The sequence below is a fragment of the Cottoperca gobio genome, chromosome 2, assembly GCF_900634415.1.
Source record: "Cottoperca gobio chromosome 2, fCotGob3.1, whole genome shotgun sequence".
NCBI lineage: Eukaryota > Metazoa > Chordata > Actinopteri > Perciformes > Bovichtidae > Cottoperca > Cottoperca gobio.
In genome coordinates, this window is record NC_041356.1 from 768,477 (window position 1) to 829,999 (window position 61,523).

Sequence of the window (61,523 nt, forward strand, 5' to 3'; positions counted from 1 at the left end):
CTAGCTCTGAATAGCTCTGCCTATCAATAGTGCGTATCCAATCAAAAGATGTGGACATGCTGACGTTATCGTACGCCTGCTAGCTGGCCCCAGTGTCCCCAACTCGAAATCTGATTGGTTAACGCCACAGTTTTGTCTCTGTTCACTTTAAGCTAAAGGCGCCCGCACCGTTGATTCTGAAGGCCTAAGGGCAGATTTCATGGACCCTGGAAACACATTATGGCTGAAATATGATTGGATAAAAGCTCTAACATAAAGGCCAGCCCTCCAAATCTCGATCTGAGGCTGGAAGCAGCGCAACCAAGAGGAAAGCTATGAAATGAAGAGAATAGACTATGGGGAATCATTTAATACATATTTGTGGAAAAAATATATAAAAATTAAATGTATATTCTGATGATGTTTAGGCCAGCAGAGAAGACCTTGCTGGCCCTGATGGCCCACCACTGAGTAATAGTAATGGTCCAAAAATGATGTGAGATTGCATAGTTTTAAGTCAAAAACGTCAACATTTTCTTGGGACTGACCTGTATATGACTCCAAGTTTGGACGTGAGCCACCCGCGAGTTTCACCACGGTCATAAAAAGTCATGTTAAACACCCTACGCCCCAGCATTCCCCAGACTCCAGATGGATTGACGCGGTTCTAAGCGTGGGCAATCTAATCAAGTAGGCTATCTTTACGCCAATTTTTTTAAATACTTCTCATCGTCGATTTAACCAATCTTAAAATGGCCACGTTCATTCTTAAAGCCTACCGGCTCACTTCCCTTAAATATATCAATAAAGAAGAAAAGAGAGTGAAAAAATACAAAGTTCCAATGATTCTTAAATACAGAAGTTGTGATGAGTCAGGAATAAGCACGGTTTGTAACATATATAATATATAACATATATCTATTTGCTTCACCTTTACAGTAATTCACTACAAACGCATTACAATATGGGCGTTTACGGATACATTCTTTGGGGGTGTATGTTCCTTTTATAACTAAAGTCTTAAGATAGTTGAGAATTCTGCAGCTGGAACTTTAACTAAAACATTTGATAATATTGCTCTGGAAAAAAGTCTTTAAAGATAAGGCTTTTGTTATTTTTTTATTATAGTCACAAATCTGATGAAATAGAGGAATCCTCCAATCTGGCTTTAATGAGTGTGATGGTCAACAATTTATATTATCTTTGAACTATACACCAGTAAATAACTGGTATAACTTTCATGTTGATTTCTTGGAAAATTGCTGTTAAGCACATTTGATAAAAAATGTATTTATAATTATTACAATAAGTAGCTGTGGTCGTCTTTATTCATATGAAAAGTTCTCTCAGGTAAAAAGAATTACAATCAAAGAAAATAATATGAAAGGGGCTCCAGATGTATCCAGTGACAGTCATGAATATCATAAATCATAAATCCGCGTTGAGCGGCTGACGTGTGAGAATCTGCACAAAACAAAGACCATCATGTACAACAGTCATACGTGTGTGTTCATTGGAAGTTAAGCAACATGTGACCCATGGGGGATTTTAATTCTCAATAATTGTTAGTCGCTTCGGTTTCTTGGGTCTTTTTTTTCTCATACGATTTATTTTACAATAAGAAAAGTAATGAGTTGTATCACTTATTTTAAAGGACTAGTGAGTAGGCATAGTGTCATCTAGTGCTGAGGTTGCAAATAGCCCTCAACACGATACAGTACAACGCCCTCTGTAGAGCCAGAGTTTGGTTTGTCCATTCTGGGCTACCGTAGGAACATGGCGGTGCAACATGGCGGCCTCCGTGGAAGATGACTCGGTCCCTTTGCTCGTTCTAAGGTTTCAGGCGATTACACACTAAAGAAAATATAGTTATAAATACTATAACCCCCTTAAAGCCTTTGCACTGGACCTTTAAAGAGGATAGAAATGTTACCTTGCTCAAGATATACAAGTTTATGAAGAGGTTGAGTATAAAACACGTTTACATTTAGAGTCAGTAGTCATGTTTGGGTCACAATTCTCCACAGAATGACTGGAACTTGCAGTTGTGTTTCCTTCCTCACTGTCAAGTTGTACGTTATAAGATGACGCATGTTTGGGAATTGATCCGGGAAAATTATGTCTTTACACAACCAGTGCTTAGCAGCAGTTGCTTCCCCGGTGCCGTCTCACACACTGGCAGTGTTTTCTGATGGGAAGATGGTGAGCGATGATGTCATTGCACTTGTGGACTCCTGCTGGTTGGTTCGGGTACTTGGTTTTTCATGGAACATTTCCACAGAATGAGTCTCTTCACTGGGTAAAAGCAGCAGCCACAACCTGGAGGTCACAGTCTTAGAAAACCAACACAGGCAGTGGCTTCCTCCACTGCGTAACATAAATCTAATCTTTATTCTGTTTGCACATTTCTAGTTCCATAAAACGTTACGGCCAGGCCACACGTGTAATATCAGGACCGAGAGGGAAGTTAACCAACAAGACAAGTCATTTACAGAAACACATCCGTTGCAGAGGACTAGACTTAAGTAGTGGTCAGCTAATATATATCCGGCTGATATGCTACTATATCATACATACATACTTACATACATACAAGCCCATCCACATGTGAAATGATGGAGACTCTTTCCCAATCCTAAAAAAACCCACCCTGTCGTGAACATGGTGACTTTTAAAAAGGAAACCAGACGGCTCTTCCTGGTTCTCACTGTATAAATAAGTCACGAGAGTGGAGACGACAGACAGGTTTTTAGTTGGACTCCAAAGAAAACTCTTTGTGTCGGCGTCCCACAGCTGAAGAGAGAACATAGTTCCGAGCAGTTGAACTCTTGTGTGTGGAGGACTACGTAGAAAACAGCGGGCCGGTGGAAGCAGCAGTGAAGACGGGGCCGGTGTAGAGGCCCGGTCCATCAACGGGAACCTGGAGACAAACATGAAGCACGGTTACGTGTATAAAGGGCATAGACCTGATCTGCAACCAAAATATGTTTTTAGGACAGATTAAGATTGTTCTGTATTAATGGAATGAAAATGGAGGATTTAATCCTCTTTTTATCGACAAGAATCTGATTCCCATGATAATACAATTAGACCTATTATAGGACAGAAGACATTTAATAATAATACATTTAACTTGTATAGCACTTTTCTAATAACTCAAAGACGCTTAACAGAGTGATTTCTCATGTTTCATTATATTATAATAAATAAAGATAATAATAAATAGGAAACATTCACACAACATATCAAAACAGAAGAGATGAGCAATATAAAAGTCACTGCACTAACAATCCTGCTAAATATGCAGTTATGACACCTGCTGGCTGCTGGTTGTCATAGTAACGCATGTGAGTTCTCCAGGTGTGCAACTGTTATTTATCCTTTAATAGAGTAAAACGTTGACACATCTGTGTGTGTGTGTGTGTGTGTGTGAGTGTGTGTGTGTGTGTGTGTGTGCTGAACATGCAGATGTGTAGCAGGTATAATGTTTACTAAAGTTCACAGCTGAGGCTGATGGGAACGTCTTTGCTCAATAACCAAAAGTATGGAACAAGCTGATATTCTGAACGAGTCAGAGGATCACCAAAGTTATTACAATTCATCTTCAGGGGTACAGGAACGTCAGCTTTTGTCCATCTTGCAGCTTCTCTTTCCATCAGTATTAAAGCCTCACAACATTAAGATGTATTAATGACATTTGAGCAGTATTTAATATACTTTCATGTTTTTCTTTATGTATATTATAATGCTTGCTCCCTGACTGGACCACATGGTGAAAACACCGGTGAAATAAAGGCAAATAAAATGATATTACGTCTATAAAACATGGCCACATGCTTCAATTATTATTTTCATTATTACCTCCCCCAGAGCCTGCAGAGCAACGGTGGCTGCCATGGCCTTGGCATGTTTCTTGTTGGGACTCGCCGTCTGGGGTTGGTAGTCCACGCCGTTCACTGTGACCTGGAGACACAACACATGATAGAATTTAACAGAGGATACAATGAATAAGAACAGAATGTGTACGAGAACAGAGATGATGAACAGGAGAGGAAAGCAAACCTCCGTCATTCGTTTAAAACAAAATGATCACATAGATAAAGATACTAACTAATGACCTACGATACATGTTTTTTGCACAATTTGGAAAATGCAATGCACATACAGAAATCGTATTACAACTGCAAAAATCAAACATAGCCATCGCCTTTTGTGCAAAACAGACTGTTAGAACACATGCTTTAATCATCAGTGGTGAAAGTAAGAGTACATTTACTAGGTACAATTGTGAGGTACTTTACTCAAGTATTTCCATTGATATGGTACTTTATACCGCTACTCAAATACATTTCCAAGACAAATATTGTACTTGTTACTGCACTACATTTATAACTTTAAATGACTTTGATTCAGATTGGTAATAACAAATATAATCATGTATTATTACAGGTTAAAGAAAACTTTATTGATCCCTTGGTGAAATTCACAAAACATCTCCTACATGAACTGCCCAGTGTTCCCAACTGCAACTTTCTTAATTAATCTGGCAACTTTCCATATCCTCTTGCCGATTAATTTTGTCAAAAGCGACTTGCGACAAATCTAGTGACTTTATATTTTGTGAAGTGACGGCCTATTTCAATCACAAAATAATATATAATATATATATTATAATAATATTATAATTATTCCTCTCCTACAGCCATTACAATTACATGCAAATTGATTATTATGCAAATTAGGCGATGACGTCATTTAGCGACTTTTAGGACATCCAATAGCTACTTTTCTTACTCAGGAGTTAGCAACACTGGCACTGGGTCAAAATATGGAACAGAAATGATTGGTTTCACGATGAAGCCTACAGACTTGATGCTCTGACTTTTCCTTTAGCGCCACAATGAGGTTGATATTTGGGGTTTTGAAACATCTTTACATTTCGTACAGAGCCACCAAGAGGTGAACAATCCAATGTGTGCAATACTTGAAGAAATGGTAAGAAGCCATGAAAAGAGTGAAGTGACACACAGGATGACCCACCTTGAAGAGGAAGTTCTTGCGGTGGTCGGGACCGCTGTGATGAACCATTACAAAGTCCGGCTGCATCACTCGTCTCTTGTTACACAACTCGATGAGAGCAGACACCGGGTGCTTCCCTGTGCACGGAGAACAAGGCAGAAGATGTTGAAGGGTCACACAAACATCGTCTGAAGAAGCTGAATTGATTTGAATTGAATAGCGCGGATCAAAGCTAACAATGAAAATGGCCATTATAAACTAGTGAGGTCATTTTGGACTACAATTTTCAAATGGCAAGGGCCATAGTTTTACATAGTTAACAGGGTCTGCCTTTAAACATTACACTTGCAGACTATGTGGACAGTTTTAAACAATAACTCAAAACACGTCTTTTTAATATTACCTATAACTAGAATCGCTCTGCTTTTAATCTTTTATGATTTCCTGTCATTTTCTCCCTTCCTCCTTGTGCATGGTTTTTAAACTTGTTTTCTTTGCTGCTGAATTGTAAAGCACTTTGGGCTGCAATAAGTGCATAAAAGGCGCTGTATAAATAAAGTGAATTCTTGCTTGAATTTGGATTTTAAAGGCTATGGCAGCTGTATTTGCTCAGCATGCTCTCTGCGGGCTGGTTTCTGAGCTCTTCATGCAAAAACAACACAACGATCTACCTTGTATAACTCAGATGGTTAAATAAATACGGAGAAGCGGTTTTTCTTGGTGTCTATAAAAAGAGTGGCAAGTCTTTCTGCATGTACAGTATATATACTATATATACACAGTAGTACTCCCACAGAAGCAACACAACTCTGTGTTTGAGGGGGTCTTGTTGTTGGCCGTTTTAAATGCGTGTCTGTCAATAATATACCAGACGTGTGCAGAGTGTTTTAATGTATCAAGGCTGATGGGTTGCTTTCTTTTGTATGCCTGCACATGCACACTGTTCGTTCTCACATACGAGTTTCTCTGATCCAGGTGTGAAAAGGCCGGTGTTGCCAGGGAAATGCATAATCTGTGCATTCCAATACATACTACCGTACTTTTTAGTATGCCAGAACAGGATTTAGTATGTCATATAGTGTGCAGTATGCAAACCAGCATGCTTTTCTGGTTATTCTGACCCACAATCCTTTGCACAGTGAATATATATGCATCAGCATGAGCATGAGGCAGGAATTTATGAATTTGATTAACTTTTTAGGCATAACTTTTCCCTCTTTCACTCCTAACCTTACGAAACTAGACATGTAGTGTTCGACCCCCTTAACCCTCTCTCTCGTCAGTAGGATTAATTCAGTCTGAATAAACATACTTCAAATCCTTATTGAACCAAATTGAAATTACAATTTTCTGAATTCATTTGGAACAGAAAGGTGGCTCATGGATTCAGCCTCCTGTGCAGCAGCATCTCTTGCATTACTGCTCTGTTCTCTCTCTTACGCATCCAACTCGGAATAGTCCGAGAATGGTACTTTTTTTTCTAATCCCACTTTTAACAGCACTACAAGGAAATCTTCTCTTCTCTACGTGACAATTTATTTGAGTCTGGCATAGCATGACAGAGTAACATTAACGTAACATCCACAGCACTTGATGACGTTACGTTAGCTGACCTTGTTGTTGCCGTGCGGACTGTATGTTTCTCAGTTTGTCTCAGCTGTTATGTTGCTGCTTCTTGTCTTATTCTCTTTAGATTGTAGATTAATTTAGTGCTTAAATCTGTTTCTTCCAAAAACCTGGTAATGTCAGATAAGGGTAGAGCTGTTTTACTAATCAGGAGCTACAGTGTGTAAGTCATTAGTTCACAAAAGGCCTTTTCTCATCCAATGTGATGCTAGTGTCAGCAATTCATCTCTACAAATCAAGTGTGAGGCTAAAGGTTGTAGCTAAATAAGAGACTTGCAGGACGATATTCCACTTTTCCCCAGTGTACACGCTGTGTGTGTTTGCTGAGCATCCTTTACCCATTAGATCCTTGGTAACCACCAGTCCTCCCGTCTGCTTCTGTGGCTTCTCTCCTTCAGCAACTAGTCCTGAAACACGTAAAAATGCACACCTTATTATTCAGAATAGGCAAATGGTAATTGTGCAATGACAGGAGTGTTTCTTAGGGTACTACTGTGAACCAGAATTTGCAGTATTTACCACCTCAAGCATCAGTGAGAGGAAATTATTTGAGATGTTAAAATGCTTCCTGCTTCAACGATAGATGCTACTATAGCATTTCAAGTTCAAAGAATGAGAGGCTCTTCAAAAGGTTATTTCCATTGTCACCACTTGACACCCACAATGCTTAGTTCTGCTCCGCCTTTTCTTTTCAGTGGGGCAAGTATTGATGAGGCACTGGGACAGGTCTGGATGAGCTATGACTGCCAGTATTCCTAGTCTCCACGAGGAGCTACGTGTCTGTTCCCTCACCTGAGATCAGTTTGCCTTCACTATCCCGCTTTGTAAAGCATACAAGGCTCATTATCTAAATCTGTATCACTCGGCTGTTGGTCCAGTGTTCTGTGGCCTCACACCTTTACGGTCGACCTTGAAGTCAATGATGATTGGCTCTACGGTACCCTCGCGGTTCCTCCCGAGGCCCTCTCCTGTCTTCCAGCCCATCTTTCTCATCAGGAACTCCCCAACACCCCCTGATACTGGAGCTGCCCTGAGGAACTGGTCCTAAACGAGACACGAATGGACAAAGTCAGATGGAGGGAAAGAAAGAAGAAAGATATTAAGCTTTGATAAAGCTTATAGTTAAGCCTGGCTCAGGCTTCCCTTGGACCAGCCCATGGCCCACGTTTTTGACATCATCCTGGATCATCCTGGATTTTACTATGTCGTTTGTTCTCAACACACAACACCTATTGCACATCAGTCCGTCCTGGGAGAGGGATCCTCCTAAGTTGTTGCGGTGCGAGGGTCTAAGGACAGAGGGTGTCGTATGCTGTAAACCCCACTGAGACAAATATGTCATTTGTGATATTGGGCTATATGAATACATTTGATTTGATTTATCAGTCGGAGGTGATAAGGACGACTTCTGCATTGGTGGAGAAGTGGAAGAAAAAGCCTTCCCTTTTAACTGTTATGTGGCAAGTAACTCACAAAATACAGTTGGTGTTGGTACCTACCCAAATCCTCCTCTCCACCCCCTCCTCACCCTGACAACGGAGAAAGAGTGCACAACGGATGTTTTGTATGAAGAACCAGGGTTTCCATTATCTCGTAATTAAAGTTTTTTTAAACAAGGAAAATCTGTTGAAGGCCGACATATTTAAATCTCTCAAGTCATAATGTCCGGTTGGGCTACATTGAAGCTGTAATGCAGACCGCTTGCGGAGCGGATGATCTGTGGAATGTATCCTTTTACAGGCTATACCTGCAACGTTGTGTGAAGTCACAGGCAAAACAAGACGGCAAACTTTTGTTTGTTTCTTCAGGTTTTGGAGCCAGCACAGAGCTGTGAAACGTCAACTTTTTCACTGAGTTTATGTATTATTACATTACAGGTCATTTAGCAGACGTTCTTATCCAGAGAGACTTACAGTGAACAGGGACAGTCTCCCTGGAGCAGCTCAGGGTTAAGTACCTTGCTCAGGGGTACAATGGTGGCAGCCCTGGTATTGAACTCACAACCATCTGGTGTTCTGTTTGGAAGCCGTACTACTAGACCACCAGACTACAGTATGCTAAAAAAGGGATAAAGTTACTGTTGAAGGCGGTTAAATGGATGAGAATGTGAACTTTCAACTCTATTCACCATCTCCCCTAAATCCCTTAAATTGCTGGTTCAATCTGGAGTTAAATTGACTTGATAAAGGCTGTAATTCCTTTGCTTTTCTCTACTTATCATTCTTATGTAGTCAAGTTAAGAAGTTACTCAAGTTTTACTTTGGTTTCCATATACATATTGTGTGTTTGACCAATATTCGTGGTGTGTCGTACAATATTATTATCATATATTTCTATGTACAATTCTTGATGTACTCAAGTACTTCAAGTTGCAGTTACACCAGTACGGCTCTACTCCACTCGACGTAACCCTTTAACACTGAATATGTCACGACGACACATTTTGCAAGCAAAATTTTGGATTACCGTAATTATGTCAAAGTTTGCGCAATCGAAGACATTTCAACGGTTTCTGAAAGATGAGACTCTGCGCTTTACAGCATATATCGACTCATTACGGCAACTTCACTTACGGCCCTCCCGGAAGCCCGCGAAACAGCGCCTTTGTTCTGAGCGAATACACACCCAGCACTGGAGAGACACAAACAACACAGCGGAGATATAGAGCCGAGACAATACTAAAGGTGATGTTGAAACACTGCAGACCATGCCATGGCAAACAGCTTATGACCCAGCCTTGGTTCTAACACATCGCACTCTGGAGGCAGCTCAGGTGCTCATATTGGTTCAGAAGTCTGCTGTTTACCATCCTCGAAACAATCCACACAACTTCTACTGCAAGTTTTCTATACTTGTTTGTGTATATTCTCTTCATGCACATCTTACTTTCTTCAGCCATGCTTGTGGTCCGCTGGTGGAAAGCTCCTCCGAGCTGAGGACCTGGGCTCCAGTGGAACCAGTGAAAAGGCCAGGAACAGTGTTGGACTGGGCCCACGCATCCACCTACCAAAACAGGACATTTCCATTGGATCATATATCTCAATAGTCAAAGTAGAAAAACATTCAACAATGAAGTGCTCTACATACAATTAGTAGTATGAACGTCCTTCAATCATGTTAGCTTGCTGATATTTTAGCATTTAGCTCTAAGCACTGCAGTGCCTAAGCAAAGCTAGAAAGAGTCACAGGCGTGTTTGTGGACTCTAAGTCGTGTACATTTTTTCATTATCTTGAAAATGGCAAGTTTACCATACCATACATATTAATCTTATTTAATTTGTGTGAGTTTGTGCACTAAAAATATTTCGTAAAATATGTGTTTTATACCTGCTCTTGTGCCCGGCTGAGCATGCAGATGGCAGTGACATCATAGGGGTTCTCAGCCAATCGTCTTTGAGCTTTGATTCTCTCAGTTACCGCCTGAGAAATATCTACTGGCTACAGAGAGAGAGAGAGAGAGAGAGAGAGAGAGAGAGAGAGAGAGAGAGAGAGAGAGAGAGCGAGAGAGAGAGAGAGAGGGGGGGGGGGGGGAGAAAGAGGGAGAGGGGGAAGAGAGGTTCATTTTAAAATGTAAAAGGCAAAAAGTCAGTCAGTCTGGCATGTGTCGGCACACTCAGGTCTACAAACGTATCAACAGGGACAAAGTTAGATTCAGAAAAGCTTATTACAACAGATATTAAACTTATATTTTTTCAACATTTTGTTACTTTACAGCCTTATTATAAAATGGATTCAATTCTTTTTTTGATCACCAATCTACACACAATACCCCATAATGACAAAGCAAAAACAGGTGATTAGAATTTTCGGCAAAGTAATACAAAAATAAAAAACGAAATATCACATTTACATAAGTTCTCAGACCCTTTGCTATGACACTCATATTTGAGCTTGCATCCTGTTTCCACTGATCATCTTTGAGATGTTTCTACAACTTGATTGGAGTCCACCTGTGGTAAATTAAATTAATTGGACATTGGAAAGGCACACACCTGTCTATATAAGGTCACACAGTTGACGCTGCATGTCAGAGAATAACCCAAACTATGAAGACGAAGGAATTGTCCGTAGACCTCTGAGACACAGATCTGGGGAAGTGTATAAAACTATTTCTGCAGCATTGCAGGTCCCGAAGAGCACAGTGGTCTCCGTCATTCTTAAATGGAAGAAATATGGAACCACCAGGACTCTTCGTAGAGCTGGCCAAACTGAGCAATCGGGGGAGAAGGGAACTTCCGGCCTCCGGGCCGTATACGGCCCGCGAGACCATTTGATCCAGCCCTCGAGGTAATTTGTAAAACGCACGCAAATAAAATCCACTAGCAAAAATAACTAGATGGCAATATTTTAAACAGGCGACTGACTGTTTTTCCTGGCCAAGGTCAGGGTCCTTGAACACAACACGAGTGGAACGTGTCATCACGTGGTCACGTCATGTCAAAAAACTGACGAGATCGTCATTGACATCAGCGAATGCAGCATGGCGAGTGTAAAACAGAGAAAGCTGGATGTGGAATGTCGCACTTTCCAGGAGAAATGGACGAACGATTATTTCTTTGTGGAAGTAAAAGGCCAGTGTGTCTAGTTTGTGCGGACGTACTTGCGGTGATGGAAAAATAATCTCGAGCGTCATTACTGTACGAAACATGCCGAACTGCACGAGCTGAAAGGACAAGTGCGTTTGGATAAAGTTAACGCTCTTTGGCGGAGTTTGGCCCAACAAGCAGCTCTCTCCAGAGCGTAACATGAAAACATGGAAAGATAGAGAGGTAGACCACCACACCAAGAACAGACTGTTCCACCACTGCTGTGCAATTATCACTGCCATTTACAATACTCACTTTTTATAATTTGTGCAATTATCACTGCCATGTGCAATATTCACTTTATTTTCTATCAACCATTTGGTACTTATATTATTTTTTATTCTATTTAATTATTGTGTACTGCCTTTTTACTTCATATGTTGTTTTGCTGTGACGAGATACATTTCCCCGTTGTGGGACTAATAAAGGATTTCTGATTTCTGATAAAACAGAAAGATACATGGAAAAAAAGTTGCTTTTTTGCACAGCATAAAAGAAAGGTGAAATGAATGGGCTGTGTCTTAAAAAAAATGTGCAGAGGTTATGAGTTCAATAATTAGTATGGCCCTCGAAGGATGTTGTAAAAAAAAAATGGCCCTTGATAGGAAAAAGGTTCCCCACCCCTGGAGTAAAGGGTCTGAATACTTTTTTCTTTTTTAAATTACTTTACCAAAAATTCTAAACACCTGTTTTCTTTGTCATTATGGGGTTTTGTGTGTAGATTGGTGATTTAAAAAAAAGTGAAGGGTTCTGAATACTTTCTGAATGCACTGTATATAATACGTTTATGACTAGGAGTAAAAGCGTCAACTTTCTTAACCTAGAAAATATCTATCTCAGCGGATATTTAGGGCAGAGAAGGTGCAGTAGTTCTGTGGAACGAGAGCCGTTTCGAAAACTGAATCCTTTGTATGACTGCCCTTGAGCAGGAAGCACATAAAAAACACATGCAGTCCCTTCAGAAATCAATGTCCTTGCACTTGATCTTGATGTGAGAAAACTCACATCAAGATAATTTTGAAATAGCTCCTTAATCCATTCATTTAGATTCTCTGATGGCTACAACTTTTTCGAGATATGCTCATATTGTATAAATCTTTTTCCCAAGACTAGGTGACATTAAAGGAATAATTTTTTCCCACCTGTAAGGGCATATAAGTCAGACCTTAAAGACCTGGAAAGAAGAGAAGCTTCTATGTTCTCTGCATCATCAAATGTGCAACTTTGCACAATACATCTAAGATGTCCTTATAACTGCTGAAAAGCCAGTGTAGTGTTAAAAGAATGACTACTACTTATCCAGTGAACAGTAGCAAGTTACATGCAAAAAACAACAAAAGTTACGGATGTAACTACGGTTCTACATTATCTGTGTGCAGACAGATGCACCAGTAAATACTTACAGACAGTATGTTTTCTACAAAGTGTGCTTCCCCTTCTCACCTGCAGCAGTGGGTCAGGAAAAACGCTGTCATTATCTGTAGGCGGTTCCACGACCTCTGGTAACTCTGTCGCTGTTTCACCTAATGATGAAGTGGCCGTCACTATGGGAACAGTGGTCAGGGCCTTTCTGGACGCAGCTGCAGCTTTGTCTGCGCTTTTGTCAACAGGAACCCATTCTCCATAGGCACCCAGTGCTTCGCCCTCCTAGACAGAACAACACATTACATTACTCAGAAAGCATTATTAAACTGTTGTGTGACATGGTAAACACAACTGCTTAATATAAGTGGGCTTAATGTTCAACATTAAAGCAATCAGTCCTACAACAGACAATGTGAACTCACTTCCTCACTCATCTGTGAAAAAAAGGACAGCTGTTCTGCCCTCGATTCAGTTCATTCAGTGAGCGATGCTAGTTTGAGGTTATTTTGCCTCAGATTGCCTCTAGTGGCCACATATAGTACTGCAATACGAGCTTTGCATTGTGCAGGGTTCCCACAGTTTACGCCAAATTACATTTAAGACTTGAAGGACTTTTTTAAATCTCATTTGGAATTCAATTTAACACCAACTTTACAATAACCAAAATGTAAGAAAAAAACGATACATGTTTACTTAGGGTTAGGGGCCATTTCGCCCGAATGTGTCTTGTACAGACTTGGTACATGGGGCGTCCCAAATTCAATACCCCCATCCCCCCTCTTCCCCTTTTAAGGTTCTGCAGGAACCCTATTGTAAATACCTGTCTGTGATCTATAGCGGGAAACAAGATAATAAATAAATAGGCGAGTTAACTGTGGACGGCATTGGCCGGAGGTTTTTCTGTAGCTCCACAGTATCTCGTACATTCTAGACTTTTAAACACTTTTTATAAGATCTAAAAATCTATTTGAAAATCCATCCAGACCTTCTTGCGATGTTGGGATCCTGACGACACGGGAAACTCCTTGGCCATGCCCGCGTCACTACGCACTGCTGGACGAACTGTGGTGTTCTGAAGGAAAATGAGAAGAGACTTTTTTGGGGGGAATTTTTAACCAATGGGTTGCATAAGTACTAAACTTACATTTAATTAGTAAGGTACTCATTCAGGGTGCTAAACACTGAGTGGCTGGCAGGTGTGCATTAGAATAATACGTCAAACATCATGGTGTAATTACCGAGGCTATATTTTTTTTAAAGCTTCCCTCGTTTCTTTTGGTAGGTGTCCAACGTGGCCGTCACAATCATGAAATGTATTTGACTATTATGGTAATTGTAATACAAATAGTTACATATTTGACATGTTTATTTTAAATAGCTCGTTCTAATACTGTTGTGTCGGCCGAATCTAATGGTCCAATACATTTAATTAATTAAGAAAGGAAACTTGATTTTATTTTCCAAAAGTTAATATGCGACGGGTACCACACAGCCATGTTTCCATCCTAGCATTTCTATACAAATTATGGAATTATAGCTGCATAGAAGCGGCAAAAGAATGTAACAAAACTTGCACAACAATTCTAATCGGGGTAAAAAATATTATAATACTGAAATTAAGCGGAAGTCTCCTGTAAATGATCTCCAGCAGAACTTTTCCCCACAGCTGTCAAAATAATTGCTGCACCCTTCAGGGGAGTCTCAGAGTTGTTATTGGCACATCTCGGTCATCATCTCGCTTCGGGAAGCAGGTAATATAATCTCATATAAACACAAACAGAATAACTCGCCCAACAGCTGTAAAGTTGACGCCTCCAATTCCATGTTTTTCTTTTCCTGACATTGGAAACGTTTGCTCAGGTATAAACTTTATCCGATGGAAACCCACTTAATTTGCATTTCATTTTTTGCCATGGTCTCCATATTTTCACCGAACTTTACAGAAAATCGGCAAAAAGGAAATGTGCGCTTCCATCCACTACCATTGTCTAAAATCACTGCGGTGAAGCAAAAATAATCCCAAGGCCATATTGCAATAATGCAAGGGTAGTAATGGGGATAATGTTAAGATGGGGTAATAAGAAGTAATATGTTCACAATAATGTGACAATAATTTCATGATAATGAAATGAATGTTCTGTTATTTCGTAATGTAAAGTGCTACTCCAGAAACCTCTCGGTAGGGGTTTACCACAGATTCACATACATTCACTAGGGAAGAAACTGTCATCCATAGTAAAAATGTGAACTCAGAGAAGATGTGTGTGTGTGTGTGTGTGTGTGTGTGTGTGTGTGTGTGTGTGTGTGGATCGTTACGTTGATGCTGAAGCTGATGGCTTTTTGCTCTCGAAGAGCTGATCCTCCGAAAGGTTTCCCGTCATCCTCCTCGTCTGAAACGTGAGGCATCGCCACCGGCAGCTCGCCTTTACTGTCCACAATCATCTTGCATTTCTACAAAACAGACACAGACACAGCAAATTAAGTACCGTCTTCAAGGAACATTGTTTCACCACCACATGTTCCTTGATGTTGCTACATGTCCACAGCGTGTGCAGGGCATTCACGTGAACTTTTGAGACACAGTGGAAAATAAATATATTAAAAAATATTAATCAGATAGGGGTGTAACAAGATCTCGATATTAAACATTTTTTATTTCTGGGTTTAAACTACAAGAACGCTTCAAGAACTCTGAATTTGATCAACGTTATAAATTAACTTCACACTCCTGGCCGCCTTCCTTATCTGGCCTGGGAACACCTTGGGATCCCCCAGGAGGAGCGATAAGCAGAAAAAGATGGATGGACTTCCGAGGCTGATAATTATACGGTAACATGTCTGGACTGTGTTGTTTTTTTTGTAACACACAAAATGTGCCTGTTGTTGTTGTTAGTGGCTTTTATGTATTTTTTTGAAACTACATGTATTACCGTTAAAGAGTTACACTTACGTCAGTGAACTCCTTAATGCTGATGCTGTTGGCCTGCTTTGCTACTTTCCTCTTCACTTCCTCCAAAGCAGCGATGTTGGGTTGGGCGGAGGCAGAAGGTGGCTTGTTTGTGATGGAGGGCAGCGGGAGCAGTGAAGACATGCCCATATTAGTCAATGCCGCTGTCATGGTGGCTTTAAAGGAAGATCGAGACACAGAGAAAGACAACAAGCCAATGAAAGACAAGTATACATATACAGTAGTAGCTAATCTAAGGTGTCAAGCTTTTCAATTGTTTGTCTCAGAAGGTGATCGATATAGAAACTTAAAACTTATTTGAATTCTAGAATTACGGCGACACAGTTGATGGATCAGTAATAAAAATAATGTTTAATCATGCACTAAGTAGATAAAAGTAAAACATGTATACCAGCTGTCATACTGGCCATTGCAGCATTCATGGCCATACTTGGCAGAGCCAGGGGGAGCACCGTGGACCTCAGGCTGGCAGGGATGGGCATCCCTGCTTTGGCACACATGGCAGCAGCATTGGCCTTGGCAATTTCCAACAACTGCTCTTTATCTGAGAAACACAAATGAATAAACAATAAAGGAATCTATTAAATAAATGGATGTCTTGATCCAACACCTGCTTTCAGTTAGTTTCTTTACAATGTGATGTATATCTTGAAAATATTCAGATAATGTACCTGTATAGATTATGGCTTGTTACTGCTATGAATTAGTAGAGCTGTGGCATCGAGAGGAAAAAGTAGCTCCATTGGAAATGACTAATCGGTACAATGTAGCACATGTAGGTTAACACCAGGCGATTAACATTACACTAGTGTTAATGTAACTCTTCTCGCCAGCCTTTGGCACACTGTAACAATGGAATCCTCTTTAAATGTATTTGTGCAGCTCTTTACAATGGCAGCAGAGTTTTCCAGTCGGAAAAGTGACCTCATAACAATGATACCTACTGTATAAATAATATTGCAAGAAATGCAAACAAAACAACTAACAGTAGTACAGTTGGTATTCAAATGAAGTGTATTCAAATGTTCTATGACATTCAAATGATACAATTCATATTATCTGACCCAGTTCACTGATGCGTTGAGGGCTGTTGCTCGAGCTGCAGAGTTTCCGAGTGGGGGATCTATTTTTGCGGAGGATGAGTACGGGGGAGTGACTCGGCTCTCGTTTCCAGCGGTCCCTCTGGCTGTACGTAGCCCTCCTCCGACCCCGTGACACCGACTGTGAGCGCGACTTCCGCGACCGCCGGCCCCCTGACCTGCACAGACAATATCTAGTTCAATTAATTTGCAATGAAGCAAAACCGCTGAAACAATATCTCCAATATGAAGACTATTCATCCAGGTGGCAGTTCTGCACCGACCTTCCTATTATTAGGAAGCATTCGAGACTTACACAACATATAAAAGCAGCAATAGTGTTTTTTTCGGCCATGGTTGATGAAACTTTGTTGGTATCTACATGGAAATAAGCCCCACCTCCTCTCCAGCGCGTCTAGCATGAGTGAAGGAAGTAAACACAAACGATGCCGCGGTCAAACTCATGCGAGTAACGTTGGACGACAATTCAGTTCGCATCCATGTGAACGCACCAAAAGAAATAAAATAAAGAGCGCTTGAGAGAGACGTTCAAACCCTGCTTACTTGTTCAGAAATTGTCGGACACAGCGCCCCCCCCCCCCCCCCCCCCCCCCCTAATTCAATAGGTGTGGAGGGTTTTCTGACACTGTCCATCTAGCTAGCACTTCTGATGAAGAATACCGGCAACATAAGTACACAATCCTCCACGGTGGACACTTTAATAAATTCTGGCATTGGTTTCCCTTTGACCTCATGGACCTCAGGAAGCAAGCAAATAGGCAGGACCCCCAAAAAATGCATCATCAATTATTGGTCCCAGACCTAAATTAAGCACTGCCCTCTATTCAAAACAGGTTAACTTTTTTTCAAATATATTTAACAGAAACTACAAATTGTCTGCCTAACATATGTTGTTACTTTCCACCACTGACACTAATTGGGGAAAAGTAACTCATCCATAATTCATGACAGGCAACAGCAGTTTACAGTGTTTTAAGATGAGTTTTGTTTTGTTTTGTTTCTTTTAGTTATAACACCACCCGGATAAAGAAAAAACGCAGTCACTCTACCTCGACCGTGTTCTCTTCTTCTTTGAAAGACTCCTGGATCTGGATCCCTTCCTGTGGTTCCTACATGGTGACTTGGATCGTTTCTGCCTCTTTGATGACTTTGCTTCTTTATTCCTCGGTGGGGAGTTGGATGGTTTCCTCCTCTTCTTTGCTGGAAATTTAACGTTAGTGTCGGAGGACCTGGGTGATTTTGGCGCGGTCGTCCGGTCCGGATCGGTCGATGTCGACTGGTTCAGCATAGACTGGGGTGCGCCAGAACCTGCAGCTTTGGCATGAAACAAACGAAACACATTCATTGAACACTCCTTCAAGAAACGAACCAACGTAAAATGTTTGTGTGTGTAAAGGTTAGACTTAAAGGTCCAATGTGTATGATCTGCCAGAATTTAAACTTAAAACATTTAGTGTGAAGAGGTAACAGTGTTGACGTCAAACATGTCTATGTGTTGTGTTGCAGAGATATCTACAGAAGTTAGCATGCTAACAGCTAGCTGTGCTGCGTCCAGTCTGTAATACCACTTGTTCCTCTAGAGGCGATAGTGAGTCACTGTAGCTTTTTTTTAATAACTGATGGTTTTGATGATGGATCGTATGGAGTCAGTTTCAAGGTGAAATTCTGCGCCCTATTTCTTTGGAGCAGGTGGCTCGGAACTACATGTAGAAACTTTAATAAAAAGGTACAAAGGTAGGTACATGATAATTATTTTACAAGAACAATAACTACATTGCAACTTATCCCATCCTGAAACTCACACACTTTTAACCGTCATCCTGATGGTGTTTCCCTGAAGCAACAAAAAAACGTTTGAGTCATATTGAGATGCACACAGCCAATCTAAAACAATTGATCCCATCATTAAAGGTTTTTCAACAAAAAACGATCAGGATCTAATCTTAACGCTCACTGTCCGCATATCATTTTGCACTCTATTATTCTGTATATCGTATGTACGTAGTCTTATTCATTTATTTTCTTGTATTTATTTCTATATAGCCTACTTCATGTTTTTTGTATGCGACATTCAGAGTGAAAGCATAATTAGGAATTCCATTGTATAGAGAAACTTGTTTTTAACTGTGCATATGACAAGAAATGGTTTGACTTGATATGAAGGCTGAAGGCAGCGTTGAGAAGTGTAAAAATCGTTGTGGTTCGTTATGAAACCATGGCGATAGAAAGTAGAGTCTAAGCAATTAATGGGGAACACAGTGACCAGGTTGCCAAAATTATTAGAGAAGGTTCTGTCATCAGAAGGTGCGCTTATTTTTTGTATCCCGCCTCGATTACTGTGCGGGATTCTGCTCTCGGCCTTCACAACAACCGCTCAAAAAGATCCAGTTCACTCAAAACAGAGCTGCCCGCCTCGCTGCTCAATGAGGAACAGTGTGGAAGGAAGAGAGACTGATACCCAGCCTGGTTCAGTATATAAGAAACACGTGTGCCGATATTCCCATCTGTACACCGTCATGGGACGCTTTACATTACCATAACCAATGTTTTAAAAAAAAAAAACTGTAATGTGTTGAAGTGGAATAAACTACCATCAGATTACCAGTAGCATCAGTTTTAAAAGGAAGTTAAGAACAGTGATAATTAAGAAATAAATCTTTAGGTGACTTATGATACTGTATGTGAAAGCTGATTACATTTGTTATATGTACTGTTGAGGTAGGTGAGACATTATGAATGTGAGAGATCTACTTTTTTAATTTTGTTGATATTGTGGCTCGTCAACATTGTTTGAATGCCTCAGAAGAATAGCTGTTACTTCGGTAATGACTAACGGAGATCCTAAATAGTCAATTGAAGTAATGTGAAGTAAAGTGGAGATGTTGATGCCTTTGAGGAGTTATCCTTCTACTTTCAGTCCTTGGTTGGTTTGTTTAAGTCCACAGAAGGAAGTGATGGAGCCGAGATGAAATGTGGTTCAAATGTCGATGAAGTGCTTAGCAGGGAATCCTGGGAAATGGAGTTCAGCAGTCTCACACCCTTGACGATTCCTCAGTATGCAGACAAAAGCACATGCAAAGTGGCTCGGTTCATAAGTGCTGTTATCCACTCGACAGATGAAGAATGGAAAGAAAGGGGTGGAGAAGATGACCAAGCAGACCCCAAAAACACTTCCAGGACAGACGCCATGTATCTTGCCAAAGAGGCTCAACTAAACGTGAAGACTGTTCCAAGCTGACCGAGAAACCGGCGGGGGGAAAGCAAAGTTCCTTTCGCACCGTCTACTCCGTAACAAGAAAGAACACTTTCCTAATAGCTGTCCTGAAATCACCAAGGTTAACGTTAAAGTTCAGAATGTACACTATACACTTCTGCTGGCGCCCTAACCCCGAGTCTGAAAAGAGATGCACGTCTGTAAGGAGGTGCATTCTGAGGAGATTTACAGACTTGTTCATTCATGCCAGTTAAGACCCGGTAGCGCCTGTGGAAAAATAATGTTCCTGAATGGTATTATCAATATGTGACTTTAACGTTTGGAATGCAGCTGATGTCTTAGGGGGGGAAGCAGGAGTGAAACCAGTAGGCATTGATATACGACTCTGTGAGAAGGAGAACGTAAACAGGGTGATAAAGGGTGAGGGGAGCTCCAGCAGGCTCCAACTTTTAGACTATTTTAGAACTGGTGATTTTTATGTCGTACTTCAGTTGCTCTGCGGACCAACTTGGTGTATTTTATTCATTCACTTTAAAATTGTTATACTATTACTAGACAAGAGACACAATCATCGACATAGGATTGGAAGCACGGCCCTGTATAATCGGGGCCAAACACCCAACTGTGAAAGACGTCATACTGCACATTGGGACGAATGATGATGTAAAACAACAGTGTGAAGTGCTGAAACAAGGTGTTTATCTACCGCCAGTCAGAAGAGGAGTTGAGAGATTCAGATGATTGTTGGCTTTCACCTGCATGTACTGACCATTTAGTCTCTTTTTTCTGATACATTCCATCTTTTTCTGGGACTGCAGACATGTTTGTTAAGGCCTGAACAAGTCAGGAGTAAAATTGTTCTCACTGCCGAGGACAAGAGGAATCAAAACAGGAGGAAGACATAATGCAGAAGCCTTGGAGGACGAACCACCGAAGCTCCCGCCTGAGGAAAGTTTTGATCAGGGAAGACTTCCTACCAACGCCTATGAGGATACTCTTCTTTCACCCCTCCCAAACCCATCCAGCTCACTCTTCTCTCCAGTCACCCTTTCTCCCTCCTCCCCACGCAGATAATGCTTTTAACGCACTAAAGCTTTATTAAACGTCAGGTCTTTGGCAGGAAAAAACGTTCTAGTCAATGATTGTATTACGAAGCACAATCTGGAGTTTATGTTTTCAACTGAAACTTGGTCGGACCAAAATAACAGTGCGGCTGTTCTTATCGGATCAACCCCTCCCAACTTCAGATTTATGAGTGAGGCTAGAGAGCCTAAGAAAGGAGGCCGAGTTAGAAACATTGCTTCTTTTGAATATGTGGCTCTTCAGCTGAATTCCTCCTCTACAACTGTCTGTATGGTCTGTGACTGTGTAGTTAATCTGTGATTTTAAGATTTGTGTTGAACACCCCCAGGACAGAGGGGCTGGGGGTTGTGTTGAGAACTATGGATTTGACTCACACATTAAAGGTCTTAAAATGCTTTTAATGTTTTTGTAAAGCTCTTTAAAATTGCCTCGTCGTTGAAATGTGCTGTAGAAATAAACGTGCCTTGTTGTGCCCACATCTTTACAGAGACCTGGCTCCATTGCGTTGTGCAACCCCGTGTTGCAGAATGACATTTATAATAATTTAATCTTTGGTTCTTCAGACAGTGCAGAGGAACATTTTTAAAGAAATAGAATACAATTGTATCAATTACAATAAATTGCATAACAAACTACTGTAAGAAAATCTACGGACTTTAGTTTTAGTACCTAGTTTTTGTGACGAGTCATCTACTTTCTCTTCTTTGTTCTCTGGTGGCTTTTCACTCCGGTCTGGGCTCTGCAACTCTGTGCTGGACTCTTCCGCTTTGATGATGCTACTCTGGGTCGGGCTGGAGGCCGGATGAGGTGGCTGGACGCCTGTTGAAGGACCTTGGGTGGACTGTATGGATTCATGTAAAGCTCCCCTCTTTTCTGAGGATCTACCAGCAGCACACACACATCATGGCAGGAGAAAGAAACATCACAATGAGAAGCAGGATTATGATGAAGGACTCTGTTAATGCACCATGGAGGCAGACGGGTAGCAATATTATGTACTTGTCAACGTTTGTGTGCCATTACAATTATGTGGGCAGAATATCTTAACGCTACTGGATGGTGAGCCAATGACTCCCGACCAATTTTAGAATCTGTGTGAAATACAGCCTTTAATATGTCACTAAATTACCAAATTAAAATGGAGGTTTGGGACACATTTGAAAGCTTAATATACAAGCGATAACCAGAAAAATACATCATTACACATCCGCCTACTTTAAGCAATCAGAATAGATATTGAGTACATGTCCTCCAGCAATGGACTGTGTTTTGGCCTACAAAGTAAGCGTTACATTTTCCTGCCAGCAAATCTGTAGAGAATGTCGGAAATATAACCTTACATTTCTATTGTAGTTTCCCAGTTAGCGAAATTGAAATCATCAATAAATGATTCAACATGTTACAGGAACTCAAGAATCGACCATCAACTGTGTGAAAAAAAAGAAAAAAAAGAAACTGTTCTTTGTATGTTGCACTTATATTGGTTTGGCTTATTTGTAGCTAATAGTTGAATTTTTATTCTATTGTTTCTGTATGTTGCACTTTGTTTGGCTTATTTGAAGCTATTGTTCTGCACTTAAATGATTTCACCTATTTGTAGATAATGTACTTGCTAGATTCTTGCTGTTTGGAGTTGTATCCTCATGATTGTTTGTACTTATTGTCGCTTTGGACAAAAGCGTCAGCTAAATGAACTGTAATGTAATGTAATGTGTGGTTCTCCTTCATACCTGGAACGGGTCCTGTGGCGATGTGGACTCGATAGGGAGCGAGTCCTTGATCTTCGGTGGCGAGGTCTAGACCGAGAGTTCCTCCTCACGGAACAGGAATGAGAATCCGAATAGGAATGTGACCGTGAACGGGAACGAGAACTCCTCCTGCCGTGTCGTTTCTCTTCTCCTCGTCCTTTATTGGAACTGTCCTATTAGGAAGCGAGAAATAAAAACTACATTTTTAAAATTAGGTGCAAAAGGACGGACCCCACAAGTCCAGGGGGAAAGACTTGGTTTTTTTGGGGTTTGGGATAAAGCATGGAGTGGGTGGTTAAAATGTTGTGTTTTCAGGCTGGCAATTCTCCCCCCAAGAAGTGTACTGTTAAGGAAAAGCTACATTTTTCATTCTATTCTAAAAATGCATCCAGATTCCTTTAATGTTTCTCTTCAGTCAGCGTATTAGCTTTCCGCTCAGTAAGTCGAGCGATGGCCAAGCACTGTGTGGTTTAGAAGGAAACGCATCCGTCATATACAAGATGATAAAAATCATAACTTTGGAGAAGAAAATGTTTCTAAAAAAGTGTAGTTTTCAAGAGCACAACAGCTCACAGGACTGATCGTTAAAACGTGGAAATAAAAACACGTATGGATCAAATGTTATATTATATTTAAAGGTTTTACATCTTCATTTGTATTAGACCTTTACATGAACTAAGGTCATTTATGCACTGTCAACATAACCAAGACAGCATGCAGTGACTTAATATAAAAAATGATTGTGTATTTACCTGTTTTGGGATGATATCAGGCAGCTCCACTCGTCGCCTTGGCGATACGCTTTGACCACATTTACCATCCCTCTGCTTTGACACGAACTCGGAGTTGGAATCTGATGAGTCCTCTTCACACTTCCTCCTCCTCTTCTTCTTCTTCTTCTTTTTCTTCTTTCTCCAAACCGGGGCGTGCTGACCGTCATCTGCTGTCGGTCCAGACACGGACTACGGGTTAGCACCTCAAACAACATCCAAACCATCCCTTTAATGGGCTCATCGACACATTAGCCTCATGATACATGTGGGAGAAGTTTAAAACAGTCCTTAAGAGAACACTTGCTCAGGACTTTTGATGTATTCCATGGTGGGCCCTCACAGCTGATGCAGGTAAAATAATCAGAGACGGACTTACCTTGCTCGTTTATCTCCTCTGTTGGTGTTCCTCTTCTGTGGAGCAAAGATAAAAATCTTGGTTAGGCACATTTGAAAATAGTAAAGTGGCCTTTTTTTTTTTGTCCACAGTGACAAATAAATCCAACCGACTCGTTTCACTTTACAAGTCAAACTCTGCGTAAGGTTGTGTGGGAAAGAGTGCAGAGAGCTGTAGCCTTTCCTTTGCTCCATGGTTAGTCCAGTGACTCTTCAGCCCCCCAAATGCCTTCAGAAAAATGACTGGATCTTATATGGGGTTTTACATGTTCAATTGTTATTACCTTTTGCCTTGTGTAGTTTGCTAACTTGAATAGTTTCAAAATCATAGATTTACTACCAAAGAGAGCCACAGAAAGAGTCACTCATTCTGCAACCTCTGCAAAGAATGCCCATGCTTGATGTCCAGGGGCTTGGTCATCGACCAATCCAGCAATGCGCCAACAGAGGCAGAGAAGGAGATGACTGCAAGCGAGTGAATATAGACATAAACAATACAGATGTTTTATGAGAAAGGAACTTAATTTTAGACCTTTAAAGACAATGCATTTCAGTGAGTAACACAGAAACGTTGTTTGTTTACATGAAACCTCCACAGAACACAAGAGCGGCTGAGAGGATTCAACAGTGACGAGGCAAAAATTAAAGAGGCTAGATCTATGAAGAACATTGTGATTACATATAATCAGAAACACATTTGTTGTGTAGATATAGAATGATGATGACGTGGCAAAAAAAAAAGTCCCGCCCACAAAGCCTGGTGAACGAGACCGTAGGTCTGGAGGGTTGCCACATGAAGAATAAATCGCACTTACTTCAACATGAACTCCTTCATTAAGGTTTGAATACTGAGTTAATTTTGTTAGGAAGTCAGGTCATAATTCCGTCTCTAATATCTATTTTATATTACTGTGAAAACATCTGCTTCAAACAACTGTAACCGTGAATGTTTCTAACCAAAAACTACATTTTTACAAGATTACATTTGAACACATCATGGTTAATGAAGCTTGAATGCACCTCAATACAAGTCTGACAGCTAACGTGCTGATTCCAACACAGATTTGTTGTTCACAATGTAGCATTAGCATGAAAAAACAGGCTGCGTCTCCTGAGTTTACTGAATACATTTAATTAAATGAATGCGCCGGCAGAAAACAGCTGTTAGGGAGCGAGGTAACTTCAGAAACCGATAAGCAAAACCCCCAAATAAAAGAAAGAAATGTAATGAAAAAAATAAAAATACAATTATAAACCTGATACAAAAGTAACATATATCTATAATGTTGTGTAACTAAAGCATGTTGGTTAGTATGTTAAATTACTTAATGAAGAATAACATTAGCTGTGAGCTTTTAAAATAATGTGCTATGATTATTAACAATCCACATGTCCTGTACTGTTCCTGTCTGCAACTTCGACTTACACACACACTCGTATGTCAGGTTTTTTTACACAGTACGATAACCTTTAATTGGAGTACAGTAGTGCTGTAGTACTGTAGTAAACAGCTATATCCGTGATGTTTTGTCTCACTCGGTGACGCTTTATTCAAGTGTTTTATACTGATGTTGTAGCCTATTCATGTCTGTTGAACCTGCTGTGTGGCGTTTAACAAACTGTCATTTTTGTTTAATTGCGCTTGTTTAAATCTGTTATCTGGTTAACTAGCGCTTTCTTCTATTCCAGAAACTCCTACTAATCCGGAGGTTACTTTCTGTTAACATATTCACAGTGTTATGGAAGCGTAACCACACGGTTATAAAACAGTTTGAATAAAACAATTGTGAGAGTATCAACAAAGCCGTTCACAAAGTTTGACCTTGGCTGATGTTTGGTTCCTCCGTCCAACTCTGCGCCAGACTCTGAACTGCTCTCCTTCTCCTCCCGGTTCCTCCTCTTCTTTTTACTTTTTGTTTTTTTGTGCTTCTTATGTTTCTTTTGTGAAGCACTGGCCCTTAAATTCTCCTGGTTGTCTCTGTCTGACGTGGCTTTTTCTGCTCCAAACATTTCATCACCCACTCCTTCAGCAGTACTGACAGGACACACAGAGGCAGAATAAGGAGACAATGTTATTTATGTGCATCTGTTATTCTAACTAACACAGCTCCATGTGTGTTAAATGTCCAATAACAGGAAACCTGAGCTTAAACAACGTAAAAGTTAATTCAGAGGCCTGTCCCAAGAAAAGGATGAGTTATCTCAATGACTGAGTAAAACAGCCGCCAGGAATGAAGACCTGAAGCTACTTCTCAGATGAAGGGGAAGGTTATGGCTGTAGCAACACATTGTCACATTCATTATTGACATTTTAATCTTTCCTCACATGTGATTATTGCTCAGGAACCAGAGGATAAATTAACGTTACTTTATTTGCAAGTGTACCTGGAGACAAAACGTTATACGTTATGCATTTCTTTCTCTGTAATGGGGAAATACTTTATGCATGTTGACAACCATGCATGCACTTTGTATATTAGCTCGCTGAAACTGTCTGTGTTGCCGCAGTGAGTGCAAACAGGACCGCTTTACCCACTTCATCAGCCAACTAATGTTACTACAACCGGGACTGTATGTACACCCCATCAGCCCTATTAATAACATATTCACTTGTTGTATCCCGACGTTTAAATGTACACATTTTATGATGTAACATTAGCTTGTATGGTACATTTAGTAACTAGAGCGGCAACCAGCCGTTGAAATGGAAACTCGTGTTTTTTTCAGTTATTTTCATTAGCTAGCTATTACAAAAACAAAAACGAAACAAAACATTGACGTACGCTTTGTCTTCATTCTGGTCTTCAATTTCTCTGATTTTATTCAATATAAAATCCTGGAAAATTTGCTCTATGTTGGCAGCCATATTTAAGTGTGCGTCTCATTGCAGGTCCGGGTAGGAACAGCTTCGTCCTCCGCTATGTTCCGAGTGTCGGTCTGTTTCCGCTGCGATCAACCCTTGAGGTTAGGGTTTATACTGTTATGATATAATAGCTTGGCCAGCAATCGGACGCTGATTAAAGGACCATATGACAGGGTTTATGACTGTGGCACGTGGAATAATGTATGTTATGAATTGTTGGACACTCATTGTGCAAACTGACTTTGGTAATACAGATGCCCATTAATTACTGTGCATTCATAATGTACTTCTTTATTTTGTAGTTGCTACTGAAGTCTTTTTGAGCAGACTTTCTTGTTCTGGTCTTACTTGTGCTTTTAATTTTAAAATGAAGTGCATTTCTGGCACAGATGCATACCAGCGATGCTTCCAGAGGATGGTTCCATAGTTGAGCTTCTGTCGGTGGAGATGTTGTTAAGTGACAGTTTTGCTCGTCTATGATAGGATGGAAAAAAAATCATGTAAAAAGAAGAAGTTGATTTAAAGCTATTTGATCCCTAGTGTAAGTACCAGAAGTGTGCATCCTGTAAGTGAGATGTATGCTAGTGATGGGGGATGAAGCCTTATTAGTTTCAGTAGAAGCTACAGTGACATCTGGTGTTTTGCAAAACGTATAGCAGCACTACAAGACGAGCCAAAGCTCTGCAAGACCTCGCTGACTTCCTAGTTTCAATCTTATGTGCGTGCAATAAAAGTCCAAGTAGCTTGCGTTTTATTTATTTAATCTGTAATACTTTTTCTCAGAAGTGCAGCAGCACTAAAAAAATATGAAAGTGATGGAAAGTATATTTAATTGAGTACTGTAGGCCTACATTTTTCAAGTATCTCTACTTTAACTGAGTTAAAAATAATTGGAAACATGTAACTTTTACTCCACTGCATTGATTGATAAATATTTTTACTTTTGACTATATTTCAAAAAAGGTTCCCATTACTCGTTACTTTGAAGCATAGCTTTGAAGACAGCGGATTATTTTCAGGTTTTTTTCAAAAATGTGGCACAGGAGGAAATATAACCACAGTAAACTTCTCCTCCTTTGCCCGTCAGTCAAGCGCTTGCTGCATTTTCTTTTAACAGTTCCTGGTAATGAGGCAATATAAAGATGACCTGTAGCCATATCTGAAATCCATGTTTCAGGTGTTTGAAATGAAGAAAGGTCCATATTGTTTGAAATGCTTGTTCTGTTTACTATGCACACGCTTGTTCACTGCCTGCACTAGTACTTACCCAATTATGCAATATGGTTGGTCAAATGACTTTTTATGGATTTTTATTTTTGATGCTTCAATTGTGATGATTTAAAAAAAAGAAAGTGCATATAACACTGCACTGCAGTCATTAAATGTAGTTTTCTTGTTTCGTAAGTTTATTGTGTTGAACACGTTTCATATATCTCCATTTTCTGCAACTAATAATAATAATAATAATAATAATAATAATAATAATAATAATAATAATAAATTGTATTTGTAAAGCGCCTTTCAAAGCTAAAAGCAATCTCAAGGTACTATATAACTTTATACTTTATACTTCTATTCCATTACATGTCAGAGGGAAAGTACTTTGCAGATTCAGGTTATCAATACAAAATACAATATAATCAATTAATCAATTATTTATTATTATGGATTAAACCAGCCCCACCTTTACCAGCTGCAACATTAAAGTGACGTACGCATTTAATGCAGCACTAATGAGGCTATATGTTACTGTAAAATTCTGTATAATGAGTACTTTTACTTTTGGTACTTTAAGTTTATTTGGATGATAATACTTTTGTAATTTTACTTGAATGAGATTGGGAATGAAGTATTTCTACACTGTGGTATTAGTACTTTTGCCTAAGTCAAATTTTTTGGGATCTAAAAAAAATATACTACTGGTGTTTATTATTATGCATGCTTTATTTATTACAACATATATGTTTCTATGTCCATATTACCATTTTAGGCAATGCTTATACTAAATACACCAACACATTTTTGTGTTGCCAGAGTATCAAGTTACCACCAGCGACTACGACAAAGTCTGCTAGCTCAAATGAAGAGCAACAGGAGTCAAGCTAATTGCAAAGTGAAGAGCGGAGGGTGACCCGTTTCCTGAGGCCTGCACCCAGCGCAGCAAAACACCGTAACCGTAACTTTTTCCCAGCCTGGCTGTTCCACAAGTATCATCTCTCCATCCATGGACTGACTGCTAACATAGCATAGCACAGCATTAACATATCTTTATTTTCAGTATGTGACTGATCACAACTCCTGGCATTGTACATGCGAAATGTCAATCTCACTGTTTTGTTTTTACTTAAGCTTGTGAAGCAGGATCACACTTTTCAAGTATTGACTCCCAAAGAACTCAGTTGCATTGGCCAGAAATCGAACCCGGGCCTCCCGCGGAGCCGGGAGTAGAGTTTAATTCCCTTAACCTTTACCATTCATTCTCTATGGTAGTTCTTATCACTACGGATGTAATATATATTTGGCCACAAGCGGGATTTGGGGGGCGCTGTTTCACCCTGTTTTACTAACGTTAGTACTGCTTACTACTGTATATTTTAAATGGGTAAATACTGCAGTATTGTCTTTTTTTTATAGCCTACTTGTAAGATTGTGGTTTCGATTCTATGACAAAAAGAATATGGAATTATTGTTATATCTGTCTCTCTATCTTACATATCTGTTTTGTGCTTTTCTGATGTTTTCTTTCATTTATCTTTTATTGGTATGGATATTACCTGTTTTATACTATTTTGTTCAATCAATTAGTACAAGTGCTTTGTGAGTGAGTGGCTTTAAGATGTTTGTCCCTATTTTTTAAAGCCAGCTCACTAAAACAAATTCCAATCAATCATGTTGATATGGCAATACAATAATAAATCTATCTGTAATATCAAATGTTGTTACCTAGTAATTACAAATGCTGAACAATGTTAACAAGAAAAACTCTGTTGATACAACAATATGATTACATTTGTAGTTATTATTATATCCTTTGCACTGTGTGCATCAACTTCTTCCCAGGAAGGATGACGGTGTCCGTTAGGAAGGGTCCATCTGACCACCTGCGGCAGGACCCCTCAGATGAGGCCATGAGGATTAAACACAATCCTTGGCTTCAGGACAAGTCTCTCCCTCAGATACATGAGCTTGTGAGGACTACTGCTCCCACAGTGGTCCTTCAGCGGGGAGGGGATGTGTCGGACCGACAGGAGGTGATAGGTGAGTATGTGCTGCAGTTCGGTAAGTACAAGGGGAAACTGTTCAGGTGGCTCCTAGAAAACCATGTCCGCTATACTGTCTACCTGATGAAGAAGGAAGAAGAGGAAGAGAGAGGTCGGACCTTCAACCCCCAAGAACCAAGCAAAGACAGCCTGCTGTCATTTCTGGACTATGCCAGGAGCTTCCAGGACACTGAGGACTTGAGGGAGAACCTATTCTCCAGAAGGCCTGCCAGTGGCATCAGAGGCTGACTATACTGTGGGCTGTGGAGCCAGGGCCGAAGACACCTGGAGGCATATCTGGGAGAGCAGGGCTAATGGTTATGCCTCCTATATGATATTGATATTTCTAATTGTAGAATAACAATTGTTTTCATTTATTTATTTAATCAGTATTTGTCTGTTTTGGCCAAAAAACTAAAGTTATTCAGTTTACAGCTGCAATCATAACATCCAATATTACACTGTGTACTGTATATGTATACTTAAGTTATTTACTGTTCATTTGCTTTATATATAATATTTTAAGATTTTTTGTGTTTTAATTATTCAGAATTCAGTTGTTTTTCAATAAATATCTTGTAAGCCTCACTGTGACAGGAAGTAATATTGATGGAAAATTAAATGATCAAACATTTATTTTCATATGCTCAGCTGTAACCTTACACATGTGTACAATAAACATATTTTGTTGTTCCTTAATGAGTAAAACTGGCATATTATTTGGAAATTAGTATATCTTATATTCATTCATTAATTTTCATTATTTAAAGGATGTTTCTCAATTCTTTGCTTTTATGTGAAGTATAACTGCTATAAAAATAAACTATAATTATCTTTATTATGATTATTATTATTATTATTGTTATTATTATTATTATTATTATTATTATTATTATTATAATACTATAATACTATTAAGTTCAATGCAACTGTTACCATAACCGGCAAATAAAAGTAGCATTAATGTCTAACCTTTAAATCAGTTCTTATATTATCATCTAAAAGATTAATTAGTTACACATGATTTGTGCAAAATCTGTGATTAAATTTCTCTTAAAACATTTGAAGATTTTAAATGTAATTGTTTTGTATTATTCACACATGCTGTAATAAAATTCAGAATTAAATATGGGAAGTTTGTTTGGCTAAGGTGGGATTCGAACTGTCTCTTTTTTAAAGTGATTTTGGACAAGAAAACATCTTCTACACCTATACGCAGCAGGCGAGAATTCTACCACTGAACCTCCAATGCTCAAGACTGCTATTGTGAAAATTATATCACAATAGTCAGACAATACGTATAGTAAAAGCATGATGACAAGCTGGAAGCCCTCCCTCCTCTTACGTCTCCCTGAAAAGGGTCCATCTCCGATAATGGATCCTAAAGCACAAACACTTTAATCTATTTTTCTAGCTTTTGAATGTGGCTCATTAATGTGTACACTGTGGTAACCTTTTAACAGTGTTTTTATTATGATCGTACCCTGGAATGTACCATTATCGCACAATATTATCATGGAAGAGATAATATGATCTTGAATTTAATTGTAGTACTCAATGGGGCGGTTTCACAGACAGAGTTTAGATTAAGCCAGGAATAGGCCTTAAGAAAAGCCTCATATTTTGTTTTATCAAAAGTGATTTCAGACCTTTATAATTCAGAATAAAAAGATTGGAATGCACCATTAATCCGCTTAGGGTCGGTGGTTATCTCCCCTTGCTGGGTTCTGATAAAAGGGATGTCAGTAAAGTGTTCATCAGCACAAATTTTCATAGCCAGCTGGTGACCAGGCCTAGAGCCGTGGAAGTAATAGTGTTGTCTCGTCCTGTGCATCAAAAATTTGGATTGCTGTCTAAAAATGGAGTTGATTTCTTTCTTAACTACCTTTAACCTTAAATTAAGCTGTTCAGTGTAATTTGATTGAAGTGAAGCGTCCATATTAGCGTACAAAATAGTAAAATAGTGTAGAATTGCTTCTGATAAATCCCTTAATTTTCCTCCCACAATATCCTAGGATCTTCGACAGATCCTACATTAAACTCTAAAAATTCAGTGAGGTTTGCCTTAAACTGTATAAAGAAATCATAATTTTTTAGTAAAGTTGTGTTAAATCTCCACCTAGGGGCACGGGAGGAGAGTTTTCTTAGTGAAGCGGAGAGTAAGATGCCTTTGTGATCGGAGAGAGCTACATCAGTGCTGTCAAAGAGATGGGGAGAGGCGAACAAGTAGTCGATTCTAGAAAAGGTCTTATGTCTGGAGGAGAAGAAAGAAAAATCTTTCGAAGAGGGGTTAATCAGGTGCCATTGGTCAACTCGCCCTGTATCGTGAGCCCATGCACGCTGTTCGGTAGAAGCCCTCCTTTGATCTGTTGTCTCAAAGCCTCGTGATTGCCGTAGTGAGCACATTATAGAAATCTCCCTCAAATGAGTTAGGAGCATATGCTGAGACCAGTGCAATTTCCCGATTAGAACATTCGACTTTTGCTATAGCTATCCGGCCTGTTGTGTCCGCCCATACATCTAAAACTTTGATATTTAAATTGCGCTTAGCCACTACGGTCACTCCCCGGATTTTAGTACTTGCAGAAGAGGATGCTATGACATGATAGAATTTGTCAGCCAGTCTTCCCGCATCAGTCTTCAGATGGTGAGTTTCACTCAGTAATGCCAAATCCACACTTTTCCTCCTCAACAAGCCTAGGACACTGGTGCGTTTATGTGGAGTGTTAAGGCCCCCTGTATTCCAAACCAATATATTTAAATTAGCCATTTATAAAGGTGAGCAGTGTACCAGTACAATAATACAAGGAATACACAGAAATTGGCGAAAGGACCTGAGGTATCCCGCCCACCCGCAAAAAACCCATGAGCAAAAAGATGAAACAAAAACAAAAAACTGTGTGCTGCACTTGTGTCCAAACATATTGATATCTTAACATCCTTGACAGAACAATCTGGCCAAGAATGGACCCAGCACACATCTCTTCATCACTGTCTGGCACAAGGCGCTGCTTGAGACCGTAGCTGTGGAGGCACGCCAGTCGGCATCAACCCATGAGCAAGCGCTAGCGAATTTACCCAGGTCCAGCAGCTAAAGGCAACCCAACCCAACTGGCAGTTCCAGCCCCTTCTCCTGCTTCTCTGCCGCAAGCTCCAGCATCAGTCCGCCAAAAAACTAAACTCTCGGCAAGCCAGATGATGTCTGATCTTTACTAGGTTCAACTTCTCCCTCTTCTACTGGCCCGGTTCCCGCAACGTCCAGGCCGACGCCCTGTCCCGCCAGTTTGTTAAAGGAGGATTTTGCCCCTGGTTCGGACACAATCCTCCCTGCTCCTCACTTGGTTGCCTCACTCACCTGGTCACCTAGTTTATCACTACTTGAACAATATATGTTTGAATCACATCCCAAATCCAAAGCCTGTGGAAGCTACGACCTAAACGACACTGTGCAAAATGTCAAAATGGTAAAGGGGAGGCTGTGGCTCAGGAGGTAGAGTGGTCATCCACCAGTTGGAAGGTTGGAGGTTCAATCCCCAGCCCCATCATTCAGCATGTCAATGTGTCCTTGTGCAAGATACTGAACACCACATTGCTCCCGATGGCCTGGCCTGTAAAGTGCTTTGAGTGATTGGAAAAGCAAAAAAAAAATTGAAATTATTTTGAGTATCGGAGCTTATTTCATGAAGTTGAAGGTTTTTTTGAGGTTTGAAGTTTATTTCATGAAGTTGAAGAGTTTTCTGAGTTTTGAAGTTGAGTTTTAGACAGCGCGGCCATCCTGAATGTAAAATTAGTATCTAAAAAAGAAAAAGGTAAAAATACAACAAATACAGTTAAAGTCTTTGTGCATTTTGGGAAGAGCAAAAAATAGAAGTTTAAAATCCCAAAGGAAATAAGTCTTTGCAGAGATTCTGAATTTTACCAACCAAATAAATTGTATTAGCAACAAGGGACGTCATGAGAACCGATACCTCCCGAGATCATATTTCAGGTAATGGTTACAGTGAAACATACTGTCTGTCAGAAGTGGAATTTGAACCCACACCTCCAGAGGAGACTGCGACCTTAACGCAGCACCTTAGACTGCTCGGCCATCCTGACTGTAAAATCGGTATCTACAGTAAAAGAAAAAAGAAAAATACAACATATACAGTTAAAGTCTTTGTGCTTTTTGGGAAGAGCAAAAAATTGAAGTTTAAAATCCCAAAGGAAATAAGTCTGTGCAGAGATTCTGAATTTTACCAACCAAATAAATTGTACTAGCAACAATGGACCTAATGAGAACAGATTCCTCCCGAGATCATATTTCAGGTAATGGTTACAGTGAAACACACTGTCTGTCAGAAATAGGATTTGACCGCTCGGCCATCGTGTAAATTTGCAACACATACAAAATGATTCATATAAAACATAACTAAGAACATATTTACCATTGACAAAGTAAGAGGGGGCCGCATGAAAGACAGTGGCACTGCAGCAGTCACACCAGGGGCCGAGACTGAGGCCACAGGCTGCAGGGTACAGTCAAGCAAAATAAACAGCATTAAGTACAACATGTGACACAACAGCAACAGCATAACAGTGTTGTAACAGACATGTGATGCAAGAATAACAATAATGAGATGTAATTTTCAAATAGATCACCTTAATGGCATGGAAACCACAATTACAGACCATGGACCCCCCAAAGAGGATGGTCTGTCCACGAGCATGCATAGGGCACTTCTCAATCTGAAATGATCACAAGTGTTATTTAGCCTGGAGTGAGTGAGTGAGTGAGTGAGTGAGTGAGTGAGTGATTCAGTGTACAGTACATCATCTGATTGATGTTATCTGTGCCAGCATATTGCACATTTTTCATCAAGGGACACTAATAAGTAATGGGTACATATTTAGCTATACTTTACCTTCTGAAAGATGTCATGCCACTTCCGCTGCCTCCGGGCTGGTTTATTGCCTCCTCCAGGAGACCAAACCCCAGAGCTGGCAAATGCCCTCAGCCGTGCCATCCACTCTCCGTCTCCCATGCCCTTGTGGCTTTTAGGTTTAGTGCTCATCTAAAGATAACATGGAAATAATAACGGTAACAATAGCTTCATGAGTACAGTCAAATAACACTATTAGTTAAGCAATGTTATCGGTTATTAATACATGTTATCGATACATATTAGCATATTTATACACATAATTCATATTTGTACTGTATAATTATCATTTATCTATCATTGATATATTTACATTATAACATATATATTATTTTACAAAAATTATAATATTTATCAGTCATTATATATATATTATATCGTTTTATCGTTATATATAGAGACTCTGCAGCTCATAAATACACTTAAATAATGCCACCGTTATCAATAGCAATAATAAATTACATTAGGTAATATCAGCATGGTTATTTTGAAACCTTGCAGCAAATAATGACAATAGTAATATCTACGTTACAGTAGCTGTAGGTAGGATTAACGTCGCACTGCTGGTAATAAATGGGTAGTAAGCTTAATAAAATGGTAATTGATGGAACGTTTGTATAACTACTTACTTGAATGACTGTGAATACTTATACGTATTTACACATGGCTGTTTCCATTCATGAATATTACAGTTAACGTTATTACATGTAGAAACGTTAGCGATTGGTAACGAATGCTTGCTAACGTTATGCGACGGAAGTTGACGTATAACGTAATGTAAAGTGATGAAATTACTTTGAGCGAAGAATTTAAATATAAGTTTTACGACTGTTAAAGAAGAAAATAAAAAAGTTTAATGTTGTTACTTACTTTGACTTCGTGACACATCCAATGTCATCCAGCGGCGTGAGGAGGGAGGGAGGGCTCTGAGATAAGACGAGCCGTGATAGGTTTAGGTCTATTGTGAGCCCGCGGCGTGATTGGCTTAGGTCCATTCTCACAATGGACATCGAGTATCGTGATTGGACAATGAAAATGGAAATTATCCAGCCGATCCTGCGCCAGGTAGAGCTAGCTGGGCCTGTGATGTTGAAAAATTGGTTCGTCGGATCAAGCCCCTCCATGGGAGATGGTATTTTGTACTGTGGACAGCTCTGCTCAAGGGTTACCTTTGATCCAAAGAACCAAACCTGTTAGTGAAACACTCCAGAATGTGTAAAAACAGGTCCAGACGTGCTAGATGTGAATCCACCATCTTGGCTCACTTGTTTTCGACCATATCCAAGGTTGATGTTGCTGTGACTAACAACACCAAACCCAGAATAACTAAAGTTGAGGGAGAAATGGTGCAGGTTTCGAAGCAAAGGTTACCTTCGGTGCTGCAACATACAACAAACCTTCTCAAGGACATCTCGGCCCACTTGTTTTGCTCAGCATCCTTGGGTGAGATTGTTGTGTTCACCTTGGCCCAGATTAATAAAACCTTGTTTTTTATGATGCAGGTTTCTAAACTACTTGTACCAACTGGCTAGGTGTGAATACACCCGCTCAAGGACATCTCGGCTAACTTGATTTCCCCTGAACCTGAGTGTGGAAAAGCTGCGTTCACCTTTGACCACCAGGTGGTGAAACAAACCAGATTTTGAAACAACTGGTACAAACGATATAGGTGTGAATACACTGGAAAAGGCCAACGCCCAACATGGGCTCGAACCCACGAACCTGAGATTAAGAGTCTCATGCTCTACCGACTGAGCCAGCTGGGCCTGCAATATTAAAAAGTTGGGTCGTCGGTTCGAGCCCCTGCATGGGAGATGGTATTTTGTACTGTGGACAGCTCTGCTCAAGGGTTACCTTTGATCCAAAGAACCAAACCTGTTAGTGAAACACTCCAGAATGTGTAAAAACAGGTCCAGACGTGCTAGATGTGAATCCACCATCTTGGCTCACTTGTTTTCGACCATATCCAAGGTTGATGTTGCTGTGACTAACAACACCAAACCCAGAATAACTAAAGTTGAGGGAGAAATGGTGCAGGTTTCGAAGCAAAGGTTACCTTCGGTGCTGCAACATACAACAAACCTTCTCAAGGACATCTCGGCCCACTTGTTTTGCTCAGCATCCTTGGGTGAGATTGTTGTGTTCACCTTGGCCCAGATTAATAAAACCTTGTTTTTTATGATGCAGGTTTCTAAACTACTTGTACCAACTGGCTAGGTGTGAATACACCCGCTCAAGGACATCTCGGCTAACTTGATTTCCCCTGAACCTGAGTGTGGAAAAGCTGCGTTCACCTTTGACCACCAGGTGGTGAAACAAACCAGATTTTGAAACAACTGGTACAAACGATATAGGTGTGAATACACTGGAAAAGGCCAACGCCCAACATGGGCTCGAACCCACGAACCTGAGATTAAGAGTCTCATGCTCTACCGACTGAGCCAGCTGGGCCTGCAATATTAAAAAGTTGGGTCGTCGGTTCGAGCCCCTGCATGGGAGATGGTATTTTGTACTGTGGACAGCTCTGCTCAAGGGTTACCTTTGATCCAAAGAACCAAACCTTTTAGTGAAACACTCCAGAATGTATAAAAACAGGTCCAGACGTGCTAGAATTGAATTCACCATCTTGAGACCATCCCGGCTCACTTGTTTACGATCATATCCAAGGGTGAGATTGCTGTGACTAACCAAACCACACCCAGACTAACTAAGGCTGGGGCAAAACGGTCCAGGTATCAAAGAAAAGGTTACCTTCGGTGCTGCAACATACAATAAACCCTCTCGAGGACATCTCGGCCCACTTGTTTTGCTCAGCATCCTTGGGTGAGATTGTTGTGTTCACCTTGGCCCTGACGAACAAAACCTTGTTTTTTATGATGCAGGTTTCGAAACTACTTGTACCAACTGGCTTGTACACGATAAACAGGAGAGAGTGAGTCGCATGTGCATGAAGCCTGGACACATTGTACGTGAATGCCTGGAGCTAAAATGCTATAGGTGTGGAGAGATAGGGCATTTTGGAAGGGAGTGTGTAGCACGCAGAGGGGGAGAGCGGGTCCGGGGGGAGAGATAGTGCCCAAAAGCGAAATAGAACGGGAAAGGAAAGCACCAATAAAGAGGAGCAGGATGAAGTGGAAGCTAGTAGTGAGTCAAATGATATGGAAGAAGGTGCTGCAGAAGGGTTAGATGGAGAGGAGAAGGAGGAAGAAGTGTGACTGTTCCGGGTTCTACGGCAGATGCTGTGACGGCTGGTGGAGGAGCTGACGGTGGGAAAGGTGGAGGAGTGGGAGCTGGAGACGGCGGAGACGATGGAGGAGGCGAGGTCGTGGGAGGAGCGGATGGAGGTGTGGGGTACTATTCGGACGTGTCAGAGGTGGAGGAAGAGCGGGTTGATGGAGACCACGTGGCAGCTAAGGACGAAGATGGAGACGGGACTGACGAGGATGGTGGTGGCAGGAGCAGCAGAGGAAGCGGTGACTGGGAGCGTGAAGGAGAGTAAGCCCAGCGGTCTATCCAAGGAGATGGCGGATTGATAAATAAGGGGAAAAGGGAAATTATTTAATTCTTGTTTTGTTTTAGTTGTAATGTAATTTGGTATTGTTGGTGGTGGAGTGTTTATTATTTAATTTAATTTTTATGTGTGGTATATTGGAGGAAAAATATGTGTGTCCATAAAGGAACTCATCATTCCCTGGATATATTATGTGGAATTGTAAATAAAAGCGCGCAGAGAGGGGGAGAGCGGAGCCGGGGGAGAGATAGTGCTGAAGGAGAAAACAAAAAGGGAGAAGAAAGAAGGAATGAAGAGAAGCAGGAGGAGGTGATAGCATTATATGATATAAGTGACATGGAAGAGGGGGATGCTGAAAAGAAAGGTGGAGAGGAGGAGGAGGAAGAAGGCGGAGGTGCGGAGGGCAGTGGGAGAGATGTGGAGGATCCAGGTGCTACGGTTGCTGAGCTGGAGGTTGGAGGAGTGGACGGTGGGAAAGGTGGAGGAGCGGGAGCTGGAGATGGCGGAGATGAGAGAGGCGGCGAGGTCGGAGATGGCGGGAGACGGATGGCTGAAAAAGAAGCTCACTACTCGGACGTGTCTGAGGATGGTGGTGACGACGGAGACAGCGAGGGAATCTGACGGAGCAGATGAGGAAGAGATGGAGGTGACGGGACATCTGGAGGGGAAGGGTGTTGGGAAGCCGGAGGCAATGTCATCCTCCTGAGCGGAAAACAAGGGGGGTTGAAAGCCCAACGAAACTTCAAAAGGGGATATACCGGTTGCAGCGCTGGACAGAGAGTTGTGGGCATACTCAATTCAGGCGAGTTGGGAGCTCCAGGAGGAGGGATTCCTGGCGGTGACACAGCGAAGAGCGGCTTCCAGATCCTGTTTGGCGCGCTCGTTCTGGCCGTCTGTCTGGGGGTGGAAACCAGAGGAGAGGCTCACCGTGGCGCCAAGAGCTCGGCAGAATGCTCTCCACACCTGTGAGACGAACTGTGGGCCTCGGTCGGAAACGATATCTGAAGGGATTCCGTGGAGCCGAAACACATGATTGACCAGCAGCTCGGACGTCTCAAGGGTTGTAGGAAGCTTAGGGAGGGCCAAAAAGTGCACAGCTTTGGAGAAACTATCAACAATTGTTAGAATGGCTGAGTTACCCTGGGACAAAATCGAGGGCAATGTGGGACCGTGCCAACCCCGCCCCTTTATGTGAGCGCGCTCAGTCAGACTGAGAAACTCTGGGTATGTTGAACTCGCTTTGTAGTACAGGCCTCTGGAAATTAACATGACCCCAAAACAATGTTGCTCCATGGATGTGTAAGTAGGCAAAATTTAGCTAGCAAGTTGGCCATATAAACTTTACAAAGTGATACAAAATATATAAATACATATTATCATGCTGTATACTGTGGTAGATCGCTTCCTTACAGTCAAATTAATTTTTTCTATGGGCTTCATAAAAGGTTCTTCAATCACCGGTCATATCTGAAAGATCCACATCATTAACTGTCTAATTACAAATGAATTCAATGACATCATTTGATTAAATCATGATTCACATTTATTATGTAATATTCTATTATTTCAATATAAAATGCATTAAAAGTCTACAGAAGCATGTCCGTAGCACTAAACTACTGTATGCTTAGTGCTTAGGTATGCTTCTATCTCAGTTGCTACATTAGTTGTATAAACGTTATGTGTGCATGTAGAAAGCCCAGATTTACATAAGGAATAATGAGGGCAGAAATAACAAGACGACAGATGGGTGCAAATAGAAGTAGATCAAATGTGATTTAGTCTGACCAAGAAAGGCATCTTATAATTAATGTCAATACAAACTGCCACTGGTGGCCAGAATATATATCAAAATTACTTCTTTTTTTTTTTACATTTAGTGAACATTCATGTCAGAATGCTCAGTCCTTGTTTGCCAGCATATCATCCAGAATCCGCTCACACATGTACAGGCAGCGAGGCACATGGAAGAACCCTAAAGAGAAGAGAAAAATAATCATCTAACTCACCAGACAAAGCAGGAAACTGCTAAATTGGTTTGTGATCATGTGCTGGGTAATACTGTATGCATCACTAAAGAACCGTACAAACTAAAATAATAAAGGCCTTAAATAGGGAAAGGATGAGGTTGACTAAATATGATAAGAACTAACAAGGACATTTGACACAGGACTAAAACTAAATTAGGAATAATGAACTAACATTATCAGCAGAGTTTGAAGAGGTAACAGTGTTGACGTTATGTCAAAGAGGTCTCCACTTGCTTTTCATTAAGGTCATTCAACAGCTTGTTCTGTTGCTTTGGCATTCAGTCAATTCACAATTACATTCGTACCTTTAAAGGGGCCTCCTTTAAAATCCAGAGCCACTTTTCCTCCTTGTGTCAAATATCCAAACCACTCGCCTCTCTGAACATCAGGAAACTGTGCAGAATTGGGCACACATACAGTACATCATGCTGAAACATACACATATATGCATTTAGTTATTCACAAAACACACTTCAAAGTTCCAATCTTTCTTGAGTCAACCATGTTACGCATGAGTCTACATATATCTGCCAGTTCAACAGTCACCCGCATATCTCTTGTTAATGTCGACTCAAAGCAAATATACATGTGGATTGTAATATATTGACTTTTTACTTGAAGGGGCCTCATTTATAAACGTTGCGTACGATAAAAAGACGGCCGTACGCCACTTTCTAAGCAGACTTGACAGGAGAATGTGCGGTTCTCCACCGACACTTTGACCAATGCTTACGCACATAAACTGGAGAATTGAGAAACTGCGACTCTGATGGCAGAAAGATAAAACGAGAGAAACCAGTGTGAAATCAATATAATTGTGTAAAATAAAGGGAAATATTACCTCTCAAGTATATGAAAAGTTAATTTGACTTTTAATTTGAACTTTTATGTACATAGAAAAAGTCTTAGATCTTTAATTTCAGCTCATGAAAAATGGGAGCAAGTGGCTGCGTTTATATTTTTCCTCAGTGTAGTTTAACATAATTTAAAAAAAGGATAGAAATGACGTTATCTGAGTCATCCGGTGCGTCTTCCACATCTGTGTCCCCCTCCGTCATGACTCCACTCAGGAGGGATCCTCCAATACAATGCCACTTTTAAAGAGGGTAAGCTCCGGTGTCACATATTTCACGGCTCGTGGTAAGTCCGCCTGTGTTTGGCCTCCACTTTTATGCTGTATTACTGAGCCAGTTGAGGTGGTTTGGGCATCTAGTAAGGATGTCACCTGGGCGCCTCCGTAGGGAGGTGCTCCAGGCATGTCCAGCTGGGAGGAGACCCCGGTCTCGGTGGAGAGATTATATCTCCACGCTGGACTGGGAACGCCTCGGGATCCCTCAGTCGGAGCTGGCGGCTGTGGCCTGGAAAAGGGAAGTTTGGGGTTCCCTACTGGAGCTGCTGCCCCCGCGACCTGACCCGGATAAGCGGTAGATGATGATGTATTATAGGGGTTCCGTTTCAGTTGTTTTAGGTTCGTAAATAAGTATTGATCATTAGTGAGTTTTTTTTTTGTTTACAGTTTTAATAAATGTATGTAAGTTACTGTTACTAAATAACTTCACTTTTCCAAAAAACATTTGATTTTATGTTGCTTTCCTTTGCAAGCTGGGTCGTAACAATCCACATTAAATATATGTGATCTTTGAACGTTACGTAATTTATATTACATCCCATTTATTTAGTTTACACTTTTAGCCAAAGTGCATTTACCATGTGGATACAACCCAAAAAGTACACCAACTTCATCAAACATGCTAAACTGCTCCAAGTGCTACACTTATAATTTATATTTGAATGATAATTGTACTACAAAAACAGGACAGTTTTCTGAGCTGGTACTTAAAACTGTGGATGTTTGTTTGTTGGCGCTGCAGTGTAAACTCACATGGCTAAAGGTGTATTCATACACTTTAGAGAATCTCTCCAGCAGCTCTGGCTTCTTGGTTTGACTGTAGGCCATCAGGAATGCGATGAGAGCCTCACAGTGGGGCCACCACAGCTTCATACTCCACTCCAACTGGAAAAATACACAAGCAGTATCTGACAGCCTGGTCTGAAGCAATTTATTAAACTTTAGAAATCAGCCAGAGGCTAACAATAAGTACTATTACAAGAATAATACGACAGTATCCACTGTCTTACCTCTTCAACTACCCCTCTCCCTACCATAGAGCCATGTTTGTCTTGTTTAGGGATCTTTAGGGGGAGATAGCAGGTCAACAGAATATGCTACATATAAGTGGTGTAATGAAAAAATGAAACTCTGAAGATTAATGTAACTGCAGTTCAGCACTGCATGTCAAGATGTTCTAGTAATGTGTAAAAATAAATAAATAATTAATTTAAGTAAATTGTGAAAGTGTATAAGGGCTTAAAACACTATGATGGAAGTATATGATGGCCGTTTCTATACTCTATACGTTTCTATACTTGTTACACTAATTTAGTGCTAAATGTTACCATTTTTGACAAAGCGAGATTTGATGAAAGAATTCTAAAGATTCCTCCAAAATTAAGCACAAAACTGTGTAAAAAATTGTGCTGTAATTTGGTATCATAAACGTTTGACATTTTTATTTTTTGGGAAAGCCTCAGTCTGAAGTTTTTGGTTGAAAAAGTCAGTTGAAAATGAGGCTGTGTGTTATCCTAGAGATCATGACAGCTCATGTTATACAGTGAGGTCAAGAAAAAAGGCTATCACTGCAATGAAATGGCTACTATAGTGACTAACATCATACATGAAAACCATTTGGCTCATTGGCTGCACAAGAGACTCAGCTTTCCAGTCATTTCCAATGTATGCAATTCCAGGACTGCAGAAACCAGTTTTAGAATAAGAAAAACACATTTGTACTGCATGTTTTTTGCCCCCAACCTGCATGTGATTAGTAAAGTGGGCATGTGTGTAAAGTGGATGATCGTGGGTATCCATAAAACTCATTCAGGTATCTTGAGGTGGGAAGTCAAAGCACCCTTTTGAAAATGTCTATGCCATCCATAACTTTGGAGATTTAGTCTCCTTCCCAACAAGCTAGCATGACATGGTTTGATTCCTCAGGTTTTCCAAAGGAGTTTAAGAGGCCACCATGAAGTGTATAGATCATAGATTCACCTGGGTGGGACAGTGACCATCAACATCCAGGAAGTAGAAGAGGCCGCCATGCTCTTTATCCCAGCCGTACTGATAAGGGAGCTCCATGAACTTGTTGATGGCAGTCCTCTGGAGCTCTTCGTCCTTCTGCTCAACACTGAACTGAAGCAGGAACCAGCCTGCTTCCAGGGCGTGGCCTGAGTCAGAATGTGGGAGAGACAGACAGGAAATGGAAAATGTTGAGGTTGGCAAAATGCAACAGGAAAATATCTCAACTCAAGCTCCACTCATGCACTCACTGTGCTCGCCATCATCTGGCAGACTGCAGGGTTTACCTGGGTTCAGCAGTCGGCCCTGGCATCCCGGCAGCTCTGCTCCTTCCACGGACACATTCTCTAAAATAGCAGTGCCTTCTCTCTGTAAGTTACAAGATAAGAAAAAAAAGGACACATTGACATTAGTGAGAATGAGAATTACTACAACAAATCCAGCCCTACAAGATAACCTTACTCAACAGTATGTTCTTTAAGTATATTGATACATTTGACTGGGTGACAAAGTCCTTGAATGGACAACTTACATCAGTGTTTATGTGGAAATTACATGGACAACAAATCATCACAAGTGGCATGATGCTCGTGGAATCACAAACAAAGATCAAGTTGCTTTTAAATGTGTTTCACTGGAGGTTCCTTGCCAACAACACAAGTTTGTATCTGCATCACGAGTTTCTCCACAGCAGAGCTAAATACAACTGTGGCTGAGTTAGCATAGTAAGCAATTTAAAGCTGACAAGAACTAATGGCACATACTGAGTATACAAATGATTAGTGGTGCAGTGGACTAGCTGCAGCAGAGTACTTTCAGTCCATGGTTTCATATATGCGTTTGCTGTGACTCTGGGTCTCCATTGAAGTCTACTGTGAAGCCTGGACACACCAGTATTTTAAACAGAGCAATTTCAAATTAAAATCAATTCCTTTCAATGGAATCACCACCAGTGATGTGCTCATGTTTTTGGTTGAACTGAGACTCCAGATTCTCAAAAGTCAACTTGACGAGCGAACAAATGTTGAGCAGTTGTGAATGCGTAAAAGAAGAACCCAGAGCTCGCATTAGTTCATGCAGAGCACAAACCTTGTGAGGATGCTTTTTCACTCACAGATACTGTTCTGTGCGCTTGTATCTAGTGTATGCACTTTTATGTTTGTGGGTTTTGGGAGTTATTTAACGGCTAAGTATCTGACCAGTTTAAAACTAACTTTAATCATCTGTGTGAACTGAACTTTGAGCTAGCTCTAGTGAAGTGTGATCAGCTAGCTTGCAGAGACAAAAAACATCTGCGCAAATATTTTGTTCAACTTCTGGTGATCTTTGACCTACGAATGTGGTAACTAGCTTGAAATGTTATTGACATAGCATGTTCCAAGTTGGCTAGTGTGTTTGCGGTTAGCTCACCTGCTACAAAAATTTGCCAATAAGCCCTGTGGGGAGTCCCTACATCACCGAGTCTCACACCACCTATCGCAAATGAACTTGAGCTGTGCTCCCCTCTTGCCCTAACTGTTGTGAATCCAAGCCGACTAAAGTTGAAATAAGATACGCACCTTTGGATTTTCTTTGCAATATTCTTTTAAGCTATGCGTTAGTACTGATGATGTTACAGTAGCCTATGACATGAACTTTCCATACCTCAGCTTTTGCAGAGTGAACCCCACAAACTAATTATCAGCACTTTATGAAGTCATTTGAACCACAAAGCATCAGTTCTATGTGTCCACACCTGGATGTGTTGAAGAATCTTCTGTACACACCAGCTGGCCAGCTCTCTGTACTTCTGAATAACCTCTGGACCCCGACCTTCAGTTAGCTGCTGCACCAGACACAACAGCATCATGGGAACTGCCATGCTGTTGGCGGGAACGTCTCCAGGAAGCTGGGGCCGGCCCAGGCCTGACGAGTCCACCCTAACCCAGCAGATCAACTGCTCCATCATCTGTTCAGCCTCCAGCTAGCAACACAACAGAGCAGAGGCCAGCATATCAGTGACAGCGCAATAATGCTGTAGGAATGAGAGGGTGGTTGGAGAAGGATCAAGCAATGTTCAGGCATGTTTACCAAGAAATGAAAGCTTCCATATTACTCAGCCTTGTGTAAATTAAATCCCTGGTGAACTATGTATGTCCACATGACACACAGCGTAGCTAGCAACAAAACACATTAGCTCCCAGGCACTAAAAGTATGGATTTTTAAACAAACTGGTTCTGACTAATGCAACATTTATCTATATGAACTTCCATACTTGAAACATTTTATTTTCAGTGTATCAATGCAATGCCGATAAAGTCACCCCCCTCATCTTTTTATTCAATCTTAATGACTTTAGTGATCTCCTGATTTTTCATCTAGTGTCACTATCAGTTCAGAAGTTAAAGATCTCAGGCCACAAAACAAGCAGGGTAAAAACTGGAAATTTTATCCAAGTATATCAATCTAGTTTTAATATCGTTTATTTACCTGCATGTCCTCGTCCCCAATGACCCTGCTCAGTTCGTCCATGGCCATAATATAGAAACACTCACTGAATATAGTTCTCTGAATCTTGACTGCTTTACCATCTCTTGTTAAGCAGAAGGCACACTTCCACTGGCCACTGCTGCCGCAGGAGACCCGAGCAAACTTTCTCAGGAATGCTCCTCCTAAGATGCAAACAGAATACAACATTAGCTTATGATTAGACCCACCATTATGAGCAAAAAGAATAAATCCCTTTACATTCTTTCTTTACCAGTGCAGTGCTCGTTCGGGATGTGCTCGTGCTGCTGCTTCTTGGGTTTCAAAGTGAACACTGCAGTCTACGCATCATGAGTGCCAAAGCTTCCATACATATTTTATACCCCATTAAATTACCTCTTAATATTCGGTTTACATTTTTTTTATGTTTTAAATTTCAATTCTGGCATATCTTACACATTGCATCTTTAAAGTAGTTTTCATTCAGACAAAGGTGTAACATGTAAATGTTTGCTTTATTCATTCAGACATGACGGGACATTTTAGAGGCACAATGCTTACACATTCTTGATGGTGGAGAACAGTTGAAATAGTAATGATATGAAGGAAGAAACATTTTTTCTGTTCTTTCACAAGCTGTCCCAGTGATGGAATTAATAAAAAACACAAAAAGGGACCACGAGCTGGGCCTCAAAATACAAAAATCAACAGTTGGAGTTGTTAAGTTCTTCATAGTGGAAATTTCCTTCATAGAAGAAAATAAGAACAACCCCAGGTTTCTTTTCAGCACTGTAGCCAGGCTGACAGAGAGTCACAGCTCTACAGAGCCTTCTATTCCTATATCTCTCAGTAGTGACGACTTCATGAGCTTCTTTAACGATAAAATTATAATTATTAGAGACAAAATTAATCTCCTCCTGACCTCAATTGGTAATGACTTAACTTCAACCACTGGAATTTTAAAAACATCTGTAACTCCTGAAATATATCTAGACTGTTACTCCAATCAACCTTAACCAACTAACTTCAACAATCTCATCGTTTAAGCCATCAACCTGTCTTTTGGACCCGATTCCAACTAAGCTGTTTAAAGAAGTTTTACCCTTAATTAACACCTCGTTATTAAATATGATCAACCTGTCTCTATTATCTGGCCACGTACCACAATCCTTTAAAGTAGCTGTAATAAAACCACTTCTTAAAAAGCCTAGTCAGAGGTTTTAGCCAACTATAGGCCGATATCTAACCTACCCTTTCTCGCTAAAATCCTTGAGAAAGCAGTTGCAAAACAGTTATGTGATTTTTTACATAATAATAGTTTATTTGAGGTTTTTCAATCTGGATTTAGAGTTCATCATAGCACAGAGACGGCACTGGTGAAAGTTACCAATGACCTTCTATTGGCATCAGACAAAGGACTTGTCTCTGTTCTTGTCTTGTTAGACCTCAGTGCTGCTTTCGACACTGTTGGAACATTGTGTTGGCATAAAAGGAACCGCACTAAGCTGGTTCAAGTCCTATTTATCTGAGCGATCTCAATTTGTACTTGTTAACGATAAATCCTCCATATATATATATATATATATATATATATACATACACACACATATATATACTCTCGCTTTACATTCACACACCGGCTTTTGCTGCTTCGAGGATTTCAGGCTTGCGGAAGCGATCCACGGTTCGGTACAGACGACAATACATCCACACCTGTGAAAGAAACCAACATATTCACATAACATGATCTGATGACCACATTTCATACAGTGGATTAGGGATACTCCTAACGATTGTTTTTTATAATCGATTAATTTGCAGATTATTTTCTAGGTTAATGTTAAAATGTTAGAAAATAGTGAAAAATGTCCATCCCAATTTCTCAAAGTCCAAGGTTAGGTCTTTAAATATTAGTGTAAAACCCAAATAAATTCACTTTGATTTGACAGAGAAAGGCATGAAATATATATTGGAGAGGCTGAAAACAGCATTTTCTGATATTTTCGCATGGAAAATTACTTTAACGGCACGATTATCAAAAAGGTTGCCGATCATTTTCTGTCGATCGACTAATCAATAAGTCAAATAATAGCTGGTTTACTTGTTCTGCCAGTATCATTAGAGACTCACTTGTCTACCCTGCAGCCAGACATACTTCAGCTCATCATAAACCTTCCCGTCCCTCCCAATACAAGTGAAGAAGCCTCTGAAACACCAAGGAGAAGTACAAGGACACACACTACAAACAGTCATACACAACCGCTCAGCATGCAAGTTAGGTAGTATTACTTTAAAGAGTCATGAGCTCACAATATTTTCATTTCAACAACATTCAAGGGGAAGTACAGTACCCATGTAGAGGGTCGTGAGAGTATTTGAGCCAGAAGTCCACTGTGTTGTCCAGTTCTTTACGAATCCGCTCTCGACACTCCTCCAGCTTCAGCACAGACATTGTTCCTTTCAAAAAGAGCATGCGAATCTGTTACAAGTCTATTAAGTGCTAACAGTATTTGTCTACCGAAATTGTGGCTGAAAGCAACATCCTCATCATCACCTCAGTTAATTGTCTAACTTCGCTTTATCAAAATACTATTTCGTTAATGCCTATGAGATTATCATGGTCGTGTCTAGATAGTAGCCTTAAAGGGCCTACGAAATGATAAACATGAATTTCTACTGATAATAGTAAATGCTATTTGTGGTGTAAAATGATGTGTTATTAATGACACAATGATCGCAGTCGACCGCCGATGTTTACATCGCCGCTACCGGAAACACCCGACACCGTGTTCTGACGTCACAAGTAGAACAGTCCACCAGTATACACAGACAGCACGGCAGACGTGGCGATGTCGGACTCTGGCTTGGATATTTCGACAGAATCGAGTGACAGTGAGTCGTCACTCGTTGCACCTTCAAGAAAAGGAGTTTATTGAAGAGGATGCCGGTGTTGTGGAATCAGATCATACGAGCGAGTTTAACGTGGTGGAAACAGAGCAGCTCGAGACACAGTATTCAAGATGGAGACACAGACGGGAGGGAACATGCGGATGATGGTGGCGGAGATTCTCTGCGGCAACAGAACACAGACAGGTATATACATTTAATTATAATTCATAGAACTTCTCAATATATAGTAAATACATCATAATAATACGTAACATTATCCTCGATCGTAAATAGATCACAAGCTATCCTATATCGAGTCGAAGCTTATAGTTAGGGCTGGCTCAGGTTTGCCTTGGATCAGCTCCTAGTTATGCTGCTATAGGCTTAGACTGCCGGGGGACACCTCCCTGCTCTCTTCTTTCTCTTCCTCTCTCCTCCCCTCCCTCTCTTCTTCTCCCTCTCTATCTGTATGCATTTATGTATGTCCGTCCTGGGAGAGGGATCCCTCCTCAGTTGCTCTCCCTGAGGTTTCTTCCATTTTTCCCCCTTAAATTATGGGTTTTCTTTTAGGAAGTTTTTCCTTGTGCGATGCGAGGGTCTAAGGACAGAGGGTGTCGTATCCTGTACAGTCTGTAAAGCACACTGAGACAAATGTATAATTTGTGATATTGGGCTTTATAAATAAATTTAATTTGATTTGATATGCTTTATCACCGGCGCATAATGTATTTTAGACGGTGGAGGGGCATCTCATACACTCTGGAGACCACCCCAGATGACGCATCAGGAGACACCAAGGGGTTTGTTGTGGCAGCAGCAAACTTTATCTGTATATACTGTAAATGTTATATTTTTTTATAATATTTTTCTGTTTATAATAATCATTCAATCATTTTTTGATCATTCATTTCCATTCATTGATAGGTAGTTTTCTAAATTAATAAATATTATAATATGTACATGTACATATTGCACAGTTGGTGTACGCCTGGTGTTACTCTTAGACAAACCTGTCTAATAAATTAAGTTTTTATCCCTTTTTATCTGAAATTTGGTGGTGAACTTGATAAAACTTGGTTCTATGTTTCTATTGTGTATTTCAGCTCTGGACTACCAGCTATACCCATCTTCAGACATCTTTTTCAACAACAAACTTCAGACGGAGTGTATTTTCTTCAAATTCAGTATATTCAGACCACTATTACTCAATGCCAGAAGCACTTGGAGTGATACTTCACTGTTTTGCAAGAACAATGAGGGAGTTATCTTTTGAATGAGACCAAAATCATGCAGCTGGTGCAAATGGTTGAAGAGCAGCTTTCAATTTACTTTGGGTATGTCATTTGTAGGTATTTTCGAAAACATTCGCCCACTCCCTAAGAGGTTAATGTTACTTTTAGCAAAGTCGAACCTTTACCGATTTCACACATCAAAGTCTGATCCTTTTGATGCTTTCTTTATTTAAACTGAGTGAGTCTGACAGTGTAATAGAAGTGCAATGCTAAATCAGTGGAGTACTCTGTGTGTGTCTCCCCACTGTGCCATCGCCCATCACTCAATCTGCCAATAGCAGACCTCTATGCCATTTTATTTAGTTTTACTTTGTGGTAATAATTCTACAGTGTGTGTTTATAAAGGAATGACACATTTAATAGATGCAAAAATTTCCATTATGCAAGGTGATGAGATTCATACAGTAAGTGTCTGAAATCTCAATTTACTGCTCACTGTAAAGTAAACTACTGAGTGTCTGTTATACAGGAAGGAATGAAGGAGTAAGAGATTTCAGACACAGCTTTTGTCATGATTAAGACACAATACAAATTATAAAGTTTGCACACCATAGCTTATGCTGAAAGTATTATTTAATACACGGACGTTTCAGGTCGAAACTTCCTCAGTGTGCTAATTCGTAGATATCAGAACACACACAGGTGGTGGTAATACATAGGTTTTAAACTTGAATTTCCAGAGAAACTCGCTTTAAGCTCTCTCTCTCTCTCTCTCTCTCTCTCTCTCTCTCTCTCTCTCTCTCTCTCTCTCTCTCTCTCCCCTCTCTCTCCCTTCTCTCTCTCTCTCCCCCCCCCCCCCCCCTCTCTCTCTCTCTCCACCTCTCTCTCTCTGAGTTTATTTCAGTGGCTGTGCTGAGATCCACTTCCTTCTCCACAGCCGCTGGTCATATGACTGCTCGTCAGAGTGGGCGCCGCTGCTGGACAGTCTCTTCTCTGCACTGTGTTGGACCCGAAGGTAAGAACAGTTCTACCTGCAGGCTTTTGTCCGTTTTGTCTACTCACTGCTGCTGAAACGGAAAAATAACATACATTTAAAACAATATGTGGACTGACAGCAGGCACACTGAGATGACACGTTTCTGGTTTATGCGTTTCGACTTCTGCATTAAAGGAGACATATTGTGTTAAACTATTCCTCTGGTGCGTAGTTCACTCCTCTCATTTCCTCCGCTCTGTCGTGTAGGTGTGTGCGGGAGCGAAACAGGGAGGAGGAGGTAATGTGAATGCGCTAGGCAAGACACAAACAAAACACTTGAATTTCAGGGGGCGAGGGGTTCCGTTGGGGGAATATATAGATATGTATATATTTTTTGCGCGATCTACCCGCACTACCCTCGCGATCGAGCGACCTTTTGGGCACCCCTGCTATATGTCCAAAGCGACTTACAATAAGTGCAAACAATCATAAGGATACAACTCCCGACAGTAAGAATCTTGTAATTATATTAGCGTCAAATAGGTGAAATCATGTAAGTGCAGTGCAATAGCTTCAAATAAGCACAACCAATTTAAGTGTGAATTTTGGAAAATGGTAAATGGACTAGCATAAAGCTCCTTTCCAGTCTCGATCGGTTAGTTAGTTAGTTAGTTAGTTTGTGTTATTATGTGAAATCGGTGAACTAACCATTTTAAACACCAAAACCACACAACAAACACATTGAGATCAGGCCACTGATCCAGGCAGTGGTAGACCAGCAACTTGTGTGTTCTGCAGGGAAAATGACTGATTTTGTCAATGGAGTCTGGTGACTTTGAAGAGAGCATAGATAATGTCTTCAGTCCCCAGAAAGGGCTGCCTGAAGGTAAGGTAACATGTTGAAAATATTCTAAAAATAGCATACACTTAACCAGTGGCTTGCGAAAGACCTATTTTAGATGGGCTTCAATATTTCACTTAATTGTAATTGGTTATGGTATTTTTTATACTTTGATTGATATATTTTTCATATTAGTGTTGAGAGTTGTGCCCCCTCCCCTTACCAAGACCACAAAGTTCTATTAGATCTAGCATTTTATTTTTGCTCTCAAAGTGCACCAGATGCATACAATTCACTTTAAAATGTTAAAACAATTCTGCCTGGGGGAGCATGCCCCCGGACCCCCCTAGGGGATGTGAAGTCCACCCTACTCCTAAGACATGTCAGCATGACTAAGGCCAGGTAACATGGACCTGGTTAACATGACTAGTATATTGACGACGCAATCAGCACAAAACACTATGGGTGTGTAGCGGCTTTTTTTCATTGTTATCACACATTTGGCATACATGGGTCATTTTTGACCCGTGTGTGTAAACCTGATGTAGTAATACAAAAACTATTTTAGTGCATAAATTAAGAAAGGGGGAATGAAAATAATGATTTGTGGTAATCAAAAACAAGATATTTAATGAATATTAAATTATTAAATAAATTCTCAGCCATGCATGAAATAACATAGAAAACGAATACGGGTCATTTTTGACCCAGGTTGTGCCTTAGATGGGAAGTGATACAAAAATGATTTTTATTCAAAAAGTAAGTAAGGAAAAATGAAAATAAGAATGTGTGATGATCAAAAACAAGTTAAATGAGGAATTCATGGAATTCTGGATGATTAAAGTAATTTATTGCAAAGATATTTACAATTAAAACTTGCGGTCACTTTTGACCCATGTTCTGTATCAAAGGGTTAAACTTATTTTTCAGGTGGCTATAATACATTTTGCGTCCACAGTAGTACAATGTTTAGCTTTCTGCTGGTACTCCTGCCTGTTACTCCAAAATGGGGGGCGTGCCTACCCCCATCTACTGTACATCTCATACAACCCCACTTCAAATAATCCAAACTATCCCTTTAAGGGCCCCTCTGCAGAAGCCCAGTCTGCTCTGATTGGTCAGTGTTTCCGGTCTTCCGCCTCTGCTCTGCTGTTATGATGATAATCGGCCGTGTCTAGACGATATTTCTGTATTTTCGCTGAAACTCTGCCAGAGTTTCGCAAATCCTGGTTAAAGGGCCTACGAAATGATATTTCAAGATAGAATCAAGTTATCAAGTTATCAAGCTTTACAGACGTCGATGTGTCCAATTTGCGGACAACTAGTCGGGTTCATAACAATTCAAGGAAACCAAACTATCGACTCGATATAGGATAGCTTGCGATCTATTTACGATCGAGGATAATGTTACGTATTATTATGATGTATTTACTATATATTGAGAAGTTCTATGAATTATAGTTAAATGTATATACCTGTCTGTGTTCTGTTGCCGCAGAGAATCTCTGCCACCATCATCCGCATGTTCCCTCCCGTCTGTGTCTCCATCTTGAATACTGTGTCTCGAGCTGCTCTGTTTCCACCACGTTAAACTCGCTCGTATGATCTGATTCCACAACACCGGCATCCTCTTCAATAAACTCCTCTTCTTGAAGGTGCAACGAGTGACGACTCACTGTCACTCGATTCTGTCGAAATATCCAAGCCAGAGTCCGACATCGCCACGTCTGCCGTGCTGTCTGTGTATACTGGTGGACTGTTCTACTTGTGACGTCAGAACACGGTGTCGGGTGTTTCCGGTAGCGGCGATGTAAACATCGGCGGTCGACTGCGATCATTGTGTCATTAATAACACATCATTTTACACCACAAATAGCATTTACTATTATCAGTAGAAATTCATGTTTATCATTTCGTAGGCCCTTTAAGGCTACTATCTAGACACGACCATGATAATCTCATAGGCATTAACGAAATAGTATTTTGATAAAGCGAAGTTAGACAATTAACTGAGGTGATGATGAGGATGTTGCTTTCAGCCACAATTTCGGTAGACAAATACTGTTAGCACTTAATAGACTTGTAACAGATTCGCATGCTCTTTTTGAAAGGAACAATGTCTGTGCTGAAGCTGGAGGAGTGTCGAGAGCGGATTCGTAAAGAACTGGACAACACAGTGGACTTCTGGCTCAAATACTCTCATGACCCTCTACATGGGTACTGTACTTCCCCTTGAATGTTGTTGAAATGAAAATATTGTGAGCTCATGACTCTTTAAAGTAATACTACCAACTTGCATGCTGAGCGGTTGTGTAAGACTGTTTGTAGTGTGTGTCCTTGTGATAAACTTGTACTTCTGCCTTGGTGTTTCAGAGGCTTCTTCACTTGTATTGGGAGGGACGGGAAGGTTTATGATGAGCTGAAGTATGTCTGGCTGCAGGGTAGACAAGTGAGTCTCTAATGATACTGGCAGAACAAGTAAACCAGCTATTATTTGACTTATTGATTAGTCGATCGACAGAAAATGATCGGCAACCTTTTTGATAATCGTGCCGTTAAAGTAATTTTCCATGCGAAAATATCAGAAAATGCTGTTTTCAGCCTCTCCAATATATATTTCATGCCTTTCTCTGTCAAATCAAAGTGAATTTATTTGGGTTTTACACTAACATTTAAAGACCTACCTTGGACTTTGAGAAATTGGGATGGACATTTTTCACTATTTTCTAACATTTTAACATTAACCTAGAAAATAATCTGCAAATTAATCGATTATAAAAAACAATCGTTAGGAGTATCCCTAATCCACTGTATGAAATGTGGTCATCAGATCATGTTATGTGAATATGTTGGTTTCTTTCACAGGTGTGGATGTATTGTCGTCTGTACCGAACTGTGGATCGCTTCCAGCAAGCCTGAAAATCCTCGAAGCAGCAAAAGCCGGTGTGTGAATGTAAAGCGAGAGTATATATATGTGTGTGTATGTATATGTGTGTGTGTGTATATATATATATATATATATATATATATATATATATATATATATATATATATATATATATATATATATATATATATGGAGGATTTATCGTTAACAAGTACAAATTGAGATCGCTTAGATAAATAGGACTTGAACCAGCTTAGTGCGGTTCCTTTTATGCCAACACAATGTTCCAACAGTGTCGAAAGCAGCACTGAGGTCTAACAAGACAAGAACAGAGACAAGTCCTTTGTCTGATGCCAATAGAAGGTCATTGGTAACTTTCACCAGTGCCGTCTCTGTGCTATGATGAACTCTAAATCCAGATTGAAAAACCTCAAATAAACTATTATTATGTAAAAAATCACATAACTGTTTTGCAACTGCTTTCTCAAGGATTTTAGCGAGAAAGGGTAGGTTAGATATCGGCCTATAGTTGGCTAAAACCTCTGACTAGGCTTTTTAAGAAGTGGTTTTATTACAGCTACTTTAAAGGATTGTGGTACGTGGCCAGATAATAGAGACAGGTTGATCATATTTAATAACGAGGTGTTAATTAAGGGTAAAACTTCTTTAAACAGCTTAGTTGGAATCGGGTCCAAAAGACATGGTTGATGCTTAGACGATGAGATTGTTGAAGTTAGTTGGTTAAGGTTGATTGGAGTAAAACAGTCTAGATATATTTCAGGAGTTACAGATGTTTTTAAAATTCCAGTGGTTGAAGTTAAGTCATTACCAATTGAGGTCAGGAGGAGATTAATTTTGTCTCTAATAATTATAATTTTATCGTTAAAGAAGCTCATGAAGTCGTCACTACTGAGAGATATAGGAATAGAAGGCTCTGTAGAGCTGTGACTCTCTGTCAGCCTGGCTACAGTGCTGAAAAGAAACCTGGGGTTGTTCTTATTTTCTTCTATGAAGGAAATTTCCACTATGAAGAACTTAACAACTCCAACTGTTGATTTTTGTATTTTGAGGCCCAGCTCGTGGTCCCTTTTTGTGTTTTTTATTAATTCCATCACTGGGACAGCTTGTGAAAGAACAGAAAAAATGTTTCTTCCTTCATATCATTACTATTTCAACTGTTCTCCACCATCAAGAATGTGTAAGCATTGTGCCTCTAAAATGTCCCGTCATGTCTGAATGAATAAAGCAAACATTTACATGTTACACCTTTGTCTGAATGAAAACTACTTTAAAGGTGCAATGTGTAAGATATGCCAGAATTGAAATTTAAAACATAAAAAAAATGTAAACCGAATATTAAGAGGTAATTTAATGGGGTATAAAATATGTATGGAAGCTTTGGCACTCATGATGCGTAGACTGCAGTGTTCACTTTGAAACCCAAGAAGCAGCAGCACGAGCACATCCCGAACGAGCACTGCACTGGTAAAGAAAGAATGTAAAGGGATTTATTCTTTTTGCTCATAATGGTGGGTCTAATCATAAGCTAATGTTGTATTCTGTTTGCATCTTAGGAGGAGCATTCCTGAGAAAGTTTGCTCGGGTCTCCTGCGGCAGCAGTGGCCAGTGGAAGTGTGCCTTCTGCTTAACAAGAGATGGTAAAGCAGTCAAGATTCAGAGAACTATATTCAGTGAGTGTTTCTATATTATGGCCATGGACGAACTGAGCAGGGTCATTGGGGACGAGGACATGCAGGTAAATAAACGATATTAAAACTAGATTGATATACTTGGATAATATTTCCAGTTTTTACCCTGCTTGTTTTGTGGCCTGAGATCTTTAACTTCTGAACTGATAGTGACACTAGATGAAAAATCAGGAGATCACTAAAGTCATTAGATTGAATAAAAAGATGAGGGGGGTGACTTTATCGGCATTGCATTGATACACTGAAAATAAAATGTTTCAAGTATGGAAGTTCATATAGATAAATGTTGCATTAGTCAGAACCAGTTTGTTTAAAAATCCATACTTTTAGTGCCTGGGAGCTAATGTGTTTTGTTGCTAGCTACGCTGTGTGTCATGTGGACATACATAGTTCACCAGGGATTTAATTTACACAAGGCTGAGTAATATGGAAGCTTTCATTTCTTGGTAAACATGCCTGAACATTGCTTGATCCTTCTCCAACCACCCTCTCATTCCTACAGCATTATTGCGCTGTCACTGATATGCTGGCCTCTGCTCTGTTGTGTTGCTAGCTGGAGGCTGAACAGATGATGGAGCAGTTGATCTGCTGGGTTAGGGTGGACTCGTCAGGCCTGGGCCGGCCCCAGCTTCCTGGAGACGTTCCCGCCAACAGCATGGCAGTTCCCATGATGCTGTTGTGTCTGGTGCAGCAGCTAACTGAAGGTCGGGGTCCAGAGGTTATTCAGAAGTACAGAGAGCTGGCCAGCTGGTGTGTACAGAAGATTCTTCAACACATCCAGGTGTGGACACATAGAACTGATGCTTTGTGGTTCAAATGACTTCATAAAGTGCTGATAATTAGTTTGTGGGGTTCACTCTGCAAAAGCTGAGGTATGGAAAGTTCATGTCATAGGCTACTGTAACATCATCAGTACTAACGCATAGCTTAAAAGAATATTGCAAAGAAAATCCAAAGGTGCGTATCTTATTTCAACTTTAGTCGGCTTGGATTCACAACAGTTAGGGCAAGAGGGGAGCACAGCTCAAGTTCATTTGCGATAGGTGGTGTGAGACTCGGTGATGTAGGGACTCCCCACAGGGCTTATTGGCAAATTTTTGTAGCAGGTGAGCTAACCGCAAACACACTAGCCAACTTGGAACATGCTATGTCAATAACATTTCAAGCTAGTTACCACATTCGTAGGTCAAAGATCACCAGAAGTTGAACAAATATTTGCGCAGATGTTTTTTGTCTCTGCAAGCTAGCTGATCACACTTCACTAGAGCTAGCTCAAAGTTCAGTTCACACAGATGATTAAAGTTAGTTTTAAACTGGTCAGATACTTAGCCGTTAAATAACTCCCAAAACCCACAAACATAAAAGTGCATACACTAGATACAAGCGCACAGAACAGTATCTGTGAGTGAAAAAGCATCCTCACAAGGTTTGTACTCTGCATGAACTAATGCGAGCTCTGGGTTCTTCTTTTACGCATTCACAACTGCTCAACATTTGTTCGCTCGTCAAGTTGACTTTTGAGAATCTGGAGTCTCAGTTCAACCAAAAACATGAGCACATCACTGGTGGTGATTCCATTGAAAGGAATTGATTTTAATTTGAAATTGCTCTGTTTAAAATACTGGTGTGTCCAGGCTTCACAGTAGACTTCAATGGAGACCCAGAGTCACAGCAAACGCATATATGAAACCATGGACTGAAAGTACTCTGCTGCAGCTAGTCCACTGCACACTAATCATTTGTATACTCAGTATGTGCCATTAGTTCTTGTCAGCTTTAAATTGCTTACTATGCTAACTCAGCCACAGTTGTATTTAGCTCTGCTGTGGAGAAACTCGTGATGCAGATACAAACTTGTGTTGTTGGCAAGGAACCTCCAGTGAAACACATTTAAAGCAACTTGATCTTTGTTTGTGATTCCACGAGCATCATGCCACTTGTGATGATTTGTTGTCCATGTAATTTCCACATAAACACTGATGTAAGTTGTCCATTCAAGGACTTTGTCACCCAGTCAAATGTATCAATATACTTAAAGAACATACTGTTGAGTAAGGTTATCTTGTAGGGCTGGATTTGTTGTGTAGTAATTCTCATTCTCACTAATGTCAATGTGTCCTTTTTTTTCTTATCTTGTAACTTACAGAGAGAAGGCACTGCTATTTTAGAGAATGTGTCCGTGGAAGGAGCAGAGCTGCCGGGATGCCAGGGCCGACTGCTGAACCCAGGTAAACCCTGCAGTCTGCCAGATGATGGCGAGCACAGTGAGTGCATGAGTGGAGCTTGAGTTGAGATATTTTCCTGTTGCATTTTGCCAACCTCAACATTTTCCATTTCCTGTCTGTCTCTCCCACATTCTGACTCAGGCCACGCCCTGGAAGCAGGCTGGTTCCTGCTTCAGTTCAGTGTTGAGCAGAAGGACGAAGAGCTCCAGAGGACTGCCATCAACAAGTTCATGGAGCTCCCTTATCAGTACGGCTGGATAAAGAGCATGGCGGCCTCTTCTACTTCCTGGATGTTGATGGTCACTGTCCCACCCAGGTGAATCTATGATCTATACACTTCATGGTGGCCTCTTAAACTCCTTTGGAAAACCTGAGGAATCAAACCATGTCATGCTAGCTTGTTGGGAAGGAGACTAAATCTCCAAGTTATGGATGGCATAGACATTTCAAAAGGGTGCTTTGACTTCCCACCTCAAGATACCTGAATGAGTTTTATGGATACCCACGATCATCCACTTTACACACATGCCCACTTTACTAATCACATGCAGGTTGGGGCAAAAAACATGCAGTACAAATGTGTTTTTCTTATTCTAAAACTGGTTTCTGCAGTCCTGGAATTGCATACATTGGAAATGACTGGAAAGCTGAGTCTCTTGTGCAGCCAATGAGCCAAATGGTTTTCATGTATGATGTTAGTCACTATAGTAGCCATTTCATTGCAGTGATAGCCTTTTTTCTTGACCTCACTGTATAACATGAGCTGTCATGATCTCTAGGATAACACAACAGCCTCATTTTCAACTGACTTTTTCAACCAAAAACTTCAGACTGAGGCTTTCCCAAAAAATAAAATGTCAACGTTTATGATACCCAATTACAGGCACCATTTTTACACAGTTTTTTTGTGCTACATTTTGGAGGACATCTTAGAATTCTTTCATCACACTCGCTTTGGTTCAAAAATGGAACCTTCAACACTAAATTAGTTTAACCAAGTATAAAACGTATAGAGTATAGAAACTGCCATCATATACTTCCATCAAGTGTTTTAAGCCCTTATAACTTTCACAATTACTTAAGATTAATTATTTTTTATTTTTACACATACTAGAAACATCTTGACATGCAGTCATGAAGCTGCGTTCTACATCTTCAAGTTTCATGTTTTCATTACCCCCCTTATATGTAGCATATTCTGTGACCTGCTATCTCCCCCTAAAGATCGCCTAAACACGACAAACAGGCCTTGGTAGGGAGCGGGGTATTTGAAGAGGTAGACAGTGGATACTGTCCTGTATTATTCTGTAATATACTTATTTGTTCAGCCTCTGGCTGATTTCAAATTTATAAATTGCTTCAGACGCAGGCTGTCAGATCGGTCTTGTGTATTTTTTTCCAGTTGGAGGAGTGGAGTATGAAGCTGTGTGGCCCCAACTGTGATGCTCTCATCGCATTCCTGATGGCCTACAGTAAACCAAGAACCAGAGCTGCTGGAGAGATTCTCTAAAGTGGTATGAATACACCTTTAATCCATGTGGAAGTTTACACTGCAGCGCCAACAAACAAACATCCACAGTTTTAAGTACCAGCTCACTAAACTTCCTGTTTTGTAGTACAATTAGCATTCAAACTAACTTTAAGTGTAGCACTTGGAGCCGTTTAGCATGTTGATGAAGTTGGTGTACTTTTGGGTTGTATCCACATGTAAATGCCTTTGGCTAAAAGTGTCACCGAACTAATGGGATTAATATAACCTTCCGTAACGTTCAAAGATCACATATATTTAATGTTGGATTGTTAAGACCCCGCTTCGCAAAGGAAACAACATAAATCAAATGTTTTTTGGAAACGTTAAGTTTATTTAGTAACAGTACTTACATACATTTATTAAAACTGTAAACAAAAAAAACTCACGAATGTGAGCAATACTTATTTACGAACCTAAAACCCTGAAACGGAACCCCTATAATACATCATCATCTAACCGCTTATTCCGGGGTCAGGTCGCGTGGGCAGCAAGCTCCGTATGGAAACCCCAAACTTTCCTTTTCCAGGCCAACCGCCCAGCTCCTACTGAGGGATCCCCGAGGCGTTCCGTCCAGCGTTGTATATTAATCTCTCCACCGGACCGGGTCTCCTCCCACTTGAACATGCCTGGAGCCAGGCCTCCCTACGGAGGCGCCCAGGTGGACATCCTTACTAGATGCCCAAACCACCTCAACTGCCATAATACGCTAAAGTGATGGCCAAACACAGTCAGGACTTTACCACGTAGCCTTGATAATATTGAACACCGGAGCTTACCTCTTTAAAATGTGGGCATTGGTATTGGGAGATCCCCTGAAGTGAGTCATGACGGAGGGGGACACAGGTTGGAAGACGCACCCGTATGACTCAGATAACGTCATTTCTAATTCCTTTTTTTTTTTTAAATTAGTTAAAACTAAACACTGAAGGAAAATATACTGCATATCCCATGTAGAACCACTTCCCATTTTTCATAGCTGAAATCAAAGATCTAAGACTTTTTCTATGTACATAAAGTTCAAATTAAAATTCACATTAACTTTTCATATCTGAGAGGTAATATTTCCCTTTATTTACACACAATTAATATGGATTTGCACACTCGGTTTCTCTCGTTTTATTATAATCAATCTTTCTGTTCTTTCTGCCCATCAGATCAGATTCGCAGTTTTTCTTTCTCAATTCTATTCG

General features: G+C 40.4%; 2 protein-coding genes, 3 non-coding genes and 1 pseudogene across 7 annotated transcripts; 1 reads left to right on the top strand and 5 right to left on the bottom strand.

Annotated features, from left to right (window-relative positions):
• Window positions 1-1,289: 1,289 nt before the first annotated feature.
• sonb (SON DNA and RNA binding protein b) lies at window positions 1,290-26,785 on the bottom strand. 2 transcript variants are annotated; one of them, XM_029451719.1, is made up of 20 exons: window positions 26,638-26,785; window positions 25,677-25,889; window positions 23,838-23,872; window positions 23,441-23,628; window positions 22,671-22,861; window positions 21,610-21,821; window positions 17,693-17,957; window positions 16,608-16,801; window positions 15,935-16,087; window positions 15,526-15,698; window positions 14,892-15,026; window positions 13,561-13,647; window positions 12,654-12,857; window positions 9,952-10,062; window positions 9,511-9,627; window positions 7,521-7,668; window positions 6,963-7,031; window positions 5,020-5,135; window positions 3,841-3,942; window positions 1,290-2,899 (listed from the first exon to the last, which is right to left on the bottom strand). In XM_029451719.1, exons 1-20 carry the CDS (start codon window positions 26,718-26,720, stop codon window positions 2,822-2,824), a joined length of 2,874 nt encoding a protein of 957 aa, XP_029307579.1. In that variant the 5' UTR covers window positions 26,721-26,785; the 3' UTR covers window positions 1,290-2,821. The 2 variants fall into 2 exon arrangements, with proteins under 2 accessions (XP_029307579.1, XP_029307570.1); XM_029451710.1 differs by having other exon boundaries at window positions 23,441-23,631.
• Window positions 26,786-33,992: 7,207 nt separating this feature from the next.
• On the bottom strand, window positions 33,993-34,075 carry trnal-aag (transfer RNA leucine (anticodon AAG)). The gene has a single exon. It is a non-coding gene; the product is annotated as a tRNA-Leu (tRNA).
• Window positions 34,076-36,593: 2,518 nt separating this feature from the next.
• trnak-cuu (transfer RNA lysine (anticodon CUU)) lies at window positions 36,594-36,665 on the bottom strand. The gene has a single exon. It is a non-coding gene; the product is annotated as a tRNA-Lys (tRNA).
• A 613-nt stretch (window positions 36,666-37,278) lies between these two features.
• On the bottom strand, window positions 37,279-37,350 carry trnak-cuu (transfer RNA lysine (anticodon CUU)). Its single transcript has one exon. It is a non-coding gene; the product is annotated as a tRNA-Lys (tRNA).
• Window positions 37,351-39,930: 2,580 nt separating this feature from the next.
• LOC115021457 (N-acylglucosamine 2-epimerase-like) lies at window positions 39,931-48,624 on the bottom strand. Of its 2 annotated transcripts, none has more exons than XM_029451933.1 (10): window positions 48,395-48,624; window positions 48,174-48,249; window positions 47,681-47,756; window positions 46,047-46,228; window positions 45,312-45,539; window positions 43,864-43,945; window positions 43,550-43,725; window positions 42,323-42,454; window positions 40,746-40,833; window positions 39,931-40,385 (listed from the first exon to the last, which is right to left on the bottom strand). In XM_029451933.1, the coding sequence occupies exons 1-10, from the start codon at window positions 48,514-48,516 to the stop codon at window positions 40,312-40,314; spliced, it is 1,236 nt and encodes a 411-aa protein (XP_029307793.1). In that variant the 5' UTR covers window positions 48,517-48,624; the 3' UTR covers window positions 39,931-40,311. The 2 variants fall into 2 exon arrangements, with proteins under 2 accessions (XP_029307793.1, XP_029307804.1); XM_029451944.1 differs by having other exon boundaries at window positions 48,221-48,249; window positions 48,395-48,623.
• A 2,482-nt stretch (window positions 48,625-51,106) lies between these two features.
• LOC115020144 (N-acylglucosamine 2-epimerase-like) lies at window positions 51,107-59,145 on the top strand (annotated as a pseudogene).
• Window positions 59,146-61,523: the final 2,378 nt, after the last annotated feature.

Bases quoted from the DNA above. Each gene is read 5' to 3' on its own strand.
- LOC115021457 (XM_029451933.1), bottom strand. From the start codon at position 48,516: ATGCTCTTTTTGAAAGGAACAATGTCTGTGCTGAAGCTGGAGGAGTGT. The intron at 43,726-43,863 runs GTAAACCCTGCA...ATTCTGACTCAG, and splicing joins GGGCCGACTGCTGAACCCAG to GCCACGCCCTGGAAGCAGGC. The intron at 40,834-42,322 runs GTGAGTTTACAC...AATTCTGCACAG, and splicing joins ATGAATACACCTTTAGCCAT to TTTCCTGATGTTCAGAGAGG.
- sonb (XM_029451710.1), bottom strand. From the start codon at position 26,720: ATGGCTGCCAACATAGAGCAAATTTTCCAGGATTTTATATTGAATAAA. The intron at 23,632-23,837 runs GTAAGTCCGTCT...CTGGACCGACAG, and splicing joins AGAGGAGATAAACGAGCAAG to CAGATGACGGTCAGCACGCC. The intron at 10,063-12,653 runs GTGAGAAGGGGA...CTCTCTCTGTAG, and splicing joins TTCCTGACCCACTGCTGCAG to CCAGTAGATATTTCTCAGGC.